General features: G+C 39.7%; 6 protein-coding genes across 7 annotated transcripts in view; 4 read left to right on the plus strand and 2 right to left on the minus strand.

Annotated features, from left to right (window-relative positions):
* Positions 1–6,358: 6,358 nt before the first annotated feature.
* mepcea (methylphosphate capping enzyme a) lies at positions 6,359–15,914 on the plus strand. Its single transcript, XM_029448627.1, is given in 8 exon segments — positions 6,359–6,714; positions 8,023–8,742; positions 8,807–9,036; positions 9,038–10,009; positions 12,864–13,082; positions 13,224–13,347; positions 13,452–13,513; positions 13,611–15,914. Coding segments are annotated over 6 exon segments (2,253 nt in total). The 5' UTR covers positions 6,359–6,714; positions 8,023–8,069; the 3' UTR covers positions 13,487–13,513; positions 13,611–15,914.
* Positions 15,915–22,822: 6,908 nt separating this feature from the next.
* spag7 (sperm associated antigen 7) lies at positions 22,823–27,429 on the plus strand. Its single transcript, XM_029448774.1, has 7 exons — positions 22,823–22,976; positions 24,138–24,205; positions 24,972–25,060; positions 25,180–25,264; positions 25,350–25,439; positions 26,054–26,210; positions 26,300–27,429. The coding sequence occupies exons 1-7, from the start codon at positions 22,892–22,894 to the stop codon at positions 26,413–26,415; spliced, it is 690 nt and encodes a 229-aa protein (XP_029304634.1). The 5' UTR covers positions 22,823–22,891; the 3' UTR covers positions 26,416–27,429.
* Positions 27,430–28,338: 909 nt separating this feature from the next.
* On the plus strand, positions 28,339–34,375 carry chrdl2 (chordin-like 2). Its single transcript, XM_029448381.1, has 11 exons — positions 28,339–28,438; positions 28,860–28,972; positions 29,108–29,201; positions 29,298–29,443; positions 30,618–30,711; positions 30,991–31,052; positions 31,577–31,745; positions 31,867–32,055; positions 32,154–32,327; positions 33,229–33,321; positions 33,434–34,375. Exons 1-11 carry the CDS (start codon positions 28,372–28,374, stop codon positions 33,565–33,567), a joined length of 1,335 nt encoding a protein of 444 aa, XP_029304241.1. The 5' UTR covers positions 28,339–28,371; the 3' UTR covers positions 33,568–34,375.
* Positions 34,376–40,817: 6,442 nt separating this feature from the next.
* Positions 40,818–47,684, minus strand: xrra1 (X-ray radiation resistance associated 1). Of its 2 annotated transcripts, XM_029448341.1 has the most exons (16): positions 47,406–47,684; positions 46,397–46,545; positions 46,246–46,317; positions 46,084–46,156; positions 45,895–45,992; positions 45,255–45,370; positions 43,783–43,887; positions 43,561–43,667; positions 43,365–43,432; positions 43,182–43,275; positions 42,982–43,100; positions 42,741–42,893; positions 42,494–42,635; positions 42,256–42,371; positions 42,059–42,164; positions 40,818–41,973 (listed from the first exon to the last, which is right to left on the minus strand). In XM_029448341.1, exons 1-16 carry the CDS (start codon positions 47,494–47,496, stop codon positions 41,789–41,791), a joined length of 1,794 nt encoding a protein of 597 aa, XP_029304201.1. In that variant the 5' UTR covers positions 47,497–47,684; the 3' UTR covers positions 40,818–41,788. The 2 variants fall into 2 exon arrangements, with proteins under 2 accessions (XP_029304201.1, XP_029304202.1); XM_029448342.1 differs by lacking the exon at positions 47,406–47,684 and having other exon boundaries at positions 46,246–46,360; positions 46,397–46,485.
* A 136-nt stretch (positions 47,685–47,820) lies between these two features.
* Positions 47,821–50,969, plus strand: neu3.1 (sialidase 3 (membrane sialidase), tandem duplicate 1). Its single transcript, XM_029448343.1, has 3 exons — positions 47,821–48,273; positions 48,451–48,690; positions 48,799–50,969. Exons 2-3 carry the CDS (start codon positions 48,466–48,468, stop codon positions 49,804–49,806), a joined length of 1,233 nt encoding a protein of 410 aa, XP_029304203.1. The 5' UTR covers positions 47,821–48,273; positions 48,451–48,465; the 3' UTR covers positions 49,807–50,969.
* Positions 50,970–53,476: 2,507 nt separating this feature from the next.
* The window catches only part of LOC115018983 (voltage-gated potassium channel subunit beta-3), a 19,595-nt gene continuing 1,965 nt past the window's right edge, over positions 53,477–71,106 (minus strand). The window contains exons 2-14 of the mRNA XM_029448274.1: positions 60,841–60,884; positions 60,717–60,754; positions 60,346–60,425; positions 60,100–60,144; positions 59,549–59,593; positions 59,394–59,437; positions 57,764–57,850; positions 57,570–57,655; positions 57,351–57,471; positions 57,156–57,250; positions 56,903–57,023; positions 55,980–56,068; positions 53,477–55,830 (exon numbers count right to left, since the gene is read on the minus strand). Coding sequence (XP_029304134.1) covers positions 55,741–55,830; positions 55,980–56,068; positions 56,903–57,023; positions 57,156–57,250; positions 57,351–57,471; positions 57,570–57,655; positions 57,764–57,850; positions 59,394–59,437; positions 59,549–59,593; positions 60,100–60,144; positions 60,346–60,425; positions 60,717–60,754; positions 60,841–60,884 — 985 coding nt within the window. The 3' untranslated portion in view covers positions 53,477–55,740. The remainder of the gene's footprint in view (positions 55,831–55,979; positions 56,069–56,902; positions 57,024–57,155; positions 57,251–57,350; positions 57,472–57,569; positions 57,656–57,763; positions 57,851–59,393; positions 59,438–59,548; positions 59,594–60,099; positions 60,145–60,345; positions 60,426–60,716; positions 60,755–60,840; positions 60,885–71,106) is intronic.

Genomic DNA, 71,106 nt, shown 5'->3' on the forward strand with positions numbered 1-71,106 from the left:
TGTAAACACAAACTTTGACTAATAAACAGTCAACATTTACCGGTGCATTTTCTTTTCAGTCATCCCTTTAGTTCTAGTATGCTAGAATACTATTTAGTGTCTAAAAACAGTGTAAATCAAAGCTGGGAGAGTTCGACTCGAACATCATAACATATTACTCCCAACCTAAGCATAAACATTAACGGTGAGCACATATATACCATTAAGATCTGATTTATTTTGTTGTATAAGTAATAGTAAAAGGAAGTGTGCATCATCACCGTCTGAAGTCTAAAGAGCATTTTCACCTGTCGTGTCATCCCTCAGCCAACGGTTACTTACAATGACATCACACATAAGATGGGAACAGCCCTCACAGCGGAACAAACGGTGGATCCCCCTGATGTGACTGCACACGGGGCACGCGAGCAGCCCCCTCCCTCTGTCACATGTAGGGTAATGAACAGCAGGCTCGTGCTCTTTATGATGGAGCCTTTTGGGCCACAAGAACCATGTGTACTCACCACTTTCTGCTTGGACACACACAAACAATAGGACACGTCTGGAGTGCTTGGGGCCCAAACCCCGAGGAAGGGCAGATGGTGGCCGGGATCGAGGACCGCACTGCCATTAACATGAGAAAAGAGAAGGGCAGAGGAGGGGGAACAGGTACCCTCTCTCCTATTTCCCCCTTCCACAGAGATTAGAAGGGGGAGTGAGTCTGTGGCGCTGATTTAGAACCCAATTAGGAGCAAGCTGTCAACTCAGAGAATATCAAATGTTGAGGGTTCGGTTAAAAAATAAAAGTCCCTTCTACAGTTGCATGAAAACAAAGTTTTTCTTATTCATATTGAAGAGTTCTAGTTCATCACTTATTTATGAAATGTCATGTGCCATATTAGTTTCAAAGAGTATCAGACTCAAAGTTATTGTTTTATTACAACATTATTGGTGAAAATAACATTTGGTGTTTTTATTATAAACTGTATTTTATTTATGCGCGTGGCAACAGTTCTTTAGCAGGATTGCTGAAATATTTGAGTGATTAAGTCGTATGATGGCTCTTTTTTTTATTAAATGTATTAAGTTTAAATGCCAGCAGGTGGTTAAATCAGTAAAACGTTTTTTTAATCTGTGTAAATCTCAGATTTATGGAATATACATACTGGGTGTTACAAAAGAGAAATCTGCAGCTGGCCATTGTAAAAGCTGCTAAAGTACTTAATAACTCATATTTGGGTATGTTGTTAAAAGGCAAACATATCTAGCATCATTTATCAAATAACTTTGGATTTTGCTGAATCTTTCTGGACCTGGTTAAACTATTTCTCACTTCACAGTCATCATGAAACCCTTGATGATTTGGAGTAAACTAGTGTGTCAAAAAATTCCAGCGTGTAATATCAATAGAGAAACTGACTGGTATTGTTTTTCTTTCTTTCCACTGGAGGCATCTTTCATCTAAAAACATAAACAGTCCTGTTGCTACAGCTGCAGATTGTAGTGGAGCCTCTCTCTGGGTGCAATGAGGCCGCTCTTTTGTTTTGACTCATTAGTCATACCAACCACAAAGTGAAGATTTCTCATGATCACAAAACTACTTTCTGAAAAGAAATATCTTTCCTTATCTCTTCTATTCCAAAACAAAACAACTTATTGGGAAAGCTGAAGTGCAACCTGTGCAGCACTACAATAATGAAGTCATTAGGACTGCCACCACACAGTAAAAAGTTAAAAGAAAGAGAATAGACAAGACAGAAAGTGGGAGAGAGAGGCAAAATACTGCTACGGTGCATTGCTGTAGGTATATGTACAGCCTATGGTGTACACAGTATATTGTTAAACGCATATTGTGTCTCCCTCTAGTGGTTATTTGGAGGAGTACCAGGAAATTCAGATGTCCCTCAAGTACTGACCAGTGACCTCCTTCAGCACAATATCTCTTTACAGATCATTACTGTGTCCCACATTGACTAAGGAACTTAATTACCAGCTGTGACAGCGATGCTGGTATTGTTTTCAGCTTGTGTGCGTGTGCGTGCGTGTGTGTGTGATTTCCCCAAGTATTTATCCAAATTAATTTAAAAAAAGAAAGAAATTGGGGGAGATATCTCACCATGCCCTGCTCCTTAATCTGAGGAAACAGTGGAGCAAGTACTGTGCATATTACTTTCATGGAAAATTAGATTATAGCCATGCAATTTCATATTATTGAGTTGGAGTGGATGCAATGAGAGGAAATTTAGACTTCAAAGTGATCAGATGTGTACTTGAAGTAGTCTCTCATTCTTCTGTACTTGTTGTCACTTCCCTTTTCCCAAATGCATTTTAGCCCCAATCCCCCAGAGTTGATTGGAGGGTGATTCACATCACCTGTTGCAGGGTGTGGGGACTGACTCCTAATTAAGAACTGAGAGCAGCTTGGTGCAGATCTCCTCATGGCCAATCAGGATGTGACGACGCCCTTTCTTTAGGGCTCAAGAGGCAGAGACTTGAACATTTCAGACTTTTGGGTCCTCCCTTGACTGAATGCAAACCTCATTTCAGTGTCTATTATCAGCCAGAAACTCTGGTCTTTTGCTGTCTTAACTTTACTTATTGAGTGTGATTTTGAGCATTCTGAAACCTAGCAGGAGAGAATAATAAAAAATAAAAACACCTTTCCATTAGGTTACCAGCATCAGGTTATATTTTATCACTAGTTGTGCAGGAGTTTATGCTTACCTAATGATAACCTATTGCCTACAGCAGGGGTGGGGAACCTCTGGCCTCCGGGCCTGTATACGGCCCACGAGGTAATTCATAAACACACACAGAAAGATCCACTAGAAAAAAATTAATAATAATCTAGACAGCAATAGTATAAAACGGGCGACTGACTGTTTTTCCTGGCCAAGGTCAGGGTCCTTGAACACAGCACGAGTGGAACGTGTCATCACGTGGTCACATCAAAAAACTTAAATATTAAACGAGACTGTTATTAACATCAGTGAACGCAGCATGGCGAGTGTAAAACAGAGAAAGCTGGATGCTGGATGCAGAATGTCGCACTTTCCAGGAGAAATGGACGAACGATTATTTCTTTGTGGAAGTAAAAGGACAGTGTGTCTAGTTTGTGCGGACGTACTTGCGGTGATGAAAAATAATCTCGAGCGTCAATACAGCACGAAACATGCCAAACTGCACGAGCTGAAAGGACGAGTGCGTTTGGATAAAGTTAACGCTCTTCGGCGGAGTTTGGCCCAACAAGCAGCTCTCTCCAGAGCGTAACATACAAACATGGACAGATAGAGAGGTAGACCACCACACCAAGAACAGACTGTTCCACAACTGCTGTGCAATTATCACTGCCATTTACAATACTCACTTTATTTTCTATCAACCACTTGGTATTTATATTAGTTGTTATTCTATTTAATTATTGTGTACTGCCTTTTTACTTCATATGTTCATTTGCTGTGACAAGATACATTTCCCCAGTTGTGGGACTAATAAAGGATTTCTGATAAAACAAAAAAAAGTTGCTTTTTTTGCACAGCATAAAAGAAAAATGAAATGAATGGGCTGCGTCTTAGAAAAATTGCAGAGGTTATGAGTAATAATAATTAGTATGGCCCTCGAAGGATGTTGTAAAAAATAAAATGGCCCTTGATAGGAAAAAGGTTCCCCACCCCTGGCCTACAGGCTTTATTTTGTTAATTGGTTAATATTTATCTAAACCCCCTCCATACACATTTAATTATTGAAGAGGCTTTTGTTTATTATTATTATTATTATTATTATTATTATTATTATTATTGAGGATTGTCTTGCATTGAAGGCACTTGTGAGATGTTTCGCCAAGTGATTATGTTTTATTTGTATGTGTTTGGGAACTGGTTCTCAGGCTTCTTCCCGATCAGCCGAAATCTGGGGAATCGGTACCGCCACACACTTTAGTGAATGAAATGTTTTGTATGAAAAATGTTTTTATTAACAAACATATTTTATATAAAAATGTATGCATTTAAGAAGGAAAAGTTGTATTGTTGACATAACAGACTACATTCATTAAACATGTTGCACAACTCTTCTCCACCATATCATAGTTTATTCTGCAAATATTTTCAACTATTTTGCAGATGCATCCCCCTGATGACACACTTTACAATCAAAAATGGTATTAAGCCTGGTTTGTTGGAGATGAGTGGTGCGATGTGTTTGATTCTAATGAACTTATTGAAGTCATACTGGTCAGGACCTTGTTGTGTGTGTGTGTTTCCACAGAAATAAACTGACATAACAGCACTAAACATCACTAAATCGCACATATAAAGTATTATATTACTATATTACACCTTAGTGATTATTTGCAGACATTCAGCAGTTCTCCTCGTAAAGCCTCATTACCCTTACAGACCGACAAAAGGTCAGCAAAGTATCACTTGAATATTTTCTGCATTGCTAAAGGCTACATATACCAACTAAAATCCCAGACTTTGAGTATACTGATATATTCATTTGATAGAATTTGATAAAAAGCTTATTATTACCATCGGACTAACAAAGTAGTTTGCTTGGACTCCTGAAACAGTGATGTCTGCCAATCTTACTCTTTCATTATCCTGTTTTGTTTTACTCTGAGATTATAAAACCACATATATTTCATTTTAGAAGTGCACACATAGTTATATAAGTAATAACTCTGCATAAAGCATGAAACGTAAGTCTATACAATATGTCTACAAGTGTCTTAATATGTTTTAAGATTCAGATCACAAAGACGATTCAGAGGACAGGCGGGTCAAAAAAAAGCTCTTAGTCATCTTGAGAATTTGTTTGGCTTTAGCAGCACTGGCCAATCTGCTGCTTCAAACCAGGACGACTCTATATCTTCAACATTGGCCTTTATCAAACCTTGTCAACGGCTGCAATGTGGTGGTGAAGGATCACAATTATATGGAGATGGAAGTGACAAGAAGCCGCCCTGCTACTTCATCAAAATAGCCCATTAGTTCACAACCAAAGCTCTTATTTCAGGCTTACTCTAGACACGGGTCAGGGGAGCAATAATAGGGTGGACAAGCCTACCTTGTAGATTGTGGCCTTGAAGTTGACTGTGAGGGTGTCATCAAAACCAAAGTACCAACAACTGGTCTGTGGATTGTAGCCATGGCTGTGATGCTGTGGTAAAAATAATATCCCAGTAGTATTTGAGTTTAAAACTGGTATGTAGCAAAATCCAACATTTGGCAATGTTTTTGTGTGCAACCTTACCATGAGCTGGAAGTTGTATTCACGCTCACTCCTCCATCTGTGTAGAGAGAAGACAAAAGTGTAAAAACACCTTTAATTTAACTGCAACAGGCTGCGGTCTCTCTATTTTGTTATGGCTGCTCAAAAAGCGCTCTAAACATTCAATTATAGTCCTTAATAAATTCTGCACATTGAATTCAATAATAACAATACTATTAATAATACAACTGTAACCTATTTATATAGCACCTTTCATACAGGTAGTGTAGTTCAAAGGGCTTTACAATAAAGTGAATACAAACATAACGAGAGGCACATTTAAAAAAAAAATACTGTGTGATAAAACCAAGCAATTAAATGAATAACAAAAAAAAAGAAAGCAGATAGCAAGAACAGGTATGCTCAGAATAATAGAACATGTATACGTTAGAAGTAAAACAAAGGAAGGCATAATAATCATAAAACATGTAAAAGATAAGAATAAAACAAAGGAAGAGATACAGTAAGTTAAAGGCAAAGCTGAATAAAATGTTTTAATTTTATTAATAAACACTAGAAATTGTCGTGGAACCTCGCTGTAAAATATTTTTTGTTGAATATGTTTTTTAATATTTTCAAATCAGTATGTGTAATGAATAATCTGTATTTGTGTAAAATTCTGAGAAGAAATTTGGTTCATACACGAAGGTCTTGCAAACTGGTAATCAGAATATTCATAAAGATAATGTTCCTACTTGTCAGTAATGTGTTACCCTGTAATGAAAACACCAATTATATGTTTATTCCCATAGATATGCACAGTAATAACTACATTTTGAGTTCAAAATATATTAAAAGTAAAACAACAGGCCTAATGTTATTCTATATATGGATACTATAACACCACAATGAAATGAGCTGTTAGTCATGCGCGATTAGTCGATCAATCAACTGACAAGAATTAAGTGTTATCAATCTAGTTTAGGTTGTAAGTAATTTATTAAGGAACATATTAAACATTCACAGTTACAGCGTTCGTCTATTTTATATAATGTATGAGTTTAACAATAACGTACTTATTAATCGATAGCGGAAATAATCGGTAGTTGGAGCCCTACTGTTTACGAGCATGAGGATCAGGCTCATTATAATATCCTCGAGACGGAGCTCTCCTCCCAGTCAGAGATCTCCGCCCCAGTCATCTTGGACTACAGCTCGGAGCCCGGATGCGCCGCCATGCCGACTCTATCAGCGAATGGAATAATTTATTCACCAACCTGGTTGATACTGGGCGACTAGGAGTTCACCGAAGAAGTCGACAAGACTGTTTGGAGGCCAGAGAAGACTTTACCGCGGACACACTTGCACGGGATACCCGCGCTGTCTTCACTTGCATGTTCGCGTTGCTTGCCACCGTTGTATCGATGTAGGGACACTTGAGTGCTAGCTACGCTAACGTTAGCTCGAGTGGAGAGAGTGCGCGGTAGTGACAGTCCGGCCGGAGGCGGGGAGAACTGTGAGGTGAGACTGTTACTTTGATTGTGACTACACTGTTGACTGTACTCGTAATAGGTGGCCATCTGGTAGATAGTATCACCTTCTTTAACGTGACTCACGATTTTAAGGGGGGGTTCAGGCAGCAACATATCGAGGTGGGTACTTGACTGTTTGTCTAATAACGGCTTTTTGGCCGGAGTGGGGCTGAACGTTTAGTCGACGTTTCAGTCTCCTGGCCCGCGAGAGAGAAGCTAGGAGCTAGCTTGCTAACCACATAACTGTTTAACACTAGGACTACTAAACTTTTCAGGTCAGTAACCCCTGCTTAGACACGCTTCAGATGTCACATACCCAGTCTGATAATGGCGTGGTCTTAGACACTGTGTATCTAAAACGAGGACTTTTGTTATTATTGTGACACTATAGAAAATGACAGTGGAGAGTAAAGGGTCATCTGATCTGGTACATCCTCTTCTGTAAATACACATTTATTGGCCACGACGTGCATTTTAACTGACCCTCATTCTCTGAGTTGGTGAACCCTGGACTTAAGTTTGAGATTTTTAGAATAATTACGTATAAGTTGTGTTGATATGAGTGACTACACATTGCAGTTCATGTGAGTGATTGCATCAATAAGGATGCATCTCATTGTATGTAACATTGTTCACTCTACTTTAACCCTCATCCTATCAAGGTATACTTTTTGTTGTATCTCACTGATGCTTTATTCTATTATTCCAATATAAAAATACCAATATGTATTGTGGTCCTAGGGGGGAAAAACACAGAATTGCAATATCAGTTTTTTTTCTTCAGATGACATTAATTACAAAATAAATAAGAAATACGTACATGTTGCTATAATGGTTGTTCCTTACAGTAGTTTATTCTTGGGGACCCTAGTTGCTAGTCCTTGTATGTTAAATACATTGGAAGGATTTCTACTATTCAAATTAGAGCTGAACAATAACAATTGTTATTTTATCAAAATTGCAATATGGACGATATAATATTGCGATATCCAAATCACAGGAGGCGCAATATTTATTAAAGGCAAAATATGTGTCCAAACAGCATTCTGAATTAAGTATTTTGGTGCTGCAGAGATGTCCCAGCCTACTAAGTGTTTTCCACAGATTTAAGAATCAAATCTTTGTTTGGTACAGATCTTTGCAAAAAATCACATCATGATCATTTTATTATAGTATTATTGAATAATGATAATAATAATCGCCATATTGGTCAAATTATTACAATTAGATATTTGTTTCCAAATGGTTCAGCCCTAATTAAAAAAAAATGTTTACAGATGTTTTCTGTGTCTTTCAGATCCAGAAAACTTTCCATGTCTGCATCAGCCCTGAAAACCAAAAGAGATGTCTGTTGATGAGGATACTGTAAAAACTGGCAGTCCACAGGCCAGCTCAACTTCATCTCTGCAGCTCTCAGAATGTACTGGAGGTTATAGCAATATATCTGTAATGGTGGAGGGTACCGCAGCCACCCCTGATTTTGCAGCTGCTTGTCCTGTCTCAGGCACTGAAGCCTCACCAAAACACACCAGCACAACTGAAGCGCTCGCCCACTCAGACGATGCTGGACAGGGAGCGAGAGGAAACGAGAATAACATCAATCGCAGGAACAGCTTTCATCATTCCAAACAATCGCAACAAACGAAACTAACAAAGCGCCGCAACACAGCAAACTCTAGTTTCAAGCAGCCGGCATCTGGCAAGAGGAGACGAAGGGCCAACTCTGAGAGTGACTCCGTCCTGCCTACCAACTTCCTTCTGGGTGGGAACATTTTTGACCCGCTGAATCTCAACAGCCTGCTGGATGAGGAGGTCAACAGGGCCCTGAATGCAGAGACGCCCAAATCTTCCCCGCTGCCAGCAAAGAGTCGAGATCCTGTGGAGATTCTCATCCCCAGAGACATCACAGATCCACTGAACCTGAACAGCGGGCTAGCAGACAGCAGCTTTTTGGTGTCCCCCTTCAGGAGTGGTGGCAGGAAGAGACACCGCAACAGACACCATGGAGGAGGTGGAGGTGCAGGAGGGAGGTGGAGGAGGGGGAGGTGCAGGAGGAGGAGGAGGTGGCAGTGGCGGTGCAGGAGGGGCAGGTGGTGGTGCAGGAGGAGGTGGCGGTGCAGGAGGAGGAGGAGGGGGCGGTGCTGGAGGAGGTGGAGGTGGTGGTAGTGGAATTTCGACCACACAGATCAACCTCTCAGAATCAGCAAAAAATGAGGTTAAAGCTCTCCCCTCCACACCGCTTCCAGGTATGTTAGCCTTGTGTTCTGCAATAGATGTCTCCAAAGAGTCCAACAGTTTCTCCAGTGTCCCTAGGGGATTCACATGAGCACTCAGCTGACAACTCAGCCAGCTGCAAGGAGGAAATGACATCTGTATCTTTAGAGGATTCCACTTCCTCCTTATCGGGGCCACCAAACCAGCACACAAGCAGACGCAAGCGTAGGCGCAACTCTGGCAAAATGGAGCCCCCTGTGACCCATTCTACACCACTTGGAAAGTCAGGATCTGGAGACGGGAGTTGTGGTACATGGGGATCGAGAAATTCCCAGTCCTTCCACACACCAAGGAGTGGTGCCAAAACAGGGCCAGGAGGGCGCCAGCACCAGCAACTCCACAACCAGGCGAAGGAGCAACAGAAGAAGAAGTTCCAGTATGGGAACTACAACAAGTACTATGGCTACCGCAACCCAGGCGCTAGTGAAGACACACGGGTACGTGTGCTTCGCCCAGAATGGTTTGAAGGTAAAGACGTTTTGGATTTGGGGTGCAACTCAGGCCACCTGACGCTCTATATTGCCAAAATGCTAAGACCTGCCAGCATATTGGGCCTGGATATCGACAGTGGTCTGGTACATGCAGCCCGTAAGAACATCAGGCATTATCTGTCTGAACTGCAGACCCAAAAAGCCAGGCATGCAATTCAGGAGAAAAAGAGCACAAAGCAGGAGGAGAGCAATGGTGGTCTCACAGGCACAGACGAGAAGCACAATGAAGCCGAGAGCAAGGATGAAAACGGGAAACCAGTGAAAGGACAAAGTGGCCCTGCAGAGGCTGTAAATGACAATGAGTCCTGTCGCACAGATGAGACGGGGACCCAGAGGCAAGATGGCAAAACAGAGGAAATGGAACAGGAAGATTGCGATTCACCCCCCGCTGATCACTCTGTGAGCTGCTCTTTTCCTGTGTCCCTACGGATCTCCAGGGGGCCCATTGCTGCACCTCCACTAACGGAAACATCCACCACACGGCCCGGAGAGTTCCCCTCTAATGTGTCCTTCATCAAGGTAAGACGCCGTTGCCTGTGGGAACATTTGTTTTTTTGCATCTTAGGAGCCAAGATGAAGGTCAAAATAAAATCAGTATTTCACAATTAGGCCCTTTTAGTTATTTCTGCAAGACAAAGATAGCAGCATGACGTAAAGAAACTTGTCCATTTATTTATATATATATATATATATATATATATAAAAAAACACTCCCAAAAACACAAAGAGAGGCTGCATGTGTTGGGAAGCAAGAGGACTTGACATAAATTGTGCGCCAGCTATTCTCCCTGGAACCTGATGATAATCTTTTTGCCTCCAGATTAGGGATAGCGTTGTCGCAGAGCAGTCATTACAGCATGCAGGTGGCACCATGAAGTTTATCTGGACAAGATGCATATTAACTTAACAGGAAAATTATATTAAAATTTAGTGTATTTTTATTTATCAGAATCTTACATATTTTAAATCATTGTCATTAGGCCTACTAATGTGAATACTTTACAGTAGATATGTTTAGGACTTTGGTCCACGTTTGCATTATTGGATGCATTGTTGGAAAGTTACAGCAACTTTGGGAGTTTTAATGTATTTGAGAATCAATGGGAACTTTGACAAATGAATTACAATTTTATTGCAATTGTTGTTTTGTGGTTTACCCAAAGCAACTCTGCTCCCAGTCAAAAGGACACAGGTTTCCCCCCTCTTATATAAAGCAATCATGTTGGCCATAATCTTTCATGGTTAGATCCTTTAATAATGAAGCATCTGCATCAGTTTCTTTCTGAGTCACTTCATTTAGACTGAGTTTATTGTCACTTGGTGTCCACCCCTATGTTTGTGTGTTGCACACCTCATTGTGTGTGTTTCCAACCACACTGAGGCTCACTACTCTCGGAAGCTGCCAGTGATTTTGAGAACTGAAAGATGGAAGCAGCAAAGAGGAAGCAGTCTGTCCCTTTTCACCAGGTTGATGTAGCGATGTGGCTGGCAGCATTTCTAATGGCATCAGTGCCACTCTAGTTTGAATGTTAGAACAAATGTTACAACAGCTTTTCTCTTTTATAAATCTAAAGGTTTCTCATTAAGGCTTTTATTGTTCTAATTTCTATCAACGTTTCTTCACTCCACTGGCCTTGTGCCTCAGAGGCTTTGTTGTAGGCAGCTACATGAATAGGTTAGATGCAGAAACCTTAGTGTTTCTGAATGAAATCGATAACTACCTCCTCCCTGCTATGAGCATTAGAGATAATGGCAGTGCAGCAGCACAGAGCTTATCCTGTAAATGAGTGAAAAGCCTCAAGACGCGTGCCTGAGCCCCCTCAGCCTGTACCATACAAGATGGATTTGAGGGAGAAATGTCAGGCTGCCTAGTATATGTTGACAAATTGAGTGTGGAACGCTGTAGGGAAGCATGTTTGATTTAATACAGCAGGTGTTTTTTACTGCTAATCGCTAAATTCTCATCAGTTCCCAAATTATTAAATTACCTAATATAGTTTCAGTGAGTAGGAGGAACATTTGAATCCTTTATAACCTTCCTTGGATGTGTGAGAGACCAACCCCCAGCTATTGCTAGTGACACCTGGGTGTTTGGATGATTATACTTTACAAAAACGTCTACTGTGAAAAAGGACTATTCTGATAATGAAGTTTCCAGAACTTTGTTCTAAGTTTTAATGGTCATCCAGATCACAGGACACACTCCTTCTGTCCTGTTCTGCTTTTCCAATCATGTATATCAGTCCATGTATCTCCATAGTTGAGAAGTGGGAGCCAGATAAAGTTTGGCATTTTTACTTGATAAATGACAAACCAGTTATTACAACAAATCCCCATCTGGACTTCTCTGCAGTCTGCACACAAGCTTTCATATTAATCTTGCACCATTTGTAAGTCAAATAGTTCCACAGAGCAGCAGTAAAATGTGGCGGTTATTGTTCCTCCATAGCTCCTGTGTTTGTTTATGTTGCATAGTCTTTATTGGAAGATCACAAGGGAGTCAGTATAACAGCTGAGCACTTTATCAATAAGGGTCAATTGATGGTTAATTAAACTTAAGTTAATATCTATTTCACTGTTGATAAACAATTAAATAGTAATAATAATAATAATAATAATATGGACCTATTATTAGTAATGCTATAATTTGATATTTTATTATTAGTTTCTGTTATATGAAATAATATGTTTATAAATGATATAGCCTATTTGTATTATAGCTGATAAGAGACAATAACAATTACGTTCTGATTACATAGTTAACTATTTATTAAATCATGTATGTGCTATAGTAGTATATGTTAATGATTTGTAAAACATTGTAAACCTGATAAAGAATGAACTATCTATCCAAATAATGTTTATAGACTGTTTACAAACCAATTATTACCATTAACAGTGTGACAAATATGTTGTCTGTCTATGCAATGTTTATAGATGTTTTACAAATAATTTGATAATAATTAGCAACTACGTAACATATGATGTCATAATGTGTGCAACAATAAACTGTTAAAACAACATAAATGATCATTTCATTGGTTGTTAACAGTAAAATAAATGCCAACTAAAGTTTAATTAACTATCAATTTACCATTTTATGGTTATTATAAATGATTACCCTCCCTAAAAAGAATGGTTCCCTTTGCTGTTCCCAACAATATGGTTTGTTATGTGATGATTATGTGTAGACGGGCCTGTCGACCTGCACATCACTGCAGATTTTAAGACACCAGATTTTCAGCTGTGGCCAAATGTTTAATGTGTTTATGTCTCAGAAGGTCTTTACTTTATTGACAGCACTGGGTAGCACAAAGTAGTTTGTCCTGTCAAGGCCGCGTTTTTCTCACCACACCTCTTCTCTCCTTTTTAGGCCAATTATGTACTGGAGAACGACAATCTTCTTTTGACTCAGCGGCCAGAGTACGACGTGATCATGTGCCTGAGCGTGACCAAATGGGTTCATCTGAACTGGGGAGATGGTGGCCTCAAGCGTCTCTTCAAGAGAGTCTACAGACATCTGCGTCCCGGAGGCATGTTCATCCTGGAGCCACAGCCCTGGGAGTCCTATGTGAGGAGGAAGAAGCTGACGGTGAGAAACTAAGACGACGGGGATGTTTTCATGCAAATCATGGCTTTTGTAACAAAGCAACAATACTTGGGCTATACCAGGTGTAAGTAGTGATTTTAAACCTTGCTTTGATTGGCTGACATGTTTTGTTTCATTTCACAGGATAATATTAATAGGAATTTTCAGAGCATCCGCCTCAAACCTGACCGGTTTTCATCATACCTTACAACAGAGGTGGGCTTCACCAGCTCTGAGTACCTTGGAGCCCCCAAGTGTTCAATAAGAGGTAATTCACTAGTTTGTCTGAACAAATGTATGCATTACATGCTATCCACCACTGTAGCTTGATTTTCATTTTCAACTTTCTTTCTTTTCCTCCTATCACAACAGGTTTTCAGAGGCCCATCTACTTATTTCACAAATGACCGCTCCTGCCTTGAAGATCATTGAATGTGAGTAGCCTCAGCCACCATCTTACACACAAGCCAGCCAGCTGCCCTGGACTGCAAGGAATCGTCTGAGTCCTGAACAGTTACTCCTGCTTTTCAGACGCTGAAGATGAGAAGCAGAAAGGAGAATGGGACCAAGAGTGGAATTAATTTCGTAAAGTTGAGATCTGTCGAGACGAGGCACCTATCAGAATCGTCTGTGACTACAAATTCTTAAAGTATGGAGTGAAAACTCAGACAGGACTCCACAATGGCCAGACTGCGGGAGAGGTGCTCATCTAATCATTCCCTTGGACTATCCTAATGCTAATGATGCTCCAGTTTGATGCACGGCCATAACATGTTTGAAAATCTTTGGCCATTTATTTTTACTTGTTCTGTGCCACCACATCTCCATACATTATACATTATACATATTAGGGTTGGGCGATAGGGCAGACTTTTTTCCAAATAGCCAACATCACAACTTTAACTGGTGATTAACTACAACACTGTATTGCAAAGCCATTAAACTGATATGATGTCTCTTAATAAGCCACACTGGAGTGCGGGTAATGTCTTTGATGCTGTGCAGACTATCAGTGAATGAAGCCCTCTACTGCCGGCTCCTTTGCAACTACTGATGGCATGCAAATTGTGCTCTTGGTAGTTAAATCTGTGCATCATGTTTACAGCCTTGAATCCCGTTTTGCCAGACATATAAATTCAAATGTTTAGGTGAATTGAAAACAGCCAAACAAATTCCATCAGCCATAGATTTGGTCTATAGTCGATGTCCTGTATTTGTCTCATCTTCCAACCCTAATATATAGTTTGTTTTGTCATTATTTTTGCAAAATAGGCCATAGAGCTGAATGAACTTTAACTTGTTACAGAGCTGTGAAAACGTATAAGTCCACATTTTGAAATGGACAATATCAAAATCTCCTAAATTGCACAAACCTAAGACTCTATGAAGTGAGAAGTGGCGTGTCTAAGTGATAAAGACAATGATGCACGATGAGGAAGGTGCTCTGAAAAACAGCCAAAACAACAAACCTCTGGTGAAATGGTGAACAGTGCACAGCCACGATATGTTCTTCAGAAACAGTCAGTTCCTTGACCAGTTTCATGATGTTTGACAGTCCTCAAATAATAGATTCTGCCATAACAACATGGAGACAGTACGTAGTTTTAGCAGGCCTACTACCACGGGGAACAGTACTTAATATAGTACCACACACCTGACCTCAGCTAAAAATATTAAATCCCAAAGTGCAGAAATCAGATTTCTACATTTTCGAGAGAGTTTTGGCTGTTTTTGAATGTAAACTTTCTACAAGCTGTCAGGCCTGTGTCATTTATTTCAGAGTTTGGACTGATAAGGAAGCAAAAAAATCACTTCATGGGTTCTTGATGCCTTTTTTTGATGCTCCATCCTAATGGTAGGGGGCACGTTTGAGCTGTGGTGTCGGTTCAGCTCCAGATAACACAGCACAGAGACCACGTGGACTATTTTGCAAGGTTAATCTGTAGCATGCAGTGATTTTTATTATTTTTTTAATGACAGGTAAGCCATAGCCCTACTTTTTTTTTCTATGTTTACCATGTCTACAATGAGCATAATTAAGGGTCAAATATAAGGCAGATGGTCTTCTAAAGCGTCTTCAATGCTGTATAACTCGGACACATGCATTGTTTTGTGTGGTCTGATCCCCACTACTGGACAGGGATTCATTCAAACAGCATCAAACTGTTTCCAGCTCCTGAGTTGGACTCAACTTCTGTAAGGCTGAACAAAAATTTACATTTGTAGAAAATTGACTGTTATTATAAAAAAATTATAAAATACATCCACACGACTTTGTACCAAATTGAAATATTAATATGCTGTTTGTATTGAAGCGCTGCCAAAATATTTGATAGATCTTTTGCTCTTGAATATGACAAAATATGCCATCTTTGGCCTAATGGCGACCGTTATGATTTACAGGTAGTCGGTCTCTGTATCTTTACTGGTGTTCAACCTTTCAAGTGGCTGCGACTGGAAAATCTTCCTTTTTTGTGAAAGGTTCAATTTCAGCAGTTCGGCACGCTAGAGTAGCAGATGATGGAGAAGATGGGTGATATGTTTCTATTTTAGTAAGTGATCAATGTAAATATGTTTGCAGAATTTGTCAATATTAAGTTCATAACTGCTTTTGTCATTTTCCCAGTGGATTTTTTGTGTGTGTGTGTGTGTTTTCAAATGTTTGCTGCCAAGAGTCAGAGTTTTTTTGTCCTAAATGGGACCGTTAATCCAGCTCTGTAACAACAAATTAATATGTACATTGCTAAATTCTGTTGTGTTCGCTTTGTTCTGTCCTGGCAGGCACATGGATTGTTAGATTGGCTCTTTATTTTTTTATAAACTGTTTGAAAGGACTGTTGTTGTCAGTGCACTCTCATTTCACTTCATTTGACATGTTATAGACACGTTTAAATATCTTCAACATAGAAAAGATTTGAATTCTTATTCCATCAAAGAAGTTGTGGAACACTGATCTATAAAATGAATCTTCAGGTCACAATTTGAATTGAAATAATTGGCTTCAATTATTCAAACATTTATGCTCTGGTCTCATATTTACATCATAGTAGTGTACGGCACAATTTTGTGCAATGTTTGCTCTTTAAAATTGTAATTCTGCGCTTAAAGCCGGCTCAAATGAATACCATATCACTGGATAATATTTGTATAGTGCAGGATAGATTAGAGTGTAGTTCTGAATGTGAAAACTTTCTGGTTCAGGTTTTCATGTTGCAAAGACACCAAGAGTACACTTGACAAGATGGATTGCAGTGAAAGCACAGCCTATATATTTGTATTATGTATTTACATGTTCTGCAACTGAAGACTCAAGAAATGGATTTAATGAATAACAGCATTTGGTTATCTTAACTTTTTGCTGAGATAATTGGCTATTCTGAGTATTATTAGCAATATTATACTGATAATTAAGTAGGTTAAGTAGTTGTTGCCTTTTGCAACAAACATGTGGATGCCACAGAAAGTAAACTTTGCATTCAACACTGCTTACATTTTCACATTTTGAACTCATCCTATTCACCAAAATCCCAGAGATTTAATTTAACAGCACTCTTCAGTGGTAGCTCATCTTTAGAATCTGTAGTTACAACCCAGTTCTAAGATTTGAGCAGCATTAGCAATGAAATATTGATTAAATGATTAGTCAGAAACACAATAAAGCCCCGACAGAACAATGGTCGTGCATACTTCCCGTACCAGCTTCTCATTTATTAGAAGTTTTCTAAGATGAAAAGTAAATAAAATTGTACTACTGTAGTGAAATAGCAAATACAAAATTTAAATCTTTTTGTATTGTAAAAATGCATAAACCCAACGGATCTGTGCTTTTTGACTGCACTACAATTCACTTCTTTATGTTGAACTGATATGACTGGAGAGAATTAAACTAGTTTTGTACATCTTTGCAGTTAAAGTTTAATGTTTTACATTTACCCTAACTCTCCTACAATCAGTTTCCTGGAATATCGGTTGTAATAAAATACCCCCCCTCTGTCAGGGATGTTGTTATTGTCATGCCTCTGAACAAACATATCATTTGTCTTTGTGTTTAACATTTTATTGATTCAAAATGGTTCCAGATGTTGTGGTTCAGTATTTGCTTACGTAGCACCTTATGAGGTTATTTAGTTATAATAAAAATGTTTGGGTGGAAGTACAGACATTATAGATGTACTACTCTTTCAAATACATTTTTGTACCAATTATACAAATCTATTTTGTGGTTCTGTTATGCAACCTTTTCACACTTTGCTACCTTTCACATATTCTGTCTTCAAACGCTGCTCTGATTAACGGCTGTGCTCTGCCCATAGGTGTTCTTATTGAGGTGATGATCACAGCGTCTGTGAAGAGGTTAGTAACCTACTTTGGATGAAGCTGTGAGTTAAAAGTAAATCCACCCCCTTTATCTGGAAGCAGGTCAGATAGATTGATGCATGGACGGACTATTGAATGGGTCCACTGGGCCTCCGTTTGAAGTCATTGTTACCATTTGTTGTTGGTAAGACAATCAAACGGCCACAAAGAGACACAAAATGACCACAAAGAGATGGAAAAGAAACCCTGCAGAGGCGTAAGATGACCAAAGCGAGACACAAAGTGAAGCACAAAACCACCACCAAGAGATGCAAAACAAACACAGACACAAAAACACCACAACAGATGCAAAATGACCTAAAAGATGTCTCTTTTTTAAATCTGCGGCTCTTGTTCTTATGTAGGAGGTGTGGGGGCCCTTTACATGTGTCTGTGCCGACCCCATTGTCTCATAATCCGTCCATGGATTGATGTCACCAGGAGAGATTTCTTCATGACGTGTGACCTATTACTGTATGTGCTCTGGCTGCTCTTGAATTAAGGGAGTTGTTATTCCATGCCGTTTATGTCTCTCTTCAAAAGCCTACGTAATCATCATCTAACACAAATACCTACAGTCCAAAGTTTGGAACAGGGTGTGGACGCCAACAACAAAACCTGTACATAATAATACAAGCCAATACAACAGCGTTCCAAAGGTAGTGTTTATTGCAGGGCTGTTGCATAATATTGTACTGGTGTTACTTCTGTTGTGTGCTTCAATGGCATCAGTAACTATCCATTCATCTTTATTTTTTATACTCTTATACTTGTGGACGTTAGAACGTGTTATTATTTAGCCAAGAGTGTCTGCACACAATCTTTATTCATTTGCTAAATGTACACATATTCATACATTTACACATTACATTTTTCTGTCTTTCAGCAAATTGGCTTTGGATGTCAGCGCACAAATCAAAGCATGAGGTGTGAGGAACAGACTCGAGGAAGCAGCTAATGGAGCTTGCAGGAGAACTTGCGAGGACAGCAATCTATGCAGCACTTCATCAATCAGGCCTTCATAGTTGTGCTCATTTAATGGCACTTAATGGACCCTTAGAGAATGATTTCTCTGGCTTGATTACACAAAAGTTAAACTCTATCCTGAATGTCAAGTGCTGCTTCAAATGAAATCCAAGTATTGCTCGTCACCTGGATAATACCATCGCTCTGGTGGTTTTTACTGAGTGTTAGATTAACATTCAGTTTGCCCAAAAAATATTCACAGCTACTTAACAGTAAAGACACCATTGAAATATGCATTCAAGTCAAGTGCCGATTCATCAAACGTGACACAATAACTCAAACAAACTAACCGATTGAGGCAGTGGTCGACCCTCGAGCTCTGCCAGGTAAAATCACAGTTTTTTACAATGGAGTCTGGTGGCTTTGGCGAGAGCATAGATAATGGCTTCAGTTCCCTGTTGGAAAGAAACAGACTGTATACCTGTCTCACAGCGAGGTAAAGCAGTGGAAATATTCTAAATATAGCGTACACTTAAAGTGATATAGATTGTTTTGGTGGACCTTTTTTGTAGGTGGCTAAAATGTGTTGTGTTGCTGCCCTCGTCCACAGCAGTACTTAGCTTAGCTTCCGTTACTTCTGTTTCTCCAAACTGGGGGAGTGCTGGCCGCCATCTACTGTAGGTAATACACTGACTACGGATAGGTACCTCGTACAACCCCACTTCAAGAATCCAAACTATCTCTTTAAAGTTAAAAGAACTGCTCCCCTGACCAGGACTTACTTTGACAGCATAGTGTGTCTTGGTGATTTTTCTTCAGCATTATAAAAAGCACCCTCAGCATCTTCAACTCCTCATTTACATCTGCAGTAATGCATGTCTCTATTGTTACAGTTGAAAAATAGATCCATCCTGTAATAACTTTGTATTCTAAGCTGTCAGCTTTGTGAAGACAGACAGCCTCATGTAAACAGGTTCGTGGGGGGGGTTACCCCTTTGTAGTTTGGTCACGCTGCGCTGTCCGAATAGCACAAAGATTCCACTCAGATGACAAAGCAGGGCACAATACAGCGGCACATGTTTACAAATAGCATCCCTGCCTTTAACACCTACTAGCCCGGACCGGTCATCCACCATCTCCAGATGTTAACTCTGGTTCAACATTCAGTAGCCAGATGGATAATAACATGTTTGATATTAGTTGGTTACTAGAAGTCAGTATTTCATCATTCATCAGTGCTTGTTTTCCAGTTATGGTGTTTCCTCAAACCGAGTGGGTATATTCGTTTTCAGCTGGCAGCCATGTCTCTTCCTAAATAAATACATGAAACAAAGACATCTGACCTTCCAATCGGAGATAGGCAGACACTTTGACAATGAATTTGCTTTGCAGTCGTGACGTTGTCCGTGTGTTCCAGACAGTGTTTTCCAGTCAGACAGGATGCTGAGACAACATAAACACAGACAAGAGGCATAACTCTTCATTCACAAAAGCTCTATTCCATCACAACTATTTGGGTCAGTCACTTGACCATTATTGTGTCCTGTCGGTACAGCGCTGAGCCAGACTCATCCCAGACTGCTTTCCAATGCTGTTATTTCCCTAAGGTTAAACTAAGTGGGTAATGGGCTGCAGAGTTAGTGCTAACACTAGTATGTGAGGTGTTCATTACTTTGCATTATACTTGGGACAGTATAATTAAAGCTGATTGTGATGCTTATCCTAACTAAACACGGAAGAAACGAAACATCAGTCAATTTATTTTCATGCATTTATTGGCACCACTGCATTTCAGACAGAAGAACTGACTCTTCACAGGATTGATTATGAAATGTTATTAAATGTGAGCAATCAGTCACACACACAGTAACAGATCGCAGCTGCACACCTTATAGCTGTAATTAAGCTAGGTCAACTTTAAAAGCACTCGTTGTCAGATCACACTGCATGTTAGAAGCCGAAGAGGGGTTGATTGAGAAGTTGTTTATCCAGAAGAATGCTGTGGGCGACACCAGGATCCCAGTCACCTGTACTGGAGACGTCCGCCCTCGTGCTGGTGCTAGGACCGCACAGCACAGCACCTGAAAACAAGCACAGTACAACTTAAGTTAATCTTACAATTAGCAATCATTTCTAAAGGTTTGTTTTTGCAATAAAAGAACAAACTATTACAAAGTTATGCACACTTCTACTTTAGGATACCTAGCAGGCCTACCTGTATCGCCGAGGGCAACCGTGATGACCAACGATGTACTCCTGAGCATAGCAGAACCGTCTGCAGAGTCCTCTATACCCGCATGTCCAGTACTGCATTTCTGGATCATTGCCTGTAGATAATTATAAAAGAGTCACAAATATGTTCCCATATTCCTGATGAATACCTTTTCATAAACTGTAATCACAATAAATCCATTCATCTTAAAAAAACATACATTTAAATGACTTAATGGGCAAAATGTCAAGTTGTGATTTCATCATTTGTTTTACTTCTCCTCAGAGCCACGCAGACAAGCACAGTACTGAGCACAGTGTAGTTTGAACATTTTCCATATCATGATTTGCTTGATTTGATCTCAGACACAGTAAGAAAATGGGTATATCCATTGCTTACCCTCCCCGACTGCGAGCATCAGGAGAAGCACAAGGAGAACCAAGCTCAGTCCCTTCATGTTTGGGTACCAATAACCTTTCAGACACTGTTGTTGACAGGCTGATGCTGCATTTATACAGCATTTCAACCACGGGGGAGGAGTCCGTCGTGCTGTGTCCAAATCACAATAACAAAGTATCGCTGAATGATGGCAGTCTGAGGGCTGGAGTTCAGGCCTATCAGCTTACTCAGCTTAGTAAACAGTTGCAGCTTCTTGAGAATTTAAGATTGCTTTTAGGTATTTTATTTAGAACTATACTGTCATTTTCTGTCCTAAGCTGCTCTGTGATGTAGATAGGCCTACTGTAAATGACCTATACTGTTCACCAACACAGAAATCTAAATAAAAAGGGACAGTTCTTTGGTATTGTACTTACATACACCTCTATGGCTGTACCACAAAGGACTCCTTCAAAAGAACAAAAAGTTATGATTACAGGTGAAATACAAACGTATCTGTTTGTTTTAGACACAGTAAGCAGTACAATTCTGTCTGTCCTGCTGTGTTTTCAGGGCTGCCCTCTGTTGGACCACTGCTCTGCCCACATCTGAATATGGCAGTAGTTCATGTGTTATTGCTGATGCTGTGAAACTACAATCAAACAGCACAAAACACGCTGCTCCAGTGACACAGGGGAGGATTGTTAACAAAACAATAACAACACAAGGCATAGACACACAGACATGTACTTGTATATCATGCCCCCTAGTGCTTATGTAAAGATGTTTGCTTGTTTATTCTCTCACACACTCATGTCCAAATAAACCACCTTAAAGGGACACATCATAATCCAATCCGTGAATAATTATAAACTTATAATTATAAAATAATAAACACTATCTTTTTGCAACCATTGATCTGGGAATACCAGAAAACAACTGAACATGAGGAGCAGCAGTGCTCAGTATTAGAATAAATCACAGGGCTGTTAGCAACCTGCCAAATCTAAACGCTCTTTTCATGAAGAAGAGCAAAATCATATTCAAGCTCTCCCATCTCAAATCCCATGGCAGCACGTAGTTTCTTTTGTTGAGAAATTGTAAAATCTTACTTAAAAATACACAAGTAGCCTATTTGCAGCAAATTGTCGGCCTACCTAAAGCATCAAGACTAAAATGACGTGTTTAAAGTGTTGAATTTATTATATATTTGTTATTGGATTTTATTTCTAATGTATACTCCTCAAAGTTGCATCTGAATGATTGCGAGATAGAGCTGTTACTGTTCCATACTGTTGGATAATTGCCTCAAAATCAATGCATATTTTATAAACTGAAGTAGCCTTTAAATCTTGAGCTAACAAATGATGCTGTCAGATAAATATAGTGGAGTACAAAATGCATCTTCCCTCTGAATTATTATCTAAAATATACTATACTAATGCTAATACTCTATTATGAAGTCATTTTATTCTCTGCATAATAATTTTGTGTTCTCTATAACATTGTGAAGTTTTAACATTATTTAGGTGGGGAAATAAGCCCATGCCTCATCCTGCAATGTAAATCATTTGTTATCTTTGTGAAGTTTGTGTATTTTTAAACTGTGAAAATGAACTTCAACCAAAGTGAAGTAGAAGTATAAAGTTGCATAAAATAGAAATAGTAAAGTAGCCCTACAACTACCTCAATTTTGTAAGTAGAATACCCGAGTAAGCCTACATCAACTTATTTACATGCCACCACTGTAATACAACTTTCTGGTACACAAGGTGGCGACATATATTTCACACGACGGTTATTCAACACAGTGAAGAAAGACCTTTAGTTGTCTGCGCATGCGCAGTCCGTACAGCTGCAGAAAACAACAGTTGTGAACGGTTTGCCCTATCATTTCAAGATGGCGGACCTCCTGGGCTCAATCTTAAACTCGATGGAAAAGCCTCCAACAGTCGGCGACAAGGAGAGCCGACGAAAGGCTCGAGGTACACCATACTTTGCTTAAATAACCATTCGCTTTGCGTTCGTTTAAGACGGTCGCAATGGATATGAAGGGACTTAAATGTGTGTGAAAATAAGAAGGACTGAGCCTTCAACTAACGTTAAGCGTCGTTGGCCCGGGTTTAACACCGCCTCAACGTGCAGCCCCGCATGTCCCGCAGACCTGAGGTCAGAGTCTGTACTACTGATGTGGGAAAGGAAGCTTTATGAGGCAACGAAACACCGTGAAGCACTTGTTTCGAAACATTTGATACAGTGAAATTGTCTGCTGGTCAAATCATTGATGTGTATGAAGCGGGTTTTTTCTGGGACCATGTTCAAACAGTTCACGCTAGTCAGAATACAAGTGGCACTGCCTGCAACGAGAACCCGCCAAAAGCACGATGTAAACAACCAGCACTGTTATACCTGCTGCTGCTGCTTCCTGGATGTTGATGTAGAAAACAAGTTACCTCTGAGCGTCCATAAAGCTCTGTCTTTACGTACTATTATTTCCATTCATGATCACTTTAAGCGACCTTTTCTCTCAGCCAATTAATGCACAGGTTTGACTTTTCAGAAACCATTACATTTGCCCAGGCTATGTAATGGTTTAAGTAGAAGTGAATACAAATGTGGACATAATTCATGTGTTCATGTATACATACTAGAGTTGGTAAACCCCTCATGTATTTAAAAGGTACCGAAAGTTTTCTTTGGGGCGTACTTCTTCAGAGCCCAACTCAAAATTGTAACACTGTGGCAAAGTTGAGTGCAGTGTTGCTACAAATAAACAAACGTCATCCAATGTTCAGTTATTGTGAAGACGTAACCACAATACTGGTGATTAAAAAGTGACCAAATCCATTTCATTAACTTGCCGAGTATGTCTGCCAATAAAACATCTGAGGCTGTTTGCCTGTAGACGAATGAAACAAATATTATAATTTGAGTCACTCTGCACTTGCTCTGAATTATATGGACATTTACAGGAAGTCTGTCTTTTGGCTTTTACTAGTAAAAATAAATACAAATAGGAGCTGGCCGGTTGTACCTGTAAGACGACGCAATCTGTGTTTACAATGGAAACATTAAATGCTTGGCTACATCAGACACAAACAAACTACATGAAAACTTAACGTTTCTGTCCCTTTTTTAAAAAAAAGAGCAAACAGCAAGACTCAAGAAGATGGAGGAAGATGAGAAAAGAAAGAAAGTCGAGTTCAGGAAAAAGGTGAGAGCTTAAGTGTCACATCTAATACGCACTGAATATACACTCAGTGGCCACTTTATGAGGTACACCACCACATCTACATCTAATGCAATCCAATACAAGTGTTCTGACAAACAATTCTACTTTTACGGAGATTTATCCTTTTTGGAAATGTGTCAATTGAATTATATGTTTATTACTGAGGTCAGAGTTAACAATATTAGAAACATCCTCAATATAATGAAGTCCAGTATAGTGCTGTCCTGGACTAAAGAAATTCTTAGTCGACTAACACTTATACAATTTTGTCGACTAATGGATTACTTGATTTAATCGACAGATCTGTAAAACTGAGTTTCTCCACAATGAATCGTGCAAAAGCACAACATCACATCTTGTGTTAACCAAAGATGTGCACATAGGTTTCCTGGAAATAAGTAATTTAACATGAAAAAAGCATTAAAAAAATGACCTAAGAAGTGTTAGTTGTCTAAACCCAAAACAACCAATCAGTCAAACAAGAGGGGGGTAACCCTAGTCCAGTACAAATATGACATTAATGATCAAGCGAATCATTTAATAAACACCTCTGACAATGTCAACAAACACATTCAACGGCATCATACAATTAGAATTTGTGACAGAACGGTTGTGTTAGATTGTATAAATGTACCTGGTAAATTGTTCGCTGAGTGTAACTCTGGCGCAGAGCTCCCGTTCACCACTGTTGGTATTCATCACATGCAAAATCACACAGACTGTGTTTCCCTTCGTCTCTTGTGTTTAGATGGAGAAAGAAGTGTCGGATTTCATTCAAGACAGTTTACAACAGAAACGAAAATACAATCCCATGGGGAAGATTGAAAGGAGTATATTGTAAGTATTGATTACTTTAGTTAATTCCAATAATCCCAAGATGCAAGACGCATGTTTTGTCATATGTCATATGCTCTTTCAACGTTTGTATTTACATGGCATTCCTTCCTGTCTCATAGGCATGATGTTTCAGAAGTGGCTGGTCTGACTTCTTTCTCTTTCGGGGAGGACGAGGAGAGCCGTTATGTCATGCTTTTCAAGAAGGTACGACTACTTTGCTTTCACTCCAGTGTTGGATATTCAAATAATGTGGGGAGATGTGACTAATTTCCACCTTGTGCTGTGGCAGGAGTTTGCTCCATCTGATGAGGAGCTGGAAGCCTATCGTAAAGGAGAGGAGTGGGATCCCAAGCTGGCAGAGCAGCGGCGCAAACTAAAAGTAATGCTCATTGCTCTTTTTCATTGCGGCCCCTTTACAAATCCTGCTGTGACTGTACTTGATGTCTGCGAATCTCTTTCTGCTCTGAATCTATTTATATTCTGTTTGTCTCTTTGTGTCCTGTGACTGTCTGCTGCTGCCGCCACGACCCAGTTTCCCCGCAGGCTCAATCAAGTTTCATCTGCTTTAATTAACTTTGTAATGACTGTGAATAAGACATTTATATTCATAGAGCAGTTTAAACAAAGAGGACTATCACTGAAGGGAAAAGAAGATGCACCTATAAAAAGAGGAGAGGAAACTAATATGATTTAAGCCTTAATACATTAGTAATAGGACATAAAATGTGAGTGAAAGCAAGAGGTTCACATCCTGATACTAAAACACTGCTTATAGAAACATCATGTTCAGGTTCAGGTTCATCCTTGTGCTTTAGTTTTCTACTAGAAGGTGTGTGTATATATATATACATACATATACATATATACATTTTTATTGCCAAGGACCTCCTACAATTACTTCCACATTGCAGCTCGATGATATCTAACTATGCATAAGAGGTTGATTCATCCTTTAATTCCCCTGTCGCACTTTTTCTTTCCTCGTCACTGCAGGAACAGGCTGCATTGGAAGAAACAGCGTCCAGTCAGACAAAGAAAACGGAAACATGTCCCAATTCCAACTACAGAGACAAGTACAGTCACCTGATTGGCACCTCGGCTGCTAAAGATGCAGCACATACACTAGAGGCCAACATGACTTATGGCTGTGGTGAGTAAATGTTGTTGCACTGATCGCTGCATTGCTCTGCCCCCCCTCCCTCTTTATTTACTCAATATGTTGCTATTTTTCTCTCCTAGTGCCGACGGCCAACAAGAGGGACACTCGCTCCATAGAGGAAGCCTTGAATGAAATCAGAGCAAAGAAGCGGCAAAAGCAAGAGGACGACTCGGGGGCACACGGCAGCAGTTCTTGAGTGTCCACCATCTTTCTGTCTACCGTTGTGTGTGTGTGGGTGTGTGGGTGTCTGGGCGCATTAGTATGTCTGTGTGCACGTTCTGATTCATCCTATATTGCAATATCTTGTACTTCAGACATTTAAAAGTATAACTTATATTACAGGCGGGGATGTCACTCTCTGACTTGGAGCTTGTTTAGTGGAGGCTGCTCAGGTGAGTCTGAGCCAGGAGATTACTACACGTGGTTAACATTAGCTCGGGACTTTCTGTCAGTTATCAAGCTTCTCACAACATCGGATCATATACAGTTTGAGAAAACTGGTTTTGATTTAAAAATGTGTCTGGGTGTTCGGCTACTTAAAACACCTTCGATATCTTCATACTGTCATTTTGAAAGGACGTTTTTAGCTGTGGTTGACATGTTTGATGCAGATCTGCATTTACAGTCCTAAGTGACATTTTTAACATTAAAGTATCGACAGATTTGAGCTGTGGCCCGGCCAGACTACGTGTTGAAAGCAAAGCATGGCTGAAAAGTCAGTGCTCCAAATATCCAGTGCAGCTTTTAAAAGGGAAACAAGAATGCCGTCTATTGACCTGCTTTTGGATTTAAAAGAAAGTTCTTGCTCTCAACCTGTTTCAGATCTTTGTAAAGTTGGAAGCATGCCATTTCCCCCGTCTCAAGGGGAATCTCATTTTTAGAAAATACTGTTATGTGGGGTTTTAGGATTTTTTTGATTTAAGTTAAACATTTTCTTTGTTTTGATACATCTGCACTGACTGTGAATTACGCTGTTACTCCAATCTAAATGTTTTACTATTAAGCCAGGTGATACAATGCTTACAATAGGCGCCGAAGCAGGAAGCAGGAAGCAGGAAGCAGGAGTACTAGACTGATTGTAGGAATATTGGTCATGTCTCTTTTTGATTGTTATATCTTCAAGTATGTTTCTTGGCATCTTTACGTCTATTTTAACATGGTTGCACTGTTTTATCCCCTCGTGTGTTAATAAATGGAGAAGAGAATTCAACCTTTGTCTGTTTGTTGTTCTCATTTCTGCGAAGCATAATCTAATAAATAAATATATATATATATATATAATTTAATCCAATAAAACAACACAAAATACAGGCTGAAAAATGACCACATAGTTGAATCATCATTATTCGTACTTTCACTATCACTGGACGTAATAGAAGATAGTACCTTGACTTTATCGTGGGTGCATTCACTCATCATCCACAGTGCTTAGCCTCCCTAATGTTCAGTATACCAACCACACAAGCATTTACATATCTGACAGTGAACCGTCTCTCACGAGGAGACAAATAGACAAAATATTATGTTATGGTGGGTAATGTGCCATTATCGGCTTTATTAAGCAGGGGTGCAATGTAACTAAGTACATTTAGTTTTAGTGGTACTTTAATTGAATCCTTCCATTTTAAGCTACTTATACTTCATTTCAGAAGGAAATATTTTACTTCCCTACATTTATCTGACAGATGTAGTTACTAGCTCATAAAAGTAGATATATTGTTAGATATTAAAGCAGCATAATGTCTAGTTAAAAGGATATCAGCCAATAGTCATGTAAGGTGCCCTTCTCTCAGAGAGAGTACTTTTACTTCTGATATTTGAAGAACATTTAACTGCATAACACTTTTGTAATTCTACTTAACTAAATTATAAATGCAGGATTTACTTAATCCATTTGTATAGTGTGGAATCGCTACATGTACTCAAAGTAAAAGATCTTAACACATCCTCCACATGTGTCATGTTATGACTCTGCTGTCATCCCTGTTGCTGAGCTGGCGCTACATGTTGTCTCCTGAAGGAGGCGCCAGAGATTAACCAAGAAATAAAGTTAGATTTGTTTTTTGTATCCTTGTCTCACACTGTCCGGCAGTGTCTGTCCTGCAGAACAAACTTATTGCGCGCTGAAGGCTCAGTCACGCACATGTGAAAAATGAAGTCCTCGTTTTTCTTCTTTTTCATCCTCTGGTTTGCAGATGCAGAGTTAAAACCCCGGACAGGTAAGACCCTTACATACCCTGCTGATGCTTATTCTGTCCAGATCAAACGTGTGAGGGGCTCAAAATGGGGAAAAGTATGAAAATGTGACTCAGATAAGGAAAGTTTAGTCGGATTTAGCCACAACTGAACTGATATTTTAAGTCTAACATCCTTTAATTGCTCTAAATATAACTAACCGTGTTTTTTTGTGGTAAAGCTTATGTATATAATGATGTCACAGAAGCCACCCAAAGTGAAACATGTATTAATGGGCTGAAGTGGGATCAGTGGCATGTTTTCCTCTGGCTTGCATTACTTTGACTGATTTTCGGTTTGACTGAAAGTTTTTGACAAATGTTTTATTAGTTCATATTGAATTGCTTTTGTTTTTACGTTCATATCTGCCGCATGGAGCTCATCCTCCTCATTGTTGGCACCCAGGTTCCCGGGTGGTATGTACTTTCAAAGACAAGACATACAGCCCAGGAGACAGCTGGCATCCCTATCTGGAGCCCTTTGGATTCATGTTCTGCATGCGTTGTGTCTGCACAGAGGTACCTCTGAACAGTTATTTATCATTTGTAATCACAAATCTAAAGGTATATTGCACTAAAACTGTCCGCAGAACTCTCTGGTGTGGATTTAAAGGGGCTTGTAAACTATAATATTGCTCGCTCTCTCTCTCTTAGACCGGCCATGTGAAATGTAACACAATCAAGTGTCCTGCTCTGCCATGTGAAAACCCAGTAGCTGAGCCTCAGCAGTGTTGTCCAAGATGCACAGGTAGAGTGTCCTCTTATAACACCGTATCAGCTCAGAGGTTTACAGTTTTACGGGTGACTTTCAAGCCTCTTGTCCTGTGTGATGTGCCCTCCTCAGATGCGCCCAGGATCCCCGCAGGGTTGAGAGCTTCAGTGAAATCCTGCAGGTATAATGGAAGTACTTATCAGCCAGGGGAGACCTTCACAAAGCTCGACCTCTTCCCATCCAAGCAAAGCAACCAGTGTGTTGTGTGCACGTGCTCTGTAAGTTGCATCTAATTTACTTCCTTTTTATGATCTATCTATTCATTTAAATGCATGCAGTATGCAAGACATTTAAGGTCTGTCATCTTTTTATGTAGCAACATTTTATCTGTGAATTTGTGTTCATACAGCAAAGTTACCATGTGCTTTATGGACTATAAAAAACGAAGAATTAAAAAAGAATTATAGCAGAATTTTCAGATGTATGTTAATCTTAAAAAATCCTCAATCACTGCCAAGGCTAACTATGTTTGCAATAAAATGTTTCCCCACTGAATATTTAATATTTAACATTTAGTTTATCTCAATCCTCCTTTGATTGAGAATTATTATTGTCCTCTTAAACAACACATTCGATCTCTACCACCACAGCTAAACATCTGCTTTAATTACTATGTGCATTAAATGATATTAAAATGCCTCATCTGTCATTTATTGAATTGAATATTATTGCATTGTTAAATTCCATGTAACTTATAGCTGGTGAAAGCATCTTGCTTTGCTCCGTGTGTTGACTTAGCTTGGTTGTGATCGGCACAAGAGAATAGATGGAAGTTTTTTTATTTAGAAAACCAAAGGCAGATATCGGAGAGGAGAGCAGAAGTGAAGCCAAAATTGACATCACCCTGGAGTTGTCTTTTAAGAGGCTGCATGATGTGAGGAGTTAATTTTTTTACGAGTTGTTAAGTGGTGTTTGTTAACAGATGTTTCCAAGGAGACAACACATACCAATACACTTAACAAAAAGATTTCTCTCAAATTACGTTTATCCTAATATATTTCTTCCAAGAATCGCTTCTGTCAATATCACCTTGTTCTATTCGCTCTGCAGTTGCTTTCTTTAAGTCACATCCTCACAGCTTTACTTCTGACTGTCATATAGGTTTCCTGTATATGACAGAAGACAGTGGGATTATGATTTACTGCAGATTTACACCTTGCATGTGTGGCAAAATAATATATTCATTGGTTTGGATAGAAGCATAATACATGTAATGTCTCATTACGTGTTTCCTGGTTTTTTTCAAGAACATTAGATGTCCCACGACACTGTGATTATATTAAGTAAAAAGGTCTAGAGAGACAGAAACCTTTTAGTACGTAAGCCTTGGCCTCTGGAGCTCATACATAGAAATAAAAAAAGTAAGAAATGTTCCCTCCCTTTCTTTCTCAGAATGGAAACATCTTCTGTGGTCTGAAAACATGCCAACCAATCACCTGTTCGTCCCCAGTTTCAGTCCCAGATACCTGCTGTTTGGTGTGTAAAGGTAGGTTTTTATTTATTTATTTAACATGCAGATTAGGCCTGAGCATATGGCAATGGAATGTGTTTTTGATATATATCATAAAATGCAAAGAAATCCACTTTAAAACAATCTGAATGATGTTCAATATAATGAATTGTTCAACTGTAATGCACTAAATCAGACAAAACATCACGGTACAATCAAATCATCAGGGCACAATTCCACTAAAAATGATTTTGTAATACAGTCATATTTTCCATGTAAATTGTCCACGCTTTTCTTTTTCTCCTTTGTCTTTAGATCACGGCACAAGTGGGTCCTCATCAGCTGAGGATGGAAGCCAGCAACTGAACAGAGGCGTTGTATGTTCTTGCAGATTTGTCATAAAATTAACATATCTTAAACATATGAAATGTGCCTATCTTTGAAGATATATTTAAATGTAGCGGAAGGCTGTAAATTGGTGTTGTCAGTTGAGCAGCTGCACTTTAATGAAGTGTCCTTGAACATAACACTGAGGTCACTACATGCTCACGCTGATCATTAACCTCTGTGCGCAAGGGGGCGATCACATTATTCAAATGATTTCTGAAACATCCATTTTGCTGTGATTATTAAAGACAAAGCCTTCAAATATTCCCTTAATATCCACGGACTACTTGACCTTGATAATAAGACTGAACTGCAATGTTGTTCTATTTGAACTGCTGAAAATGTATCTGAGATGCGGGGAGTAATTCAGAGATCTGGAGCCAGGCTATAAACTTTTATGATTAATGACTGAATGTGATGCTCTTTGAACTATCACTCAGGGGGAAAACGAGTAAAGCCAAGAACAAAGTAAATGAAAGATAACCGTCTTTTATTATATCTGTTTCAATAAAAGAGGCATTCATTCGACCAGTGCTCTGGAGAGCAGAGCAGGGTGCGGTTCGACCGTGCCACTCCACCCAGGGTCAGAACTGCTCCTCGAGGCCTGAGCCTCAGTAAACTGAACCTCAGAGGAGCTTCAGAGACCACCGTGAAGATTTTGTTGCAGAGGAAACACCAAAGAGGTGAGACTTGTCAAAACAGAACAATCCAGTATAGGTATTTGATTTTATAGACATGTTCCTCACATCTTTACGATCACTTCCATATGGAGCGCCATGCTCAGCTGTTTTCCATTTCTCTCAGCGTGTTTCTACAATGGCAAGACGTACTCTCATGGAGACATGTGGCACCCAGTTTTGGGAAAGGTCCTGGAATGCATCTTGTGCACTTGTACTGATGGCCTCCAGGACTGCAAACGCATCACGTGTCCCAGCCAGTACCCATGCCAACATCCTATGAAATCAGCGGGAAAGTGCTGCAAGACTTGTCCAGGTAGGCAAACATGGCTCAAAACATAATGAAGTGCTTACACTGATGTGATGTTGATTGGCTGTAAACACCATTCACACGACTTGTTTTTGTCCCTACAGAAAGTAAAGCTGAACGTAACCAGACCCAGTGTTATCTCGGATATAAAAATAACCTCTTGGTGTATAAAGTAGACTCATCTTTGAAAGTTGACCCTCCCAACACGGTTAGGATTATTGCTGTTGAAAGACAAAGCACTGCTGAGGTTGAAGTGCAAGTTTGGAAGACTGTTGAAGGTACTACTGGTTGCAACTATATTAAAGGAATAGTTTGACATTTTTGTTAGATGAGAGCATTGATACCGCTGGTCGTTAGGTAGACTATGAAGCTACAGCCAGCAGCCAGTCATTCTCGTACTGACATGAGAGCAGTATCAGGCTTCTCAACCAAAGCTGTAATTATGCTTCTCTAGCCTGCACATAAGTGCACATACACAAATATCAAATGGCCATGTTTGCATGTGTGTTTCTTTTCATACTTCTAGGGACTGGGTATAATGTACGTTTAATGAATGTGGACAGAAAACATAGAAGAAATTAGGAAATGAAAAAAATCTATTTCACCCAAGCGGCTACCTCTGGGTCTGAAAAGTGAAGCCAATGCGGAAGTGCCATAAACCTGCATTATTTCTAATTGCCAGCAGGGGGCGGTGCACTGGTTGCAAAAAGGAGTTTGATTGCATAGAAGTCTATGAGAAAATTACACTGCTTCTTACTTGATTTATTACCTCAGTAAACATTTTCCTTAAACACTTGTTCAGTGTTCGGTTTAACTTAGTTCCACCTTTTTGTGTCACTTCTGGTAAAAAAAAAACAAGTTGAAGACGACCACAACGCCAAACTCTAGGCTTTAAAACGGTAGTCCACAAACCAATGGGTGACGTTTCTGTGATGTCCACTTCTTATATACAGTCTATGATAAAACAAACAAACCACTTCATCCGGGAAACAAAGGTTAAGGAATTTAGGTTGATTTGTCTCCGCTGAAGCATAATTACAGTTTTAAAGAAACACACACGCAAACGTGTTCGAACGGCACCTGTAAACATTAAAAAAAATATCTAACTATTACTTTCAGATAAATACAAAGTATTGCTGCACAAATGTATGACTCTCATCTGATCTTTTATTTATACAGGTGTTTTACAATTAATGGAAATTGGTGACGTTCAAAGAAAAGATATTGTGGATCATCCAGAAAACTTCACTTTACTTACGACACTTGATGAAGGTTCGTTTCATGGTGCCTTTTGTTTACATTTTTTAGATTCTGTAAATACTTTTATTTGGTGAAATCCTCCTGATTTATTCTGGTTTTGGTGACAGATTAATTTGAATTTCAGATACGTGGAGAAAGTTTAAAGCCGAGGGAGAAAATCTGAATACAACTCCTCAGACCACAATTTGTGAAGACGGCATTCGGGAGATGGTGACTTTCCTAAATCCCAAGCAGGTAGAAGACCCGTGTTCACCCTGAAGGTTTTTCCTCCTTTAACACTCTTTATATCGATATTCCCAATAACTGCATGGTTATAATACAGTACCTACTTTATTCATACATGTTGCACTTGGATGTCCTGCATCATTCCTGTAATACAAGTGGCATTTCTCATTTATAATGTTTATTGATTGATACATTGTTGTCCATCAAGTTTTAATCATCACATATTTTATATGTAACATATTAGGTTACAAAACACAGACTATAGCAGTGTTTGATAACTGTCATAGTCATACACATTATGAGATTGAGTGGATTTACATCAGAGACAGTGAGCATCTATTGAACTCAAACAAACCCTTTGCTTTAACCATATGAAAATAATCCGTATTGTAGAATATGTTATGCAAGGGGCCACTTTCTGTTCTGAATGTAAAGGGTTTTTTAAGGATGTTATATGATCATCAACATATTTATTGTAAATACAAACTGAGGTTTTGTCGCTTATTTAAAGCGCATTGGTTCTTGTATGATTTCTCTGTATATACAGTTGACTGTCTGAATGTTTAGTAGCACGTGGTGTTGGGGTTCGTTCTGCCAGTGGATACACCGCTGCGTCACAACTGTGTATTTGTTAGTGAGAAAACAGCCTTTTCGAATTCGGACGGATGTCAACATATAGACTTTTTTTTAATGCAGCCACAGGATTCGGTTTGATATCATAGCCTAATGGCATTCTACAACTCCACACACCAGGAATATTTGTATTTTAAAGTGGTCATAGTTGATGTAGCTGAATGCTCTCTGTACATCTGCTCACATCCCATAAAGCTTTCTCATTGTTTTACACCAGTAAACATGTTTGTCTGATTGTTTTTTAGCTGTAACTGTCATGTTGAAATGTAATATAATAGTTTGAGTCATACACAGTGAGACACTGGGAATATGTACTTTAGACAAACTCATAGAGCTCAGAGTTGTCTTTGAAGGTGTCGCTTAAAAACGATTTGCTGATTCCTTTATGGTCTGCATGCCGGCCGCAGCAGAGAGGTCCGAACTCCGGAAGGTTGTATAAACTGTGTTCCTGCTGCAGATGAAATGTTACCAGAGGCATGAAAATCAGTAACAGAAGTTCAAACTTTCTTCACCACCCGCCCCCCAAACTCTCACACACACAATATCTTCCCAACATCAGCATCTGTCGTTATTAGTTAGTGCACCTGTGTAATCACTCTAGTTATTCCTCAAAGTCAAAGGTTTAATATGTGAGATTTTCCTGACGTGAAACGCCTCATCCTTACATCACTATGTTGAATCGCTCCACTTATTAGTTATAGTTATTCAGTAGGAAGGATAGGAGTCCAAAACAGTCTAAATATGTGGTGCAACACCTTATATTGCAAAAACACTTCTGTGTGCACTGGCAGAACAGCTCTCCTCCTGTTCTGTGCCATGAAGCAATATCCCTTTGAGCTGGAACGAAGTAACGACCTTCTGCTAAATCCAGTTATCACAGCATCAAATAAACAGAGTGAACACAGCGGAGAAATATCGGCAATATATTTATATAAACTAAGGGTAAGTTGTGATCGTTTGAAGGACGCAGACGATACGCCGAACATGCCAGACATACGGCCCTGTCTCACAGTTCCGTATGGCAGAATGCCGGCGTATATGAAAAGTAGCTCAAAATGTGTCAGAGTCCAAATACGTCCAACTTTTCCACAGCGGTGTTGTAGCTGACGTATACATAACGAATACATAATGAATTATTATACGTATGTCAAACATTGATAGTGTATCACTTACTTATTTAAAACGTATCAGAGAGTCTGGCCAACGGAGCTGGAAAAGTGCCATCTGGTTCACGTCATGCTGATGCTGGAGAACGGCTAACATGCTGAACGCTAGCTGTACTGTAGAAACATGTTCAATAAGTTACTCCGTCGTCAGGCATAATCTTAACATAGGGTAGGAATAGGTTATCCACTCGTTATCAATACATTGGCTGTGGGGTTCACCGTCAGCCGACGTAGCCTATATCTAACGTGCCTCTAACGTAGTGCACGTAGGTATTCACGTAGGTATTTACGTAGGTAAATATTCACGTACGTATTCCGTATTCACGTTTATTTAACATCACGTAACGTCTTCATATCTTATGAAGCACACGTCGGATACGTCCGGTAATTATGAACATGCTCAAAACATCAGCGTTCAACAACGCACCCCAGCGTAACACAGTGAGCTCTTAACGAATACTACTTATACCTTACCTTATATCAACGTACACCAGCGTGTTGCCCATATTTTGTATATGTTATGCATTTGTTGGGTATTCCTCTGATACATTTTGTATTAGTGATACTCTATCAATAGGTTAGACATGCGTATCTGTATATGTTCACTTTTCCGATCCGATGAAAAGTTGGACGTATTTGGACTCGTATGCGCCAACATACGCTTCTGTCATACGGATATGTGTGAGAGGGCCTTGACATACAGTCCATGGGGTCGCAACTTGCTTCTGCCAACAAATCAGCTATGCAGATTTCATGTCTACCAAGATTTAAATGTTTGAAAAGAATTGGAGAAATAACGCCATAATGTGTGCCATATTTCCTGGCCACCAGAGTGCCCTTTGTGAACTGAAAACTAGCTCACTCCAAAATGACAAAACAGTAACATATTGTCAACAGGTGAGATTGTTCTGGTAGATCTAAATGTAGGCCAAAACACAGAGTGAAGAAAGTAGATAATACTTCCAATCCAAACATCGAAATAACACGAGACAATGTCCTGGAAATAACGAGCTCCCTGAAAGCCATGTAAGCATGATCTGTGAACGCAGTGCTTCTCCTCAGCAGCACTGTGTGCAGTCTGTCTGCTTCAGAATAATATTGCTTCCCTTCATTGTGAACTCCCGACGTGCTCTCTCCGTCCCCTCCCCTTCCACAATGACTCATTGTGTTTCTTTCACACTTTGCGCCAGACAGTCTCTCACTAAAGGCATGAAACAATATTTTGAAACGGACACACTCCCCTTGTACGCCTTCATTACTCTCACAAAAAGGCTGTCATATTTCTGTGTAAGCTGCTGGGCCTGACAGTTTATCACAGTCTCTCCCTCAGTTCAAAGAGGCTGTTCCAGAAAGAAAGGGTGAGAAAGGGGTGTTCTACTTTATTGCTGCCAACTTAAATTAGTAATTAACATTTTCACGTTGCCACTCTCCCATGCAGGTCATTGAATGATAAATATGACTTGACTCCAGATTTTAAACAAGATTGATTTTCAACAAACATGCTGCATCTGTTACTGTTTCGATATTGCTTTTTTTTTTTTCTTCCTGATGGAAATCCTATCAGTCCTCATTTTGTGGATGTTTGAATTTGTCTCACGGGCCAATTCAGCTATGCATGCATAATCTTGGCTCTGGCAACAGCTGGGGGAAGTCAGTAGGTATAAATCATACAGTCGGTCAGCTCTGTGTGTGTATGTTACTCCGCCATGCTGCCCGTGTAACCTAATTCTGTGAAAAATGAGCAAACTGTGAGACTCGGGGTTACGACTCGACCCAGGATTGGAGGCGCTTCTGTGCCATTGTTGTGATATTAACAAATCTCGTTTGCTGTCGCTGTTCAGAGAACATCAATTCATGCGTGTCACAGAAAATACTTTGAAAATAGTTCAAGTTAAAGGATTTAATTTCACATGTACTCCTCGCTCTGCTGTAACCACGCTGTTGAACTCATTTAAAAAGATTGAATAAAAACGTTTCCTCGTGTGCGGCAGCAGGTAGTTCCTCGCTGATGCACACAGTGTTTATGAGGAACTGAAGCATTGCAAATCAAGCCAAATTGTGTGAAGTTAATTAAGTCTGATAGATGTGTTTGCTTTCATAGCTGATTAAGGTGCTCGGCAGAACCCCTGAGTTTATACTTCATCAAAAATACTTCAGAAATCTGTTAACGGCTCTGTTTTCTTACACCCTCTCATTAATTAAGTTGTCCTAATCATTTTGGATGAGGGTTGGAGAAGCCAGTTGGAGTTTGGCCAAGAGAACATGAACAATACCGGGATACATGTCATGGAAACGTCGGTCTTCATCTCCTTATCCTGAGCAGCTCAGTTTAGAGGTCACCATTGTAAACACGTGCTTGTAGTGACTGTGAACTATTAAAGACAGACCAGTGAAATCTTTTGTTTTACGGGATAAGGAAGACCGACAACAACTTTACGGTTATGATCTGTAACCAATAATGGCCTCTTTTCGGATGCCAGCCAGAGTATCAGTTCAATTGTCCCATCAAAAGAAATAATGAATAGGTCCAGTCCGCAGTGAACTCATTTGGCACTTGAATAATGAGGAGTGTTGATGAGGTATTCAGGCTTCCTGAGCCAAATCTGGTGTCTGAGTCTCCACAGGGTTATTCTCAAAGCTTAACTGTTTGGCCCTCAATTTAAAAGTCAAACAAATCTAACCCAAACATTTCTCAAGGCTTGATCGCAGCGCTGACTGCTCCAGATGTGAGAATGTGTTGCGTTGAAATATACAGACAAAAGAGAAAAGAAATCCCACTTATAAACAAAGATCCGTCTTGCCTAACGTAGAAGACCATTGATGCCTTCTCCTCCATGTCTTGTTATTTTTTGCTTTTGGACCGAGCTCTCGCTCTCCTGCCAGAGTTTGTTATATCACTGAGAGCATGGATGAAAATGTGTTTTCAGTTAATAACTCACCTCATCCGTTTTTTTCATGCTCAGATCAAAAGAGGTCACAGAGAAAAGAAATCCCAACTGAGCCTTTTTTGTCTGTCTGTTTATTCTGTGTTGATGCTATTGTGAGGAAGAGTCCAATGAAAACAAAAACGAGATGTTTATCTATTGGCTTCACTCTACAACTAACTCTGTGCTTATTGCAATGAAATGTTGGGAATAATAACATATTTGTAGGAAACAAATAGCAGACGTGTGTAATAATCGTCAGGCTTAAAGTGATTTGTCACATTAATAGATCATTTTCACTTATTTAGCATGCTTGCCTCCATGGGGTCAGTGAGTGTAAATCACCAATATTAGCGGGACAGATGTTTGTGCTTGAAAAGCCAGAATGTCACTCATGTCATAGTGATTTTATCAGGGTTATATCGGCTTGGACACAAATTCATAAAAATGAGGCCTGTGTTACAGACTTCAGGTGTGGTCAAGATGCATTATGGGAAGAGTAGGACCCAGTGTTTCTGGAGCTTGAACCAAAAGGAATTGATTTTGATTTTGACCGTTTATTTTTGTATCGTTTATTTACTCGCCCAACTTTATGGAAGTGCAATACAAAATCACTGGAGTACCCCTTTAACAGTTGTTCTGTTTTATGATGACGCTGACTGACTCGGATTACACACTCATCCCTGGATCAGTCTCAAAAGGGAATCTTGTTGTTGTTTTATGCTTTTGTATTTACACTTCTCACTTTCCTCCTGATGCCAAATTCTTTCAGGATTGAAGAGAGAGGTCGTAGTGAGGGTGTGTGACACACACAGACAAGGGAGGGTTTATTAATCACAAAATAACTGGTGCAAAAGCATAAAGGTAAACATCTAAAACTGTTCTTCACTATCTTGAGAACGTGGAGATGTCGGGAAAAATCGTTCCAGATTTTCTCTTACTTACGAGTTTTATGAGTCCGTGCTGAAGTCAGTGGATGCCTGGAATATAACAGCGGTTACTGTGACTGATCATTGCCTCTAACTGTGGAAAACTTAAGTGTATAACAACCTCTTGCACCACAGTGCATGTCCATTTTCTTTCTTACATCAAATAATTCCAGCATGAAAACACTTATGCACCCATAGATGCCTGACGTATGGCATTGATGGCTTCATAATGACTTAGTAACTGCATTCTGTTCAGGCAAAATAAGTTCATGCCAGGACTCACTGGCTGAAGAACAAACTCCATCATGTTCCTGAAAGCAACAACAAAGTTGAATTTGAGCCTGGATACACAGTAAGCTGTAAATGTAGGCTTTATGAAAGGATTTCACAAATTTGATCAAATTCAATTACATTGAGCATCAGATATTTTTAGCAGCTGTGGTGTCCGATGCTGTGGGATATCTTTGCAACACAGACGAGCTCTGCTGAGCTCCAGCGGACTGGAAAATAGTAATCTGCAGCGTGTCAAATCTGTGCCATTTGTCACTGTGTTCTCATTACCATCAAATATACCGCTAAAGATGAGAAGATCCCAACCAACCCCTCCGACTGCCAGCTGTTTGCCTCATCAGGAGAGGAAATGTGAAATTACAAACCAGATCAACACTGTTCAATGTCAAATTAAACTACAATGTCATATAGAATACTTATGGGTATTGTTTTCTTTATGGTATATTTCTGTGATGTGGTGTCTTTTTATCTTAACAGAAGATTTCAAGTTGTATGTAACAAACTCACTGCTTTCAGTTGTGCTTGTGTCTTTAGAAGTTATTGTAAAAATTCTAAGTAGAAAATGTGATAATTGGTTTTGAATGAGGTATCGAGAAAAAGAGATTTACTATTTGGATAATAAATGTTTAAACTCAATTTTAAAATGGAAAATGTGAAACAAACAACCTAGATGAAGTATATGCTGACCGTATGTAATACATGTATTATTTACAAGTCAATACACACAGAAGTAGGGAAATAACCACACATGAATTATGATAATGTGGAATCCCGTGAAGTACCTGCAGATTTACTCCACCAGGGCTGAACCTGCATTCCACATCTGCAAGCAGCTCTGAAGAAGAGTGTAAATCATATGAAAGAGGAGGCCCTGAAGTCACAAAATATCACATAAGACAGTATCGACTGTAAATCATATTGAACTGAAGAGGTCTGTTTAAAGTTACAAACAACCACTGCGCCACTAAACACTCTTGTTTCTGTCAAGAGATCACAGCTGTCTTCACTAAAGGATGATACCGAATTCACACAATCACATTGTTGTACCTAAGACCTATAAGAGCAGGAACACTGCACTCAACAAACCGGAATATGTCAGACAGAGTTTGTGGATCAACAGTCTATCAAACCCTCTTTGCTCTCTAGCTGATATTAAGGTGTTAAAACATTTGACATGGCAGCCACACACAAGTCCACAGCCTCATCTTTAGCCTACTATTCATCCACCTGCTCATCGAAACACTTGTATTTTACAGCAGCGCTCACCGTGGATATCTCTGGTGTCTTTCTTCACTGGTCAGAGGTTGAAAAGTGAAATTAATGGAGGAAGTCAGAGCAGTCATTGCTTTATTGCTTCAGGACATCAAGATGTGCGTAGGAATCCACATCTTCCTCAATAACAATCACAGCATGTTGGCTAATATTGGAATTGAACATATTATTGGTAGCAACTCCCGGAGGTGTTTAAAGGCATCGAGTACGTATGGTAACAGGTTGGGGCCGGAGGAAACACTGAAAGATGCAAACGTACACACATTGGCTTAACCCAGTTAACTTTGTATTGTTACTGCTGAACATTAGTGACAAACAAAGCTGATGCAAAGGCTACTATGCATGCATGCTGGATAAATCTGGTCATAGCAGTAGTGGTGCAGCTGTTAGAAATCATATCCTTGTCCCAGTATTAATCAGAGACAGTTCTGTAAGCTTCTAGATAATGATTGACCGCCCGCTATAAGCCATAGCATTCTTTTTGGTAAACTTCAAAATGAACTTTGTTTCTCTCAGTTATTTTTTTAATATGGAAGCCCTGGGAGGCAAGTGAGAAATAAAATATTCTGGTGGTGCAAGTCTGATGTAAATGGTTTCTCCCCTTTCTTTATGACTCAAAAATAGGGAGGAAAAGCTTTTGCCAAGATTTAAAAAAATAAATAAATCATCTGTGAAACAGTTGGGGTGAAAAGTTTTGCCAGAAATATTTTCTAAGTAACTGTTTTTCATCTGTGATGAAATGTTTTGGCGGATTATTTTATTGCTGACCAGGCAAAACCTAACTTATGAGAAAATATTCTGGAAGATGTATTTTTTCACCTGTTCTTAAACCATAAAAAGACACACAGCTCAGACTTAGGAAACGGATCACCACTATTCATTTTTTCTCACTTAATCTGAATAACATCACTTTTATTTTTCACATATGCTTGGCTTCCTCATCAGCTCCACTCGCACCAGTTGTATGCCAACACCAAGGAGGTGTTATTCAAGGCAAGAAGAAAAAAAATCACAGTTTAGCTGAGCGCTTGCATATGAATTAGAGAATCTGCACAGGTGGAGGTTCAGCTCCGGTTTGGTTCGCATTTCTATCAGACTCCATGCTGGCTGCTTGCTCCATTGTTTTCTTATGGACCATTTTGTGCTTTGTCTTCATGTCCCTCAGCAGCAACAGAGCTTCCTTGTGCTCCTGCTTGTTAACACCTGTGCCTTGCACGGCGCTGCCTGTGCAGAGAACACAGTGTTATATAGAGAAAGGTCATGAAAGGTTAAGTTAGCCGACATTCATTGTGATCAGAAGTGTGCATACTTAAGGACACTTCTCTGATTGTGGTACTCTCTTTGATTTCCTTGATCATTTTATCAACCCTCTCAGTTGGCTGCTTTACTGGCTTCCACGGGGGGAGTTCCTTAATCTGTGTACAGAAAAGTTATTTTGGTAAAGTCATGACTTGGAGGAGATTTAATATAATTTGACAGATTGAGTGTGAATGCAAAATATGAAACCATTTTCTCTCTTCCGCTGTATGGCATCTGGATGCTATCAAGTTTTGGTTTTGAGTCTCTGTAAACATTAAGGTTCTTCAGTGTGTGTTCCAGCATCCGAACAGCTGTTTGAATTCCTATTGAAAGAAAATAAAAACAGAAATGTTCCCCTTCACTGTGGGCATATTGTAAAGCAATTTAAAAGCTTGAGAAAAAATGTCTAAAAATAAATAGCTCAAGGTGAAACTACAGCCCTCACCGACGGGCTCCACCACATCAGGATTTGCGTCCATTAACATTTTGCAACATGCGAATCTTTCAGGAATGGCATTGTCCTTGTTCGCTGCAACTTCTTTCTCATCGGCTCGAAGATCGCACTCATATTCAGGAACTTCTGGTGCCTGAACATGAAATAATGTCAGTGAAGAGAGACACTGATTTGAAATGTTGAAACTAAAAGAGAGGAGGAATATGAAAACCACAAAAAAAAACTGGACATACTGTACCTGAGTAGCAAAGAAGTGTTCTGTGTTTTCTTGGAGGCTGTCGTCTCCGATATACTCGCCCTCAGATTCAACAGTCGCCGTACGTTTCTCAACCTGAGTTTGTGCATCCATCAACTTTGGCTTCTTAGACACTTTTGGGATTCTTTCTTCCACCTACGAAACAAAAGATCGTAACTGTTTCACTTTCACAAAGTGAGATCTGGAGGGTCACGATCAGACATCCGTGCAGAACACGTCCGACCTTCCATCTTGGATCAGCCGACACCTTCAGTGGGAGCTTCCCCACCTCTTGTGTCTGCTTGCGTTTTATCGTAATCCCCAGTCTCTCTTGGAGGTAATAGGTCAGTAAGGGAGGGTCTCCTGTGTCCAAACAAAGACATGTATCAGTATTTGAAAATTCAGAAACATATGCTCTTAAAAGGAGAAGAGAGTAAGCCTCACCGCTCCTCTGTGTGGTCAGAGGGTTGGAGTGAATGTCAATTTCTTGAAGCATCGGGAAAAGAGCGACAGCCATCAGTGCTTCCTCCTCCGCAATCTGATGACGAAACACTGATGAGACATGTTAGCTCGTTTTTACAAAAGCGGTCGTAGTTGTAATTTATTCGTACAAATGATCCAACACACCTTGTTGTCAGCTAAATTGAGGAACTGAAGCTCTGGTAGTGGGAAACTGGATCTTTCATCGGTGTGGGCTGAGGATTGAGAGGATTAAAATGACTAAACATTTGATATTTTTCTAAGGATGTTGTAGAAACTCTGACACGCAGGTCCATTTGTTAGGTCATTTACAAATGACAACAAGCAGATGTTGAGCATTTACCAAGTCTCTCTTCTTCAGCAGAGGTCTGCAGAGGTTTGGAACGGCCCTCAAGTTGCAAATATGGTATTTCAGAAATGTGGTTCCTCTGCAGGTTTAAATACTTTAGCCTGTGATTGAGAATAACAAATGCTTAAAATAGCATCTGTTTCCACAGATGTTGTAATGCACTGCGATACACAAGTCTGTCTTGAGTAATACTTTGTTTAACAACCACATCATGACCTCTTAAGGTTTGAAAGACTGCTGAAGACTCCAGAGGACAGCTTGTTATCGTCCAGCATCAGGACTTCAAGAGCTTTAAACGGTGCGTCTTCTTCTGTAGCCGGCCTGTACAAGAAAAAGAAAAGAAAAAAACATTCACCAACATAATGAAATCCACATAAATACAGAAATGTGTAAAGTTACAGTATATTACAAGGCAGTATGTTTGCACACCACTTTCTGCTCGACTTTATAAACTTGGCTGTGGAGCAGGTGTATCCAATGTCTTTACATGTGCTCCACCCAAATGTGAATTTGGAAGTGTTGTGCACCCCCTGCTGGACGATCTGAAAACTGTTTCATATGCATCTTGAGTTTGTGGCCTGCCTCTCTGTAAATCACTGTTGTTGTGTTATGAAACATATCAATGTAGCTACTGAGTATTATTGGCATCATTATTGGTAGAAGAACTCTTGATTTATGAATCTGTAACCAGAACTGCACGGAGATACTTTGTAACTGTATAATGTGCCGGTTTAAAAAAATCAATCAAATCATCGATCATCATTTCCTGGAGTAATAATTGTAAAACAAAAGCAGGCTGGAGGCAGCGTCAGCCTGTAGTTAGAGAAATCATGATTATATGAATATGAAACAGATTAGTTGTGTTTTATTCGGCCAGCTTCTCCCGCTTTTATCTGGACAGTAGGCACCGTCTCACCGGCAAACGAGCCGCAACACACAGCCGAGTTTGACGGAGGTGACCTGTGTGTGTGAAGTTGCGTTAGAAAAGCAACACCACGCTCGCTAATTAAAACAATTATCTACTTGAGCAAACTACTTGAGAAAAAATTAGCAAATACTGTTAGCAGAGAAGTGGAATATTTTGTGTTGTTCTTTTGTAAACTTAAATCAAACTAGACAGGCAGAAACGAATAACATAGGGAGCAAATGTAGCATCTGAATTGACACAGCAAGGTGAAGTATTTAATAAGTAGTAAAAATTAATAAAACATATCATGAGCCAGTACCCAGTCTATCAATGATTATTAGAGGCAGGCATGAGACTTTGAGAATATAAAGTTGGAATGTAAAGAATACAGTTGAATTGTTAGTATTAGTGCTAGGGATAAGAAGAAATGAATTAAAGATGTGTTTTGTCATTTTGAATTAAAGTCTAAATGTTAAGAATAAAGTCTGAATGTTAAGAATAAAGTCTGAATGTTGAGAATAAAGTCTGAATGTTGAGAATAAACTTGACATTTCCAGATTAAAGTCAAACTTTCAAAAATAAATAAAACTACTAGCATTATTATTGAAATATAGTGAAAACTTTATGAAATACTTTATTCCTGACATTTCGACTTTAGTCTCGAAATGCAAAAAAATTAAAATAATATCTTCCATCTTTTTTCCACTCATGCCTGGCCCTAATACTCTTCCATACTAGTCACTGCTATATTGCTGTTTAATGAAAAAAATAAGGTTCTAACAGTTGAGGAAGATGATGAAGCTGATTTCCAGTCAGATGAAGGCTTTTTAGACACGGAAGCCGACCGATGAAAACAATATCATCGGCTGACAAACTGTTGTAGGACAAATCCAAAACCTGTGAGGATTCAAAGAAATTATTACATCACGAAGACAAAAAATAAAAAGCAGAGTTGTTGCTACAAGCACTCATTAACAGAGTGCACGCCTTAGATACTGCAATTTTAAATATTATTGATTTTACACACTTACAAATTCTAACTCTGCTATGCCCTGCTCTAGCATGAATTAATTATGAATGTCACCCTCCCTCCATCATCAGCTTTGTACAAACATGTAAGAGGTGCAAATATTGAAATTCTACTTTTTATCAGGCACAATGTAGGCATCAGTAGAGATACATAACTTAAATGGGTAGTACATGGTTTCCCTGTTTGTCACCCGTTAATATCAAAGCTCTTATTTTGAAAGAATTGCACATGTGAAAGAAGCTGATAAATGGCTTTCAGGTTCTTGTTAGGACTAAAAGGTCCTGTCAAGTTGTATATTACCCCTGTGGCATGTTAATAATCCAAATATATAATATTAAAAACAGAAATATTAATACTAGTATATCTAATAAGTATGTGAAAGTCATCTTACCTCAAGCTGAGGGAAGTCAGGAGCATGAAACGTCATGTTGCGAAGCCCGTTTAATGACAGATTAAGTTTTCTTAAAGACACAAAACTACTGAAAGACCCTGTAGAAAAACATTTTCAGAAAGTCATGTGTTTGCAAGAGGCACAACTTTTTATTGAAGGAAAATCTGCATGATCTATAAGAATAAGCACCTAAAGAGAGGGAGTTACTCGACGCATCGATGTAAACTACACCGTCAAACACCTTGAGGTCTTCTGGCTGGACCTGTTCACAGGAAGGAAGGAAACAAATCCTTTCATCAGATTTAACACAAACTACCTAAATAATTTAAATGTGTGAAAAGTGATTCTTACAGAATTCAGTTTCTGCTCACTGATGTCAACAGAGCAGAGCTCGGACGGCTTATCAACACAATGCAATTTGAGCTGCAAAAGAAAATTGTAATTGTTTGGGGTCACCAACAGAAAACTGATTTTGTTACATTTCAAATATGTAGTGCCTTACCAAGAAAACTCCATCTAATGTGTTACCACGAGCAGAATCAGGCCCCCTGATGTTCCCACACTCTTTATAAGTCTCTTTTATTCTTCTAGGCACATTCTTGTGTTTCTGCTCCTCTGCCTTTCTGTAAGCCACAAGCCAATGACCAGCACCTACACAGAAAGTAACATTGAATAACATATAATCAGCAGATATTGTTCGCAAATTTACAGATGTATGCTTAATAATCATAGTCAATGACGGAAGAAATAGGCTATGTAGATTATTTACTTCAGTAAAAGTACTGTGAAAATACTCCACTACAAGGAAAAATCGTGAATACAAAACCTTATTTAAGTAAAAGTATTATCATCAAAATGTACTTAATGTATGAAAAGCAAAAGTACTCATTGTGCAGTACAATGTTTCCTTCCAGTGTTTTACTATTATATATGATGTTTCTGGATTAATATTAATAATGAATTAATGTGTATGTTGCATTTTACTACTGTAGGTATCTAGGGTTGTGCTAAATGTAACTCCTTTATATACTGCTGGGTAGTTTAATGTTCAGCAATGCATCATATTCTTCAAGTTTTCTTGAGCTCATAAAAACAGCCCTGTTTTCAGCTTTGTGCCTCTTCCTTTTCCATCTCACACAAGAGTTGATTTATTTTAAGAAGTAGGAGCATTTTCTCAAACCAGAAAGAAACACACATTCAAAATCACAAAATCTGTAAATATGTGGTTTTCACTTGACAGAAAGGGTGTGAAAATGTGAAATCTGAAAGGTAAACTAGTAACTAAAGCTGTCAGACGAAGTAGTGGAGTAAAAAGCACAATATTTGCCTCTGAGATGTAGTGAAGTATAAGCAGAAATTACTCAAGTAACTGCAAGTTAGTAGCCTACTTATGTAGTTACAGTAACTGAGTAAATGTAGGCCTCCTTAGTTATATTCCACCAGTGAGCTTAGTATGAGTTCCTTTACATGCTAGTTCAATATTTTTAATAGGCTAATTTAATTTAACGCACCTTCTTTTCTCTGACGGAGTAATGTTCCTGTTGGGAAACATTTGGTAGGATTGGTCTGTCCATCATCAAATTTATAGGAAGCTGCAGTCATCGTGTTTGCGTGTGAGATCCGTTTATCCCAAACAACTTTTCATGCAAGTGTTAATTGCGATATTCACGAAGTGAGCTAGCAAGACTATTTGCTACTAAATATTTTGATCTTGAGCTACACTGTAGTGCTCTGTATCCTAGCAACAGCATGTAAAACGAGAGCTGCTCCTCCCGTCCAGCGGGGGGCGGTACAAAGTAAACATGGTGGGCCAAGCTTGTCAAAGATTGAATTCAATGATAAGATAGAGGTCCACCTAGCCAGGCTATGGTATTTTAAAACATTAAACATCTATTGTTACGAAGATACGACCGTTTTCCATATATAACCTGTGGTATCCAATTACCCACCAAAACGAATTCACGTTAGACCTGTGTTCGTTTAAACTGTTTAGCTAGCTAGCGTCTAATCGGAATTGACCACATTGCGCATGCGTGAGGCTGGACACTGGAGTCACTTCATGTTTCTGATAACTCCTGTCATTTTACATTTAATAGCTACCTTTTCTTTCATTAAGATATTGTAATAGCACAATACAACGACCCAACCTGCATCTGGGCTCTAGTGGACGTATGTAGTTAAACCGACGCCTGAACGCATCTAAGCGAATACGGAAGTGAGTGAAAGTGTATTTTTCGCTTCGGCGCCGTCTCTTTTCTGATGAACCCATAGCATCAGTGTCGTGAACATTAGAGGTCCCTTTTGTGGTGTGAGATTAGACGCTATAATGCTGTTCACACAAAGATCAAGGGTGACGAGTGTGAAGAGAGACAAGTGAAGGTAAGGGTTTTGTTATGCATGCACAGAATACGTTTGATGGTATTTGTAACAATGCAGTCATATGTGTCTATGAGGAGCTGTTGGAGTGTGAACTATTTCTGGGTTAAGATTGCTATCCCAAGACTAAAAAAACAATCCAAGACTTGCCATACATTTGGAATATTTTTTTATTTTCAGGAAGTCTGATCCACCATGGGAAATACACCATCAAAGAGTGGCAGTGGAGAGGAACCGGTCAAAACAACTTTGTTTGAAAAGGAGCCAAGTGGGATAACATACAGGATCCCTGCTCTCATTTATCTGAGGCACAGTCACACCTTCCTCGCCTTTGCAGAGAAAAGATCCTCACCCTCTGACCATGATGCCAAAATTCTTGTTATGAGAAGAGGAACATTGAAAGATGATGGATCTGTTCAGGTTAGTATTTACACACAATAACCAGCAGATTAACCTTTGCTTTAATGCTAATGTCAACATGATCTGTGCTCATCTTTTTAACTGTTGTCTTTTGTAATGTTTTTCCAGTGGTCGTACAGTCAGGAGCTGTCAACAGCATGCCTACCAAACCACCGCACTATGAATCCTTGCCCTGTGTATGAAAAAAACAGCAAAACACTGTTTTTATTTTTCATCTGTATCTGGGGAAACACCACAGAGTGCAGGCAGATCATCACAGGTAAGAACAAGACGCGCCTTTGCTTCGTCAGCAGCAGCGATGACGGGCAAACCTGGAGTCAAGCGAGAGACTTAACAGAAAGTGTTATTGGTGAAACTATCCATAAGTGGGCCACGTTCGCTGTGGGGCCGGGCCACGGTGTTCAGCTGGAGAACGGCAGATTGATCATCCCAGCGTACGCCTATTATGTTCCTTACAGATGCTGTTCCTACCCCATTCCGTTCACAGTCTACCCACGAGCACTGTCGGTATATAGCGAGGACTTTGGCCAGACGTGGCATATAGGTAAGATGCTTCGAAAAAAGTCCTGTGAATGTGAAATGGCAGAGATCATAGACCACGAGGGCAGGAGTCATCTTTACTGTAATGCTCGTAACACTGGAGGCCACAGGTGTGAGGCCCTGAGTGAAAACAGCGGCGTGTATTTTGACAAACCCCACATTGCTCCAGAGCTCGTCGAACCGCCTTCAGGCTGTCAAGGCAGCGTCATTGGCTTTCCTGCCCCTGAATTTGTCCCCAACGATGACGCTGAAAGCAAAGCTTGTGGCACGTCGCTCTTGTCTCCAGACACGCAAACCTGGCTCCTCTTCATCCACCCAACTAAGAAGTCTAGCAGAAGGGACATGGGCGTGTATTTGAACCGATCCCCCCTGCACTCATCAGGGTGGGACAGGCCCAGGATCATCCACAGCGGGCCCAGTGGCTACTCAGACCTGGCCTACAACGGAGACAAGGATCAGTTTTCATGCCTGATGGAGTGTGGGAAAGAAAGTGAACTTGAGCAGATAGCATTCATGTCGTTTAATCTTAATGATGTCATGCAGACGGGCAGTAAGAAAGACATGAAGATGCGCTGAATTGCAGTTGCTTTATTTCTGTATTAACAAAAGCTCTTTAACATTCTCCTGCAATCTAAAAATCCAAGCAAAGGCAACTAAATATGCTGTGCAGTGACATCCGTCTGTGTTTACTGTTGTTCTACAGTCAGGAGATGAAAGCATGCATGAGTCGTGTGTTTTGTTGTCTCCTCGTTTACATGAAAAAGTAATCCAAGTCTTAATAGTATTAATATGCAAGCAGCTGTGTAAGAAAATAAACTATTTTTAATAGGTTGGGTGGCTGATTTCAAGCATGCTGGACTGTCATCTTTATAACAGGCTTTTTGTGTAGCATGTTTGACAAGTACTTCATGCCCATTTCTGCATCTTATTAAACTGTCAGTATATTCTGAGCAGTGGAGAGAATTTGCCTACCTCTTTTTATTTTCATATGACGATCATAGCAGGCCTTGTAAAGTAGAGCGCAGACTTTCCTCCGTGCTCAGCCTCTCCTTTACATTTAGTGTCCTCTGATTCACACATGCCTTCTATCTACTCCACTGTTTAAATTTAAGCTGTGCAGCAGCCCGTCGGTCCACAACCTTTTCTGTTGGTCACAGTGGGCGTCGCAAAGTTGCCAACAAAACTGGACAGAAAAGATAAACATTTAATTCATAATTAACAATCAACATAGAGACCAGCCAAACTGTACCACATGTATGAGTTTGAGGAGAGCAGTGGATGGATACTTCTGTCAAAAGCATTTGGGATTATTTGTACAGTACACAGATTTCTATTTAATTAACTTTCAAAAGCAATATTTCACTTGGGTGTATCATTTTCTTATTTTTTCCCCCCGGTGCATTTAGCATGAGTTTCTGAACAGACTTTTATTTTTTGCATCATTAACTTAGTGCAGTATCATGACCAAGTATAATTGGCTGGTTATTGGTTATCATGTGCAAGCATGTAACGGCATGTAACAGTAAAAGAAGACTCACTATTTATAAGGCCACTAATAATTTACACACACACAACCTTGTACTGAGCGACTTCAACATATATCTTTGCCTAATGTTGTGAGGCAAAATGCCTCCAGGTGGCTCGACACTAGTTTTATTGTGTTTCTGTTGACTGTTGTGGCAAAAACCTGCATGAAACGTGTTTTTAGTAGAAAATAAAAGTAACCTGTGATCATGCGACTCATCTTTTGTTCGGTTTTGTACCACTTTTTTTTTCAGATTATAGTGTATTACAGCAATTATTGCTTTTTAACAGCTGACTGTTGGGATACATTTAGGATGACACGTTAAACAATAATCATCCGTCAAATAGGGAAATGGGATAAACGATGGGGCATGGGTGTGGTTTTAAAAGCAGCAATGAAAAACACTTCATCGGCTGGAGCGGAGTATTTCATTCCCTCAGCAGCTAAAGGAGGCTCAGGGCATGTCGACAGGATGTGAAGGACTTTTGTTGTAAAGCGACCTGTGGGGAGTTGAATTGGATTCAGCAGATGTGCAGACAGCTGAGATTAATTAAGGACAGGAAGGAGCGTTTTAGTTGATGGAATGTGGATTGTCTGTATTTTCCAAGTTTTCTGAATAATATGATATCTATACTGACCGGAGAGTGGTAGTTGTTGATCATCTGCAATTAAAAACTGAAAACTAGCTGCATTGTGACATGCTTAATATTAGTATCTAGACAAAGGGACATTCACTAATAAAAGCTGTTACTGCTAACAGTACGCTTAGCAAGGCCCCTGCAATTATGTTGCATCCTCAATAAAAGCTCAAATGATAAGCTTTACGTTATTCTAAATGTTTCTTATTGTCAGCAAATCCCATGAAAATCCCATTACGTCTGTATCCCTCCATGTGGCTCCTACTGAAGACGTAAATAAAACATTAAAAACAAGTCTCTAATACACAGTTACATTTCTTAGTAAACGCTTAGTAAGTTTCTAATTAAATAAAACAGCTGGGCCCTGGAGCTTTTATGAAACGTTACTCAAACAGGAGTAAATGGTGCACTTCCTGGGGACTATTTTCAGCTACAGATTAATACGCAGTGAGTACTCAGCAGGATGGTCACCCAGTGCAATGGAGTGACTCACCGATGTGTGTGTGTGTGTGTGTGTTTAATAGCTTTTGGACAACAATGGAGGCCGACAGCACAGAGGAATAAGATATATCAGGATCTGGCTTCATATGCCACCCCTCTAAAGTCCATTAAACTTCACTGACTGTATTTAAATGTCACAATATAGATGCAAATGTAAATAGTGCGAGCACTCAACTCATACTGCCTTGCTTATTATTGTGGTATGTATGTGAGGGAATTCAGTCGACATCTTTGCCCTTTGGTGCACAGCAGCAGCTGCAGGCTACTCGGCACTTCAGTGCTGTGCCTGATCATTTATATAATCACTGAACTGGTACAAAAGCAATAACTACGCAAGGTATTAAGTGTATTTTTATTCCATCTGGGGGCTTCTTCCTTGTTTTCAGTTTTTTTTAATCACCTTATCCAACCAGCTTCTTCACAAGAAGGATAAAATCATGCAGTGAAACCTGTTATTCTCCGACAGCGTTGGCGGTGACACATCCAATATTTTACAGCACATATGATAATCTTTATCAGAGGCTGGCTTTCTGTGATAAACGCAGATGTTTCATCTATCACTCCGATCACATTTGGGAGTCCGGTAACGGAGAGGCTCGCAGTGTCGGCGTCACAGATGTTTGATGTTCTGGTCCCATCCATTTGAAGGACTCAGGGGAGGATGACAGGAGTCCATTTAGTTTCTTCCATGAGTTCTATTTTGGTTTTCTAAAGCAGTGAAAATACTGCATGGCTTGATAACTCTTACTTTTGTCTTTTTCTTTACACTTCTAAGTGTTTTTCATCCGCCTTGATTGCAATGAACTCTTTGTAAAGCAGCCATTTATTTTCTTTTACATATAAGTTATCCCCAAGGACAAGAGTCATTACTCACCAAACCTCAAGATACTTCCTACTATAACATGTGGCACCTACGTATGCTTTGTTTTATTCATATGCAATTGTATATCTGTGCACATGGTGAATAATTCAAAAGTGCCATTTTCCAAACCTTAATTATGCCACCGTAGATATTTAGTAGGTTTGTTCCTTTGTTACACATATAATGAATCTGCAAAACAAAGCTGTTTGTCACAAATTATTTTACAAGAAACTTAAAGGTTTGGTCATGTTAACTGATACCTTCAGTACTTGTTGCTGTCCTTGTATACACTTGCAAACATTCATTTTGGTGTAACACACCAGGAAGCAGACACAAAGGCACATTTCAAGCTTCACTGGTTGCAAATATTCGAGCAACCAAACCTCTTCAGGGTTCAAGGTAGTTTAAGTGTTGCCTGTCTATGTTTGTTTGCTTAAGTTAAGAGCGCGGACCAGTTATAAGAATGAGGAAAACGCAGTATAGTTCAAGGAGCTGCTGCTTGTTTTACTCTCTATCTCCATAAACATGTTCAATCTGAAGTATTACAGTTTTGTGCAAATACAAAGTGTTGTTCAGTGAAGTGTAAATAAGGAAGCTGAAAAACATGGGAGCACATGGTGTGTTTTAACTGGAGTTTGTAATTGTGATCCTACAAAGAAGGGCATTGTGGGTAAATAGGTTGTTTATATGCAGCTCATAAATTATTTTCTTGCACATACACACAAATAAACTGTTTATTCCAAATGTTAACATGGAAGCTTACTTTAACATAACGATGATTAGCCTATTTGTTCATGTTATGAATAGTAAATACAAAATCTTACCTGACTGTGTATGCGCATTTTGACAATGGTGTGTGTGCATGAAGCTCCTTTTGTCCGAATCCCAACAGCACTGCAGGTTGTTATATAACGGGCGCAAACGCAAAAAGAAACTATACCCCTTTAAAACACGTTGTGTGCTTTAAAGCAACAGACATAATACATTCAGTATGGGTTGTTGTCTCTTCTCTCTTTTGGTTTCTCTTTGTTGCAAGACAGTAAAATATAAGTTATGCAGGCAAAGTTACATTTTCAAGGTTTGATTGAAGTATCTATGTACACTGGAAGCTACACTCGGTCGAACTGTACATCACCACAGAGTCACAGAGGGGAGCAACGATTCGGCTGCTCCTTCAGATTCATATATTTAACCTTTATCTCGCCATCTCACGGCCAAACAGGTAAGCCTATTTACAGTACAATGTAACCCCGTACCAACTGAAACAACTTCATGTATCAAAACACACACACCCCGCTCTGGAGATTGGTGCTGCTTTCATAGGGAGATCACAAAAGGAACAAATCCCCCCCCCCCTTCACATTACAAAGTATTGGAATCAATACAAAACTAAAGGGAAAAGACATGAAATGCACATTATAAAATGAGTTGTGCATGTGTGCAAGAATCAAGGGAAGAAACGATACAGAGAGAGAGAGCACTCCCAGAGAAATTAACTATATTTTTAGGCTTCCAGAAGAACAAAAAAGAAGTTACATTTGCTAAATCTTACCCCAAGTGACCTGTGGCAAGAGTCATATCTCATATGATAAACTCAGATTGCTATCATTTGAAGACTACTAGTTCACCACAGTGTGTCCAAATCTTTGTGTCAGATGCTCAGTGACCTTTCCACATATTCCAACTGCTTAAACCTCTGATTTAGAAACAAAGATGCTCTTCACAAGAATGGCATCGTTGAAAGTGATGCCAACATCTTTTTTTTTTTACAGTTTAGGACAATACAAATATTACACGTCAGATGGACACACAGCCGTGTTTGCAGACTGCGGAGAGTCTTTAAAGCAAGAGTGCCCGGAAACACTGATCCTGGATCGAACTGCCAGACCATTCAGAGTAAAAAAAGTGGCTTAAGGGCACTGCAATTCTACATAAGCCATAAAAGCCATGCCACATTTACACCCTGTGTTAGGGCTATTCTCTCTTAAAGGGACATGCGCACAGTTTACAAACAGAGGAGGGGAAAAGACTGCTGAGAAAGCAGCAGGGTTGGGAAAGTTACTTTCAAACTCTCACCCACTACGGATTCCTGACTGACAATTTTAGATTGTAATAACCAACATCATGCACTCTAATTCAAAAGCCCGTGTATCAGTTACTGTTGCAGTATGATCCGTTCATGTTAGTTTAGATCAAGTCATTTTTGCCAAAAAATGAATAATTTCAGTATGTGTAAAAATCAAAGTAATAACTCACTTCGCCTATTTCTTTACAAGCAAGTGATCTGTTATTTTTTTCTCTTCCCCCCCCCCCTTCTTTTAAAGTGATATCAGATTGGATTAGCTTTTTTCTCTTCACTGTAGCAACTTTCCAAGTAATCCATTGTTCCCAACCCTGTAAAGCAGTGAGCGTGGCAGACCAGTCACATGCACACTATGGGAAATGTTAGGCTAGTCACATGAGTGCTAACCTTTGGCTCTCTGAATGCTGGGTACTAAACACCATACAGAATAACAGGCAGCTGCAAGGGGAGGAGACTCACATGTCCAATGAAAGCACCATTCACGCTTTAAAGTTGCATTTTAGCACAGAGGTGTTTTTTTTTTTCCTATTTTAGAACATTTGATTAACAAGAGTCAAATCTGCTTTGACAACAGTTGAATATTTTTCGACCTCTCTTGGTCTCGGATGGCAGAGACGTGTCGCTCCCTCCATCCTCCCCCTCTGTAGAAGTAATTAGTCTGTGAACAATCGGCAGTGAACAATATTTGACCTGTTTCTTTTTTTTTCACAATTAAGAGATCTTCTTTTTTTCATACATGATAATGTACTGCGCAAAATGGATATGCGCACATACTGGAAGCATAATGTTGCTGAAGACATGCAAGTTGTTGAGTATACAGCAGAGCAAAAAGCGATGTTTCCCAATGTCATTATCTTCTTCATCTTCTCGAAAACATCATCTGTCACTCAGTTTTGCATCTTCAAGCACGCAACTCTTTCTTCGAGTGTGGCTTATTTCCCAGCAGGGCATCAATCTCCGCAATGGTTTGAGGGGTCATTTGGGATAAAATCTGCAAGGAGGAAGAAAAGAACGGCAATCAAGTTTGTTTTTTTGTCACTTTGCATTGCACACAAAACAGTATATCTATTAGTTCAAGCAAGTGTGGCTCAGTATGTCAAGTAAAATGATAAACGTGGAAGGAAAAAAGCAAAGAGATACCCGTAGGGCACCCAGGTTCTCAAGTAGCTGGTCTGTATTAGAAACACCCAGAAGTACTGAGCTGACTCCCTCACTGCGCAGACACCAGGCTGTACAAAAGAGAGAAAACCAATGCAACTCACTTTCAGTTCAAAATGAGAATTTTTTTATATTTTGCAGAAATCAGAAATGTAACAGTGTCAAATGGACAAACACCAAGGCTATACCAAACATTGTTTAAGTAGGAATTCTGAGTTCAGATCAGAGTACCCAATACGCTTTGATGTACCTCCCAAATCAGTCAATTGTATAGTGGACAGGCAAAGACACAAACCATGCTTTCTAAACAATCAATAAACCAGGGCTGCCCCCTCTTAGTCGATCATTTGACTAATTGGTCATTTTGAGAGTTCTTTAGTCAATTAGTCATTATTTATGCTTTGTTTCATGCTAAATTAATTATTTCAAGAAACCTTTGAGCACTGGAAAACACAAGATTTAAAGTTTTTGTAGCGAACTCAGTTTTACAGATCTGTCCATTGAATCAACTACTCCATCAGTGAAACAAATCGTTTGATTATTAATCAATTTAGAATGTATTTAGTCGAGGACAGCCCTAAAAGAAACACTATTGATTAAACACAAACATGTTTAAGTCGTGTTATTAACTGATCAGCAGTGAACTGGATTCACACAGGCAGACGGGTGCATTCATGTAAAGAACTAAATCTGTTGCCTTAATGTCTCACAGTCACTCAAAGCACATGTATGTGTGAAATAAGTGAAGAAACATTTCAAATCAATAATCTTATAACATAAGATTTGAAAAAAGTAACGCCAATCTCAAACAGTTAAATTTCGACCTCCAGTCACACAACAATACAAAATAAACAAAGTCTCTGTACGTCTACACTGTACAATCATTTGATTCGCCTGGGTCGTACCTATGGCTAACTGTGCAGCAGTGCAGCCCAGTCTGTCCGCCAGTAGATGGAGCTCTTTGATTTTAGCGAGCTGCCTGCGCCCCTCCTCGCTGTTCACTCGCTCCTTCAGCCACTGGTATCCCTTCACCAGGAGCAAAATGGAGACAAGCATTGATACAGTACTGATTTCACACTTCAATACCCCACTGACCAGGGAGAGAATTACACTGAGGCTGATTTCCAGTGAGAGGAGGGCCAGCCAAATCAAACTGACCTTCATTGCTGCTCTGGAGCACTCTGGCACACCATCACTGTACTTCCCTGTGATTAGCCCACAAGCAAGTGGAGACCAGGTCATTGCTCCAACACCTGAAAGAGTGGAATAAGGGTAGACATTCGAATTAAACTGAATGAACCTTCGATTAAAAAAATGAAGATAAATAGAGCTGCGAGATTGTGGATGTCTGACCGATCTTGTGGTAGAGCTCAGGAAGCTGCACCTCCACTTTATCCCTCTGGAAATAGTGATACTCAGCCTGCTCACACACAGGCGGTATCAGATTGAACTGGCGTGCCACTGAGTATGCCTCCTGTTACCGAGCAGAGAACAAAATGCAACGGTTATCAATCATCACTGATGCCATAACCTGACAGCGTTGTAAAGCGTGAGTGTGAGATCTGCATTCACCATGATTTCCATTGCACTCCAGCGTGAGGTTCCCCAGTACATGGCCATACCCTGGTTTATTACGAACGTCATGGCCCGTACAATCTCTGCAAATCACAGTGTATAGCATCATTTTCACATCGCACTCTTTTGATTCATTTGAGTCAGTTAATTGCAGCAAACAAGAATAATCATTTCAAACATCTGTAACTGACCTTCCATCGGACTGTTGACGTCGTTTCTGTTAGCAAAAACGATGTCCACGTAATCTAGCTGGAGTCTTGATAAGGATCCTCTTAAACCTGTCGTAAACAATGTTCAGAGATTAGACACCATCGTCATTAACAAGTCAACAGTCACGCTACAAGGCTACACTGAGTTAACGCTAACATCAGCGTGAAACATTCTCACTATGGAAATGATGTTTAGAAAGTATAATGTTCAGCAGGTTTACAATCTTGATTTAAAGCATGTTAACATTTTAATAAGCACTGAACACAAACTGCAGTAGAAGCTGACGGAAATGTCATTAGTTCTGCCGGTATTTGCTTAGAAACCACAGGTAGCTGATGAAAAGTGAAGGAATCACCAAAGTCATTATCAGCTAGGAACCACGACTCTGTGTAAAACCTCATCGCAATCCATCCAATAATTGCTGAGATAACTCATTACTAGACCATTGCTATCCATAGAGCCACACCGCTAGCATGGCTAAAACCAAGTGAGCATGGGAGGAATGTGTGGGTGAAAAGAGCATCTACGCAACACTTTGAGAAAAGGCTGATTAACTACACTGTTCAACACAGTGCAATACCAAGCATACACATCTGTTATTCTGCAGGGGATATTGTGTTGGAAAGGCTATGCTAGATTTTCTTCTTCTCAAATGTTGTGAGTAATTGTCTCCCGTGTGCCTACTATCTAACCTTGGGTATGTTAACAATTCGATGTAGAGGTTGAAGCCACAAATGAAGTGAAATAGGAAGTACAAATATGAGTGCTGTCCTTGCACGCAGTTCACTCAATTACCCAATGTCGTCAAAACCACAGCCTCATGACAACGACGGTCAAACAGCCCAGTCCTTGGTAAATGGTCACCCCAAGGCTACACTACTTACAAAGCATACAAAGAAGATGTCTGTATACAAGGCCAATAGCCTCTTAGCTTTCTTTAGCGTTATGTTGTTGGAGGGACAACTGATCCTGATTAATCAGAGACGTTATTTGTACTGAAACTTCCTTTCCGTGTTCCCTCATCTGACCCCCCTGTACTTTTGCCTTCATTGTCTCAGACACAAGACATCAGCATCTCATGACTCTGCATTTCCATTCTCGCATACGCTAAAAAACATGCACTTCATCTCCTACCAGCAAGCAGTACACTAACACATCCTCACAACCATGAACTGCGGCTTGTTGTTTCTTCAGCTGTTATGAAACATGGCCATTTATTTGATTCTAAGGCATGTTGATGTATTCACTGTGACGTGGAGGGGCCTGGACTGAGCGAGACACAGTGCACACTCACACAAAGATTAAAGCACCATCAAATGATTCATCACAACTAAGGGTCAGTTTAGGGGTGGACTAATGCACTGGGAAACATTTATACAGAGTAAAAGTACAATAAAATCCAATAAAACAGACTTTTGAACCTTAATTAATCTCTAAATGTATGTTCAGCAAATGAATAGAAATGAAGTAATAATACACAACTCTGAATTGACTCCTTTCCTGATTTTTAACTTCCAGGTGTAGGATTACATGTACTCAGAGATAAATTAAATTATGACTCTTTATAAATTAATTCTAGGTACTTTACTGTAAGAAATAGTTTTACTCTACCTTCAATAATGTGCTTCCTGGAGAGCCCTCTCTCTGTCTCTGCTCTGCGGAGCGATGAAAACACAAATTATTGATGTTCTATTTCAAGGATAAATGAAAAAGAAGATTTCGATTGAAAAACAAACAAACACACAGTCTTTTAGAGTTATACTTACTGGCCTCCCCAATAGATCTTTGTTGTGATGACAAAACTTGAACGCCTGGCAAGGACACAAGAGGGAGCTCAGTTAATGCATTAAAGAATTGAAAGAATCCCAAATCTCCTGATTTCTAATACTATTTACAATATGCACGTAGAACAGTCATACTCTTGTTTCACTGCTGGTACATTAAACATATATGTAGACCAGTTTCGTATTTCTTAAACAGGTAGTGACTTTTATTTATCCATATATCTTTCCCCAGATTAAAAATATCTCACGGTTTGGCAGCTGGGCGAGTCAGCCCCCCGGTGTTTATTTTCACTTGGTAACATTTTAATCCTTTTAAAGTCTTTCTGAGGCTAAAGCTCCTCATTTGTTTAAAAAGTATGAATTTCCCTTGAGATGATTTAATGGTGCGTCTGTTCCAACAGCAACAGCAACACAAACATGTGGACAAGCAGTGCATTTCAAAAGCAAGCGGATTATAAGGGATTATTGAGAGTTTTAAAATGTTTTCATAATAAAGCTTTTCACATGCACGTGAGTCAGTTGAGTATTATCACCTCCATCCTTTCTTCTTGATAATGATCCCGAGAGTGATTTCCGCTCTGTGGAGAAACAAATAATTGACTGTAGTAGGTTAATGCTAAATTCAGAGCATACAGGGAATCTGCAGGGATGTCATGTGTCAGAGAAAGCCGAACACTCAAGAGGATATGAAGAAAACCTTAAAGTACTGAAGAAAAAACATTCCACGAGACAAAAAACAGAAGCAAAAGTTTGAATCGATGCTTGGAAGAAGAACTGACCTTCCAGAGGCGTACACCTCTGCCGTGTCAAACAGGTTCACTCCGTTCTCATAAGCTATGGTCATCAGGTTTTCAGCCATCTGGGGGTACAAAACAATTGAGACTGAAAGAGGGAGGCGGTGGACAGATTCCAATTAGACAGAGGTCGTCCGTGAAGGGCACGATGAAGCGAGGATAATACAGTAGAGATCATATTTAATATCTCACCAAGCTACTTTAGTTTCTAGGTTTCAGGTCTGTGGGATTTTGAAACATTTCTATAATTGAAAACACTGGTATCTGCCCTCACAGTGTTTTCCACAAAAGCAATATGAGCGCAGGTGCTCGGGAATCGACTTGTCACACCAACAGAGAGACAAACGAGCTCTCACCTCATCAGAGATCTGTGAGCCGAACGTCACCCAAGTGCCTGAACGAGAGGAGAGACGCAGACGTTTGTTTAGTTTGAGGGGTTGAAACAGACGTGAATATTATCCTGCCTTCAAACCAACTCACCTAACCCGAGGCAAGAAACACGTAGGCCTGACTTCCCCAGGTTCCTGTGAAGAAAGAAGGAAACAATTTAAAAAGATGGTGCGATGTGAGTGTATTAAAGACACAGGTGAGATCCCATCATACAGTACATTGATGTGTGTGACTGACAGGTGACCCAGTTTTGTTCTGAGGTACTTTACTTTATCCTGTTTTTGCTATTTTATACTTTTACTCCACTACATTTACATGGCAGCTGTGCTGACGGGTTACTTTGCTAATTAAGACTTTAAAGATATAGATATGCTGTATATATGAAGTAGTTAAAAGTGGCTCCACCTTTATCAGCTATGTAAGTGCAGCAGTGACATTAATCTAAGAGGAACATATTTAGTGAAAACATTTAGTATATATTTGCATGGAACTTTTATTTTTGATACTTGAGTACATTACTTGTATGTACAATGTACATAATTACAATGTATTTTCACATTGTGGTAGTGCTCCTGTGACTCGTGTAAAGGGTTTGGTTCTGCACTTAAAATACAAAAACAAAAGAAACACAGATTTCATCCAAAATGAACATGAATGAATCAAATGAATTACAACAAAGCAAGACAAAGCAGTATAACACAAGATACAACTGCTAAATGTTGCTAACTTCCACAGTGTTCCTGGATGTGCAAACTGCTGCTCAGTGAACATCTTTCTCGCCTGTGGTTAAATTACAGCCAGTGTCTAATTATTTCTGAACAATTGACCTTTTATCCTTGCTATGTTAACAGTTCAGTGTGTTGCAGTGGGTCAGTGAAACAGCTGGAGGCAACAGAGCTCAGCTCAGAGAGGCTAGAGCGTCTTTTGTCTGTACTGTAAACGGCCCAAAATGTTCCATAAGCTTAAGACGAGTCTATTACCCAACATGCCACATCTGATTAACCGGACAGCTGAATTTTGAAGTGCGAGCAGGGAGAAGCAGAGAGCTGCATATCTGACCACAGGAGCAAGTACAGTTGAAAATGATGTGGGCTTCCTGCTCGCTCTCCTCCTCCATGCGTGCTCTCCCCCATTCTAATTAGCCGAGGATCCAGCTGGAGAGGCAGCAGAACTGCAGCAACTCGCTGCTCGCCGTCTTTTCATCTCCAGCGCCTCTCCCCTCTCTGCCTGTCTGCCTGCCTGCGTCGGCCACAAATAGCCAAATGCAGAAAGACAGACTGTCAGAGCATTTAGACTCAGTCGAACGAGTCTTGCTTTTATTTTCTCTCGTCTATTTTTAATGCCTGACCTTAAGCTATTTTTAGGTTCCTGCATATGTAAGCGTTTGTGCCCCACAATGTGCGCGTTTGCTGTTTTGGGGGTGTCAGTGTTCATGTGCGTGGGTGCGAAACGCATATTGTTTGTGTCATCCCTTTAAACTCTGTCAAAATAGCACACAGGTGGAAGGCCAGGAATGTTATATAGAGGGGGAAACTGTCAGTGGGGTTTGATGTTGATTCCTTGTATGGTAATCTGGCTGAATGTTTGTCAACCAATGGCAGCTCTGCCTGTTCTCACACACTGACAGTCACTTTGAACACTGGCAGTAAATATAAATGAGGCACATGGGAGAAAACACATCTCAGAGACTTTTTTAAATCAAACATTTATTTTGATTATTTTGATTTATTTTATTTTGTTCTCATTTACTGATTTTGTTTTGTGACATCCATCACATTGTGCCTCCTTGCCTCAACTTCAGTCAGGGGAGGTTCAAGGAAATTTTTGTCTAACAACATTTGACAAGATTGGACCAATAACAGTAACCCCAAATATTCCCTGCTAGTTCAAACAGCTTCCCTCTTCTTCAAAACATTTTAACAAGCCTTGAAATGTAAAAACAAAAAGGGAAAGGAGCATAATTTAGGTTTCAACTTCACCTGCGAGATAAATACTGTGCGCACGCGGAGAGTATATTAATAATACTTCTGTGTCTGAAATAGGACTCGTATTTCTTTTTAAATAATTAGAATCATCAGCCTGGATGTGTTGTAAGTTTATTTCAATTAAACCTACACTTTCTGGAAATCTTGACATGATGTATGAAAAGCTTGTTCTTTAGCACGAAGCCATCTTGCACTGGTAGTAAATGGGAATCCATTACATTAATAGAGCCTGGATCCAACTGTGTTTACCACCGTACTCACACAAGAGTACCGTGATGAAAAACAGAATGTGTTATATTGCACATTTCAGATGTGACAAATTTAAAAAATGCAACAACTAAAACATGAGTCAGCATTAGGAGAATGCCAAGCATCCGGTATGGACCACAACTGTCACACAAATGCATGCTTTCTCTGTTTCAATGAGCTTATATTCAATAAAGAAAACAATTGCACAAAGCTGAAAGCATAACATGCTTGTGTGAGTCATTACAGAAGCAAAGGAGAAATCAGCATGGGTGAATTTCATGATTGCTATGCCACATGAAACACCATCTTTTTGTTTTGTTTCTGGGCAATGGAGGATGTCATTGTTTCTCTGTGTGACAACTGGCCACCCCCCCCCCCTCCCTGCTCTCAACTCCACCGCTCTCTGCAGTGCTGCAGTCTGCTAAATTACTATCAGTGAGTCTGGAGAGACACATGCTCTCTCTTTCCTCTCACTATCTCCCTTACAACATTCTCTCTCACATACACACACACACACACACACACACACACACACACACACACACACACACACACAGAGACATGCATGTGTGCAGACAATCGGCCTATATTTAATTTGACATGGATTTGGAAGGCGTAATGTGAAAACACTGACAAGATCTATACTGTGCCGGCGTCAGTGGGGCTGGTCGATGCTCTCACGTGAATGTTCACGCTTGATGGGAATTACACTCCAACCAGGCACAAATATACATACGGTCACGCATGAATGCACTCGAGAGCCGCACAGAAACACAGATGCTTCACTCTGTACCCTTCGTAAATAGGGCTTCCCGTGTTTACTTGACTATTTATTTTTCTTCTCTCACCATAAATCATGGACTCCAAACAAGGTGATGATAGTGACTTGGCTGTTTCATACATTGTTAATAGATGAGTGGAACCAGGCACACAGGTGCTCAGTCATATAGTAGTCAGCATTTTAAACTGTGCTGACATTTACAGTTAGTTTTCACCTGAGACGGGAGGCAGACACTGTACAGATGGTTCGGTGCAAATGTTCAGAGTTTTTTCTTCTCCTGCAGTTGTCATAAAATGCCACACACATGCTGAGCAGGCTGTTCTCCAGAGGGAAGAACACCTAGATAATAATAACACTCACGTCAGTGCATGTGTGTGTTACTTTGTGTGTGTGTGTGTGTGTGTGTGTGTGTGTGTGTGTGTGTGTGTGTGTGTGTGTGTGTTTTCAGGCATTTTCTGAGCACAAACTGTGGAAAGATGGGGGAAAAAACATTTCAGGGTTTTAAAGGGTCAGTTCACCCAAATTACAAAGAACACATTTTCTCACCCATGCAGAAATATCTGCTTCCGCCTCAATACGATGGAGGCTCATTAAATTCATATTTGTGGTGCTCACAGTACTGACCCATTACTTCTTTTCTTTTTTATCATTACCAACATCTCTTGGTTAATGGCCTTGTTACTCTGGATAATCCACAGACCTGTTAACAGTTTTTCAAAAGGGGTCATTTCTTCTGTCGAAAGTAGTTTCACTGAAAAGCGAGGTCAGGAACAATTTCTGTTTCTCTAATTTGTATTGTTCAATGCTTTCAGCGCCACAAATAAAGGTCCCCTAACCTCCATTGTGTTGATGTAGAGCAGGGGTGTCAAACATACGGCCCGGGGATGACTTTGCAAAGTGTAAAAATTTGTTGTTTTGATCATAAAGTAAAATACTGTTCCAGATACCTATGACACAATGTTTTGTGCCTTTGTAGATACACTGTGATCTGTAAGTTGTAATGCACATGTGTAAATGATAAATTGAAGCACAATATTGTTGAAATTGCACCTTCTTATCATACGAAATTTCAGGTTGTTCATAATGTTTCGTAAAAAGATCAAATGTGAACATTTTCAGAATGTACTTTTACTTTTTTGCACTAAAACGAAGGGAAACATTTGGAGTTGTCGTTATTTATATAATTTTACTGGTCCGGCCCACTTGAGATCAAATTGTGCTGTATGTGGCCCCTGAACTAAAATGAGTTTGACACCCCTGATGTAGAGGCTGACACAGACCTGGACAAATAACATCCACACTGCTATAAGTGAGAACATGCATATTGTGTGAACCGACTCTTTAACTCTGAGGGAAGGAGCCAGTGTAATTCTGACAATGATCTAATTCTTGCTTCAGCTATTATTAATGAAGTGGGCTAAGCAACAGACTTTTAATGTAATGTAATGTTTTTTAATTGAGTTATATTAAAACAGTTATAAGTAGGTCTGTCCTAATTATAAAATACACATGCTGTGAGAAGAGCAAATTCAAAAAAGAAAAAAAAGAAGCACAAAGGCAGACACTCACACACACAGTGACACACAAAGTCAGCTGCTCCCCTTTAATACTGCTTATCAACTGCTCACGCTGTGTTTGTGGTTGTGACTCTCCTCTTAACTGACATTTAATGTAATGAAGTGGTACAGCTGAGAGATAACACCAGCTGCTATTAAAATTGTGAAGCATTTTATATTTGTGTGAATGGACCACAAATATATATAACACATTAATTAAAAAATATATAGATAGTCTAGATAACTTTGAGTCGTCTCAACATGTTCAAAAGGAGTTTATTAAAGACATCCAGTGTTTGAAAAGGTACTGCACTCTGCTGCTGACGTGTCACTTTCCTGATGCCTCAGAAATACAGACTCTGACAGCTCCATGAATTTAAAAAGATTAAATGTCGTCTCTTAAGATGTTTTTGAGTATCATGCTGTTCCTCAGTCTACATCATTTCTCTTGTGTCTATGTGATTTAAAACATCTGAACTAATTTGCCACAATGAATTAGGTAGTAGAGTTTGTGGGAATACTGAAATGACCTTTACACTGCATGTCCATGTTCCAGACAGACAGCTGACTAGTGGGAACAATGAAGTATGAAATTAACTAAGAGTGCAAAGAGCAATTATAACTTAAAGATAAAAACAAAGGGAAAAAATCTTACATTTAGATCGTATATTTCTCTTTTTCATCATGCCGTATTCCTGCTCTTATGTAATAACATTCAATGATGACTGTATGTCTCTGCCGATAGACAATGTCAGACTTTGACTTTGACTAGACGGCCTTTTCAGAGCCTGATTACTGCTGCGATCGTTTCCATCCACAGGCAAATATTGACAAATGTAAGCCTCATCAAACAACACTGACCCAGCACTCACTTCACATGTTGAACGGATTAAGTTATCTGTTTTATGTACAGGTCTCCAACCTGCAGCTGTACAAATAATGGTCTAACATAGAGCACAATTCATTCATTTCATTCAGCAACCTTAATACATATTAGTAGGTGTCAGATGAAATAAGCTGGCAGATTTTCGCTGTTTAGCAGCAGAAACAGATTATAGTTTGAATATATTTTGGTTAGGAGCCAGGTTGAAATGAAGCAGGTGAAGATACATTGTAACTTTGCCTAAAACGTGTTGCAGAACCTCAAAAAGCCGGCCGGAGGAGAGTTTAAGGTCAAGGTCGTTGCAGCGTTGCGACCTTGTTCTCCTCCCTGCTACACAAACCATTTGTTTCCAATGATTATTAATCATGATAACAATACTAAGCCAACACTTTTAATGTATTATTCATCATGACTCCACTCTGTGAAGTCCATATTTGATCACTGTTTTGTATTAATTATGGCGTCCATAAGGTTTTTATAAAAGTGGGAATAGTCTGCTTGCTAATTGTTCCGCAGCTTTGCAGAGTTTTATGTATGAAGCAACTCTAAAACCACATTAAAGTAAATAGTCCGAGATCAAATTAACAAACTGAAGCTGTGAAGTCATTGTGCCCTCAGCGTGTTTAAAAGGGTAACTGAGTAAGTGAAAAGTCTGGGTCTGGATCACTGTCTCATCTAATTGAACTAAAATGGAAGGAGTCTCCGTCTGTATGTATTAGCTTCGATTTTCTCGACAACCATTCCTCCGATCGACTCCACACTTGGTGGGAGCATCGCTGAGGACCAGAGGTGTGGACTCCTGTCACATGACTTAGACTTAGGTCTGACTCGAGACACACATTTGATAACTTTAGACTCAACTTGACAATCAAAAAAGACAACTCGACTTAGACTTTAGCACAAACGACTGCCGACTTTATATATCAACATTCTTGATACCTTCCCACAAGCCCAAAGATTAAAAAGTATATTCTTTAAAAACTGTGCCACGAATCAATTCCTTTTCGTTCATTTCCTTTCATCAACCATTGCCAACGCTTTTCATTCCCAGGAAGTCGACACTTAATTCCCCGATCCACTTTTTTATTTACAAATCAGACAGCGTCCAATCAGGTTGCAGGAGAGAACCATGAAGAACTAACACTACGTTACTCAGCTCCAGGTGGAAAAATGATGCCAAACATACTTTTGTTTGTGGTGGTCAACAAAACAAACTGCAGTATGCAAAACGTGCACAAATGTTAAGTGCAATATGTTTAGGACTCAAACCTCAAAGTTTAGGACCTGGGGTTTTGTCGGTCTTGATTTGGGATGTGAGTGCAAAGAGTTGTAACTTGCAAAACAATGGCTTGGTCCCACCTCTGCTGAGTACCCAAGGAAGTGCAGTGTTGAGTCATATGGACACTGTGTAGTGTATTGAGAGGACATGTTGGGTACAGCTCGCTCTCCGTCGATGTTTGTGTGAGCTTTTGCACCCAAATGACGCGTATACTCTAGCATTGCAAAGGTTGCAACTATGTCATGGGAGGTGTATTGCTCTGAGTGTTGAGTGTGAAGTTATCTGGATGAGCAGTTCTCCAGAAAGCTGCAAGCAGCAAGCAATTGACCCGTTCAGGCTCGTTTTGAACGGCTTCTGCGCTAGTAGCACTAAAGGACCACAATATATCTGTACAACCTGACAGGGTTGTTCATCCTGTTCATCAGTACGACTCAATCATTACTTCATCAGCTGCTGAGAGTTCTGGCTTTCAAAACTCACTGTTCAAGCGTACTCTGTTAGAGAACAGCACGTCTCTGCATGGCTGAATGTCAGGACACTTCAAATCCTGATACAAATGCAAATAAGTGCAAGCCTTGTTCTCCCGCTAAACATGCAACCGAAGAGGTATCATTATCATCACTGTATTTCGCTTTGTGGTGTATTATTTTTCACTCGACATTTCTATTTGTTATCTGGTTTAACTATCTGGTTCTCTTTACTTGTAGTCAACTACAGGCTATCAGAGCACATGAACACATCAGGAAGAGCAAGTCCTAAATGTTCTGTGATAGAGATCATATATATATCCTGGAAATAGTAGTTAGATAATCTTAACTCAAGGTCCACTAACAAACTTTCCCCAGAGCTTTCTACCGTGTCACAGCAGCTGAGGAAACTCTATGTGCGGATGAAGACCATGAGATGTGGGTTAACGTTCTAGGAAAAGCTAGTAAGTGGACCTTCAGTTAAAAATCAAAAGATAAACAGAAGAAAAAGCTAAAGACAATAAGTAGTGTTCAAACATGTTAAAACATTAACTGGAAATGAGTTTGACCTTTTTTTACTTGTGTTTGTGATCTATGGTAAGACCAGCAGAGGCCTACTGGTCTACATAAGGCCATTCAACTGTTAAATGAATAATTTAATATTAGAGTTACATGAGAAGATTCATACAATTCTGTCCTCTTGGAGTGGTGGAGTGATATTCTCATCTCACTCTCTGCAACAAAGGCTCTCTGAGAACCTCAGGAAGATTTAGAAACAGCAGATGAGCGTGTTATCATCCCTGATCTCCTCCTCGTCTCTCCAGCTGTCATTGTAGTTGTTTTGGAGGCTACGATCACAATTTTCTTTAACAATGTTTGTCTCGAATGTTTTAATTACAGCTCCCCTACTTACATGTCCGTCCTCTCATATTTCATTAAGATAGCTGCCTCCAACTGACACAATGTGCCCTGCGGCCATTGCATTACAAAAATAAATCCATGAAAAATGTCCAACAGTGGCAGATATCTATCCTGGAAATGTAGCCTACCTGACCTGCTTACCAGGTTGCTGCTGGAGAAAAGAGAGGGCCTGGTTACCATAGAAACGGCCAATTTGCTGAGTGACAGAACTTCCAAGACTCACCTCCACGGGTCCCGGGAAAAAAAGACTCACTGCTTTCTGTTTTAGTATACCTGTGTGCTTATCTAGGTTTGAGGAATTCATTTATTTAAAGAAACTGAAACTCACGATGTTGAAATCAGCCGATATGATCAACACATCCTTTGGATTACAGTTTTGTAACTTTCTGGTTTTCTTGATCAGGTTAGTGCAAATGTTTCACAGCTATTGTTATCACACAATGATACTTAATCAACTCATTTATTCTAATATATCACCGTGTGTTAAAGATTGAACATGTTTAAATATTGATTTATTAACACGAGTAGCAGTAAATATAGTCACAGAATATCCCTGACAATAGCCACTCCTCTGGTGTTCACATTGATTGCACATTGGTCACCTTTTCATCACCTTTTCCTTATCTCACACACATGCTGCATTTTAAAAACTTTGATCAAAGAAAGGAGATAAAGAGGCTCAAACAGAGAGTGTGGGGCCGGCGGAGGACAGCAGGGGCTCATGGGAGTGATAACTGGCAGCAGGTGCCATCGCCTAAAAATGAATACTCAGATCGCCGGGGGAGATTAGAAAACATGCAGTCAAACAGGCCAAAAAGTGGCAACAATAGGTGCCCTCTGGAGATGAATTTGTTTTACAACCGTTCACTTCTACTCTATTGTGGAATCATGTCAAGAAATCACCAACATTTGCTCTCTGCACGGATCCACAGACTCATTACAGCATGCATGTTTTATGCAGATCCCTGTTCCTTCCTGACCTCAGTGTGGTTGTGACAGCAGTGTAAAATGGAGACTGTGCGGCCGCGGTGATGCCACAAACACACTCTGCGGCCGGCTGGTGGGGCTTTGAGAGGACTCGGTCGCAGAAGGGGCCGATAAGCGACGGCGGTGCTGACTGATTGGGAAATAAGACAGACACAAACTAAAGGCAGTGCCTGGGGTGTTGCCACTGGCAACTGAAGCTGGCCATATGCTGTATAGACTTATTGTGCTGCTGCACTCCCTATTAGTGACACTTTTCCAGGGACGGCAGAGCTATGAGAATAACCCAAACAGAAGAATGTATGCAGTTCTCGAAGAAGATAAAACAGTAGTGGAGATATTCAGGTTTCATTTTTGTTCCTCGTTCCCTTTTTAAACATCCTATTAAATGAAAACTAAATTCACTGAACAGAATGGTAGCAACTCAATCAACCTGATTACCAGGAAAACAGCTCATTAAAACCCTCCTCCTAGATTTTGAGTTTTACAGTCTCAAGAAGAAAACAGGCTATTGTCAGTGGGAAGTTATGGTCTTATAGATTCTGCTGCATGCTGTGTGTTTATATATATATATATATATATATATATATATATATATATATATATATATATATGTGCATTGTTGTGCACTGCTCTAACAACCCCTGTGTGAGTGGAAGCTGCATGAACAGATGTCCTTGTCAAACTGAAGCTTTGATCCATCAAGGTGAACTGAATCAGAGAAAAACACAAATGACATTCTGTTCTTGCTGTTTATCTGGTCTGTTTCCCCCCCCCCTACATCATGACTCAGACCTGGTGTGTGCAACCATTACAACAGTTTTCTGTGCATAAGATGCTGCAACACTGTTTTATGGAAATGAAATACATTCAAAACCTCCATGAAACCTGGGGTGGTGCTTTTAGGAAGCTGTTATTATTGGGGGCATATTCATCTGTGGTGAAGAGCAAGAAGCCAGGGCAAAATCTGCATTAAGCACCTGAAGCCTATGGCAAATGCTCCTTTATGCATACTGCCTGTTGTACAGTGATAACATTATGGCTGTTTGGTATGCATTATATAAGCATTTTTGAAATCCATCAGTGCAAACGTTTTAAAGGGTTAATGCCATTTTTTATAATGTCAGTAGAATCACTGCTGTATGTGCACACACGGAGATGCTTTACATCCTCGCTAATGGATATATGTAGGCAGCCTGCACAACATGTTACAGGATGCATGTTGGTGACAATTCAATCTAACCTTAAATT

Source organism: Cottoperca gobio, chromosome 14, assembly GCF_900634415.1.
Source record: "Cottoperca gobio chromosome 14, fCotGob3.1, whole genome shotgun sequence".
NCBI lineage: Eukaryota > Metazoa > Chordata > Actinopteri > Perciformes > Bovichtidae > Cottoperca > Cottoperca gobio.

Bases quoted from the DNA above. Each gene is read 5' to 3' on its own strand.
- spag7 (XM_029448774.1), top strand. From the start codon at position 22,892: ATGGCGGACCTCCTGGGCTCAATCTTAAACTCGATGGAAAAGCCTCCA. The intron at 25,440-26,053 runs GTAATGCTCATT...TCGTCACTGCAG, and splicing joins AGCAGCGGCGCAAACTAAAA to GAACAGGCTGCATTGGAAGA. The intron at 26,211-26,299 runs GTGAGTAAATGT...TTTCTCTCCTAG, and splicing joins CAACATGACTTATGGCTGTG to TGCCGACGGCCAACAAGAGG.
- chrdl2 (XM_029448381.1), top strand. From the start codon at position 28,372: ATGAAGTCCTCGTTTTTCTTCTTTTTCATCCTCTGGTTTGCAGATGCA. The intron at 28,439-28,859 runs GTAAGACCCTTA...GTTGGCACCCAG, and splicing joins AGAGTTAAAACCCCGGACAG to GTTCCCGGGTGGTATGTACT. The intron at 32,328-33,228 runs GTACTACTGGTT...TTATTTATACAG, and splicing joins AGTTTGGAAGACTGTTGAAG to GTGTTTTACAATTAATGGAA.
- xrra1 (XM_029448341.1), bottom strand. From the start codon at position 47,496: ATGACTGCAGCTTCCTATAAATTTGATGATGGACAGACCAATCCTACC. The intron at 46,318-46,396 runs GTAAGGCACTAC...TTTCTTTTGCAG, and splicing joins CATTAGATGGAGTTTTCTTG to CTCAAATTGCATTGTGTTGA. The intron at 43,433-43,560 runs GTAAATGCTCAA...CTCAATCCTCAG, and splicing joins TGCTGAAGAAGAGAGACTTG to CCCACACCGATGAAAGATCC.
- neu3.1 (XM_029448343.1), top strand. From the start codon at position 48,466: ATGGGAAATACACCATCAAAGAGTGGCAGTGGAGAGGAACCGGTCAAA. The intron at 48,691-48,798 runs GTTAGTATTTAC...ATGTTTTTCCAG, and splicing joins AAGATGATGGATCTGTTCAG to TGGTCGTACAGTCAGGAGCT.